Here is a 72,089-nt window from a genome sequence, read left to right as displayed (position 1 = left end):
GTAACAGAGGAGCAAAAACCCCCAAGATGGTATTCAAACTATACTCTTTCATCTCTTTCTTTTCTTGCCCATTTTCATCAGGAGAAGGAAACACTTTGGCTTCAGACAAAGTAAAAACTGCTTATAATACAGTCAAAACTTCCTGTGCCAGAGGAGAAACTGCGCCAGTTAGTACAGTGAAGAACAGGATGAGTTGAAATTACGGCAGTTTATCTATGCCTTTGGTGGGAGGTGGAAATATAATCCTCATTTTAATAAGTAACATTTTGCAAACCAATTCTGACACCTGTAAATTTAATACTTACATGACCAATGCAGTAGGAGAGCTATTGCTTTTCATGCCTCAAAATAAGGCATGTATTTTGACTGTGTTTATTCATTTCAGATTGCCCAGAATACCAAAAAATGGCTGGGATTTTTCCTGATCTCTGAATACTTCTAGATCGCAGAATGGCAACATGTAAATTCCTTGGTGAATATCATTGAGGCTAAAATTCTTTAAACTCCGAGGGTTTGATAGCATTTTCACAAACACCCAGCAGTAGGCTGAATATTCATTAATAACTAAAATTACGAATTTTAGTGATACAGATTAGGAACTTCTAGTTGCAAATCAAATTATTTTTTTATTATTCAAACTCTAGGGAAAGCTCCTTAGTATGTAGTGAAAGGAAGTAGCCTAAGGGAATAGAGCAGGCGGATATCATTTATCTAAAACTTGCCTACACTGCTGTTGGGTGTTGATCCTTTGGGCAGAAGCTTTTCTGAGCATCCTGCTGAATCCTTGGAACCAGTGGCCCAGACAACAGCAAGTGGCTCTCCAAGACAAAGAGATGACCTGGGGAGTGGGAAGAGTAGCTGGGGTGGCTGAAGGACCTGGGGTAGGCCTGAAAAGATGTTGACCCTCAGCAATGTTAACTCGTTATCACTCCTGTTTTATGGAAACCAAACAGCTCCAAGGGGCAGCTTCGGAATCAGGGCATTCTGCCAGGGAGGTGGCTATTTAAATGGAGTGCCAGCAGTGCCTGGTTCTGAGCTGACATTGTAGATATAAGGGATGAAGGAATAGCAAGAGCAGCAGGTGTTGTCGAAATTTATGTGCAAGCAGCAAGCCCAGGCGGCAGCCCCACAGGAAGAGCAGTGACAGTTACTGCAGCAGATGGTCTCAAGAATTATGGATGTGGGACCTGTCCCCAGCTGCCCCTATAACTTGGTCCTTCTTCAGCAGGAACCAACAAGGCGCTGACTCCAGGAGCTACGGAGTCATGTTGAGCAGCGAGATTGGTGGTGGTCAGGGCAAGCAGCCACGCCAGCTCCACACTGAACCAGCCTGACCCAAGCTGTACATATTGATCTCCGAGCAGCGCTGCCGGCTAGCAGGGATACATCTTGAACCAGTTGGGAATCCCAGAATAGAAGTACTGATAAAGGCTCATGAAGGAATTTAACTACCCTGACATCTGTTGAGTAACAAATACAGCTGAACATGCATCATCGCAGAGGTTCCTAAATTATAGTGAAGACAACTTTATGATCCAGAAAGTAGAGACTCCTGAGGAGAAGCCATCCTGGATCTACAGGAGTATATTAATGAAATTTGCAGATGAAACTTTGCAAGTGCATTAAAAATACAGCAGCGTTGTGGTTTAGGGGTATACTTTAGCTCTAAAGTATAGAGTATCATACGTGTTTAGAACAGATTGTCTTCCTCATCCATTTATTAATTTTTACTGTTGCACAAGTAAATGAAAGTTCAAGCCCACCTTCTCCTGTCTTTAAGCCTGTTTGCATCATCCATGCATGCCAGATATTTGAGATGTACAGACTATCAACTAATGCACTTTGCAAACATCTTTCTTGGATGACACATGCAGCTCATGAGCGAAACCAAGAGAATGACAAAAATTGATAGATAATAGCACTATGACAGTTGCCTTCAAAAAGGCATATATGCAAGTGCATACCTTTGCAGAAAGTAAATCATTTGAAACAAATGTTGCAGGAGATGAGGAATCTCAAGAAGCAGAAATATTGAAAAGATAATAATGAACAGCAAACAAAACATGAGTTTTCAATAAAGCACAATAGCACGGAAGGCCTATAAAATTTTGGAGTACAAACAAAGAAATATTGCATCACAGGGTAAAGTTCAAATAGGGCTCTTTTTATTTTCCTTTTTGGTTTAAAAAAAAATAGAGTTATAAAATGGGCTAATACACTGAAACAAGCAACAAAACGGTTACACAGATAATAATGATGAACTGACAGGCTTCTGAATTTTTGAAATATCTTCTAGAAGTTTTGATTTATAATGCCACTTAATGGAAAAAGAAAAGAAAACCAAAGAAAAAGCCCACAAAAATTAAGTGTTATCCTGAGAAAAGGGAATCCATGAACTTTTAGGAGAACAAAAATATTTAAAAATTTCTCACATAAATCAGCTAATTTTTGCTATCCTCAAAGAAAAAGCAGCCCCAAATGAATCCTGCTTCATTCCTCAGATTCAATGCAGGGATAATGCCAGGTTTACTCCCTGATGATGCACTTCCTTACACCTGGAGAATGTGTCTTTCAAAAATTTAGACGGAAAAAAACCCAATTTTTTTTCTTTCTTTCCAAGTTTTAATTTTATTCATCTATTTCTTCATTGCTGTTCTGTCTCAACATTTATTGTCTCAAACACTACTCTGCAAAACCTTTTTCTCAACTATTCAGAAAGGTAAAGTTTCAATTTACATTTGTAATAATGAGGTATGATCATGTCAGCAGGATGGCAACCTCAGTAATCTTCCTGCTAAAAACCTGTTTTTTTAGCTTTTAGATAGAATATGTCTGTCTTATAAATATTTCCAGGAAAGAACAAAACTTTGCACTTGTCTATGTAAATCATGACATCTGGTATAGGTCACATGGAGAAAGAAATTTGCCTGTAAATGTTATTTCAATTCATAATTGTATTAGAACTCTTTTGAATAATTGCACTGCACCCCATCAAGGGCTTTCTCAGCATCTAATGCTGTCAATGTCCATTTGAGCCTTTGCTTGGTCAAAGATTCTAGACTCTCCAAAGCATCACCTAAAGGGTCACAGAGGGTTCACAAAATGTTCAGCTCTTTGATGGGAAAGAACCAAAAGCTCCTTTTTATCTTAATATTCAACTTAATACATGCATAGAGACACACACACACACACAAATGAGTAAATATTCTCAGGAAGACTGATCTCAGGCCAGGCACAAACAATAGTGAAGACTTTTGTCAAAGGTGTGATCTAAGAATTACCTTTGCAAGCAAGGAATTTGGAAGGAGATGAAAAAATGAATGAGAATCCCTCTGTGGTTATTACTTCTGTCTGATTTCCAGTTGGAATTGGACTCAGACAAAGAAGATAGAAGACAAGCATGCTATCAACAGGATAGCAGCAGTGATACACAAATCACCACTAATGAACTCCCTTTCTGTGTCCAGGGAGTCCTTCTAAAGAAAGCTCACAAACACTGCCTGAAGGCTCTGCTTGCTTCAGGCTGGATGGATCTGCTTGCTGTTCTTTCTCAAAGCTAATTTCTAATCTACAAAACCATTCTTCTATTAGGAGACACAACAAAAAAAAAAAAAAAAAAAAAAAAAAAAAAAACCCTAATGGTAAAAAAAAAGATGGCAGAATCTCTATCAACCTGAAGCTTCAATTTTTGTCTGCTGCACCCAAACTAACATACACAGTCACTGATCTGAGTCTCTTTAAGGTATCAGTACCATGGCAGAAGCAAAAAACAGTAAGAGAAGTCACTCATGGATCCCAGTGTCAGTGAGGGAAGATATAAAAATCTCTGAACTGTCCCTGAGTAAAGTTATTAGCTTGAAAAGTACTTAGCTGAAACTCTTTCCTGGTGCATTGACTCTTGCCCTCCGCTTCAGTAAAGCCAGATTATGGTGATTTGCCAATGATTTTGTGGCTGCAAAATGCAGGAAGGTATTTTAATTACATTTTCCCCTGTGATCAGTTCTGTTGCCATATTCTGTGGTTGAAAACTTACTGGAATGTTTTAAATAGAACAAAGACCTGGTCAGCTATCACCCCTCCTGTTTTTCACCCAAAGTGGTCCAGATTGTTTGGATGGAAATGCTACATTAATCTGAAAGGCTTTTCACCTAGAAAGTGACTACAGATGAACCGTACCAACAGGAACTCTCCATAATTACTGGCTGGGTTTTTCTCACTAGATGTGCGTTTTCCAAAGGAAGTACACTGAAATATTTGTTTCAAGTTTTGAAATGGAGTGGTGTGAGCTGACTCAGTGCCATCAAAATACTGATTTACCCCAGCTGAAGTTCCTGAGCTGCACAAAATATCCCCAACCTTTAATATTGTATGTGAATCAGGTGTGTAGTTATCATCAGGATCCAGATTCTGGTGGTTTTACTCCCACAAAAGGCAAGGAAAAGGTTTTTATCACATTTTGCCTAGTGAGCAGCTTTGAAGCCTTACCAGTGGATGAAATTCCAACATGGCCTTATTTGTGTTAATTCAGAGAGGGTTAGATGAGTTGCTCTCTTCTTGCTCTTCACTCATATATACTCTCCTTGATGAATGAGTATCTATAATTTGCCTCATTCACCTTAATAGCCCATCTGGTGGAGGTGCAGAAATGGTGATCCTCAGCTCCTGAAAAGCCTTGAAAGATACATGACCTCTTCATTCCTCTCCTGAATTGCCTGGTACAGTGGCTTACCTACTTCTGTCAAATAAGACCAGCGCTTCTGTTACCTGCCTGAAGTCAGCTCCTACAAAGTCACAAAGCATCAAACAGCATTTCCCATGAAGTGCTTGTGTGCAAGGACCTGGATTTACGTGAAGGAAGAGGAGCGGGGGTGGAAGCCCGGGTTGATTACATCCCTTGGTTAGATCAGATCTAGTTCCTATCTTGTGCTAATCCACCCCAGACTCCTGGCGGTAAGATCCAAAGCTGCATGATGCAGATAACAGGAGAGGAGAGAGGGGGCTGGTCAGGGCTGTTTGTAAATAAATCTGGAACCTGGGATCTGCAGCCTGCTTGGTTATGGTTTTGTGAAAACGGAATTACAGCATAAAATGAAAGCAGGCTGTGCAATGAAAACAAGAGGAATGCCATCATCCAGGTTGGCTTGTACTGCAAACCACGCTGGTCAATCATCTGAGATGAATGGAGGTATCCGCTGAATAACCTCACTTTGCAACTTTTATGTGAAGGTTTGATAAATGAAGTCAGGGAGAGGTACAAGAAAGTGATTAAAACCAGCCTGCGCAAAAGGCAATGATAACCTCCCTGGGCTTTAAACTTTTTTCTCCTTCTGCCTGAGTTTGTTGGATAATTAACCCTTTCATCCTTTGGTCTCTGTACACAAACAATTGTATATTCCTACAAAGCAGCTGTGTTTTGACAGGCAATTTGTCATTGGTAATAAATTGAATCCAGCATCAAGGCAAACCACTTTCAATGGGGATGCATACTGCCAGGTACCATGATCTGGAATTTCCCACTGGCTTCACTGTAGCAGAAAACATTTTTCAAAGTTTAGCTCCCACATTTTTTTTGTCTCTGGATTCACTGAGATGCCCAGCAGCTTGCTTGAGCAGCTCCTTTTAGGCACCTTTGTGAAAGAACATGCCTCAGTCTATGCTGGCCAAATAGTTTTAGGGGATCTTAGTCTGTTGTCATAGAGCTTGAATGGGATATTATTGTCACCAAAACAAAAAGGAATACTGGCATTTTTGATAAGCAGGAGCCAGAGTTTCTCTTTGTGGACCTGGAACTATCATCTGTCATGGTTTGTGGTAAAATTTGTTACCGGCTTGGAGGCTGGCTTGAGCATGCAGAAAAGCATTTTGCCCACACATGGCATAGTTGGAGTTTCACAGAATTCCCACGCCTAGGTATAGCCCACTGTGTTCCTTGGTGCTTGCTAGGGTTAAAAAGAAGGGTCTAGAAAAAGAGTCATACAAGCAGACCCTTGCCCAAACAGGGTTGGAGGCTGCTGCTTACGATTTAGTTGCTTCATTTTTGGTCTCTCCAACTACATCAGGGTACCGAATCAGATGCTTGTGGAAAAGCTGCTGTCAAGAGTCCAAGATGGGCTCTCAGGTGAAGATTTAGAAGTCAGCATTGACAAAATGCACAGAAGCTTACTTGCGTGTCAGAGAAATCAGCTTTTTCTGGCCCAAAGAAAGGCAGCAGCACCACAGCCTCAGTTGAATAAAGCTCCTTAAACCCTTACTGAGAAGCAAAATCTCTGCTGAGAAATGTCAACAGAGCTTTTACAACAGCCTGAAAATTAATTGTCCTCTGAAATGGCAGTCCTCAATTTAAACTTAATCTCTCTTGCATTACTCAGGTAGCTATTGTGAAGTATCACCCCACTTGCTGCTCTTGCTGACAGTTTCTATATCCCTTCACCACACCCACTGGAAGGAAAACAATCACATAAATCCCTCTTGCAGGGCATGCTCCAACTTGTTTCTTATTGTGGGGCAAATTTATGGTCACATTTACTATGTAATCTTTAAAGGGGACTGGCTGGTGGTAGAAGGTCTAAAATTACAGATGACCTGCATGTAAGCAAAAGTGGATTTGTTAAAAAATCTGTATTTAAAGGAGAGGGGAATGAGGTGAGAGAGGAGAGCTAGATGTTCCCTGTGTAGTTCATGACCTTTCCTAAAAAAAAAAAAAAACCTAACTTTCAAGAAAGGTAGAAAAGCAATTTTCATTCTGTGGCTCTAAATATGTGTTTATCCCACTGCCATGATGTGAGCATGCCCAGTTGGGATGATTTAGCACTCTGCTGATGACTACCAACGGAAGGACTTCATGTAAAAAGGTAGTCTGCCACGGCTAATGGGCTCTTGTTTCAAAGGGATGCTATGTGTACATTACTAGTGTATGGAGAAGGTGCAGAAAGGCCTCAGCAGACATTAGGAATGGAGTGTTGTTGATGATGAAAAGGCACTTTGCTGTTGAGGGAATGGTGGGAGAGAAAAGGCGTATCTGTCTTTTTGATTAGAAATGCATGCTTCCTTTCATCATCTGAGCTGAAAAATTGGCTTCTGCTCTTGGTTTATGAAACCATTTTTCTTTCCCTTCCTTCCCAGGTTTGCAAACTCTTTAATAAATTAGTTACTGTGAGGTGCATGGGTGCAACAATCACCTTAGAGGCTTTTCCCAAATGCATCTTTAATATTTTATAAGTATTTAAATAGATTTATTCAATGTGAACAGCCTGATTTATTAACACTGGCACTCTGGCATGGAAAGGGGGTTCAATACAAATTATGTTGTGTCAGAAATTTTTAGCAGCTAGATCTCAATTTACCAATGGATTCTTGGAAGTCAGGAAATAATAGGACCCACCCCATGTTAATATTTAATCATGCTTTGGTGCCAGATAGGAGAAGCTGTTGAATGAAGGAGATGCAATGAGGGGATGTAATGTTTTATTACATTAAAACATACATCATGTGTTCACTTCTTAGATGGGGAGGGGAGAAGTGGGTCAGTTATTACGGTGAGAGGCTCAGACCTGTCACAGAATAAAGATGATTTGTCAGGCTCTCAGAGCTCACCAGATGAACTCAAAGTCTCACCACAGACATGTGAGGGAAATCTGGGTGACTAGATGTGAAATTTGCTTCTCTTTTGGCATCCCAGGATACACAAGGATGCCCACCTTTCCTTGTGCATATTCATCAAGGAATGTATGACAACAGAAATGATGGACCTGACATGATAGCAGAGGTGACTTGCAAAGCACTTAGTAAAGATGCAATGAGATGGATGCTACCAAACACAGTACTGTCTTATTTATTTCATGTATCAAGGTGCAGGGGAAGGGCAGGTCCTCTGTAGGTCAGGACTCTGTAGGTTACTCTGTTTTGAATTGCCCCAAGTTCATTTTCACTCTAAAGTGCCACATAATATTATTTTTATTTAGCCTGTATGTCATCCTCATAAAAATGAATAGGTTTTATTTCTGTATGGAAACAGCAAGTGGCTGTCTCAATGAAGATTTTGGACATTGATTTAAAATGCAAGGAAGCTCAGAAGCAACACGGTGGTGTTCACTCACTTGAACAGAAGAGATGAACATAATGGTGCAATTGCAAAATAACTGCATATTATCAAGTCTTTCCTAAATTCACTGCACCCAGCATGGAGCAATTAAAAATCTGGCAATATCTCTTTTTTGCTGAGTGGCAGTGACACAGCCCTCCCCCAGTTAATCCTGAAGGCAGGGCCTCAACAGGTGAATGAAGAGGAAACCAAGTTCCAGACAGCCACAGTGGGATCAACACCGGACCAGGAGGAGAAAAGAGGGGATCTCAGATGACATAAATGCTTTCCTGGAAGATTTCAGGATGACCTAGTGGTCATCACGACAAGTAGGAAACCCTCCAGTCATCAAAACTGTCTGGCTGTAATTGCAGGCTCCTGTGCAAAGCTCCTAGGAGGGTGTGAACTGGAGCAGTGTGGTAGAAGTGCCTGGAATAACACTGGTGGGAACTGGCTGAAATATCAGCAGCTGAAGTCCTCGTGACAGTGAACTGGTCTTCTGGTAGGAACTTTTTTCATTTACCCTTCTCACTTAATTATGTTTATTTCTATTCCTTTAAGCATGTAGTGTGTTTCCCTGTGCATGTTCTTTATTTAAAGAGGAGTTCAACCTCTAGTCTTCTGTAATGTTAGTATTAAGAAAATTAGATGACGCTTCAGGGACTGAGTCAAGACAAGAGTCTACTCCATGCATCTCATTCTGTCAAAGTTTAGTAGAAATGGTTTTTTGTAAGGTTAAATTACCAGGGAAAATTTCTTCATTTTTGCCAGGATAGATGCCTGTTCCTGTTGGTAGCTTAAAGAAGAATATTTGGAGAGGGAAGGTAAGTAGAGGACTGGAGCAGACTACTATGTTAGATTTCTTTATCAGTTTATAGTTAACTTGAATTTTTAATTGTGGGGTGTATATTTTTTGTGAGGGGTGTATATGAGAATATTTGGTTGACATGGTGAAAGATCCAGAGCAAGGTCAATTCTATATCACTATTTACGTGGCCACAAGGGAGGCTGGCTTCTCAGAGTGGGATTGTTAGACTCTGCCACAAGGTAAATTTTTAGCTATTAGTAGTACATACTTATGCAGCTCCTTAAGAGTAAGGAGAGATATTATGATGTACTTTACATAAAAGTGAAACACATGGGGTTGCACCTGAATCAGCTGTGAGAACAATCATAGCTTGAACTTCTTTCCATTCCAGGGAAGGAGTGTGTCCTGTGGTTTGCAGGATTACAGTTCCAGGTTTTAGTTACAGGTTTAGGTCCAGGCTTCTAATGAAGTATCTGGGCACAGCTATTTAGGACTTGCTTTGCTGTCATGGGTAAGAAGGTGTGTCTTTATGCATTACCCTGGGAGTCTGTAGCTGATCTACAGCTCAAGTTATCATTTGCTTCTTCTGTGGTGAAAAAAAAACAAAAAACAACAACAACAACAACAACAACAACAACAACAAAACCATCCAAACAAACAACAACAAAAAAAAGAAACCACCAGGATGTTAACTTCTTAAATTTACTGATTTGCTTTTTCAGACCACGGCAATATTTAACATCAAATCTCAATGTTCTCAGTAATGACTCATTAAGTCTTTACTGTGCCACATTATGTCCAAGCAGGGTGATGTCTTTGGTTGGCAATCAGCTAGAGTTACAAGAAGAGAAAATTCTGTCACTTTTACCTTAGGAAAAGAATATCATCATCTGTTCCAAACTCAAATATATATGAATAGATTTTACTAAAATTTTTTTCAAGTTGGGGATAGATGAGAAAGAAGAAGAAGAAAGAACATCAGAAGGAATAGAGCAAGTTTCCTAATTCATAAAATCATTGTGACTTATTAATAATAAAATAGTATTATATAATTTAGATATTATTATATAATACTACAATATTAAGGGGTTGGAATAGACCTTTCAACCGAGTCTCAACCCCCCTGACATGTGCAGAGACACCTCCCACTAGAGAAGGTTGCTCAAGGCTTATCCAACCTGGCTTTGATGATGGCCAGGGATGGGACACCCACAGCCTCCCTAGGTAACCTGTGTGTGTATACACATATATGTGTATATATATATATATATATATTTAATTTATGTATATTATGCTCTTCAAATTTCAATTTAAATATATGAGGCATAATTGTTGATATTAGGAAAAATCTTAGAAAAAATATTGTTATGAAACAGTGCAGGAATTTAAAATAAAACATGGAATAGATTTTTCAGTTAAGTCTCTCTATTCAGAAGTTCATCTAGATTTAGAAAGAATTTATCAGTTAGAAATATGCCTGAAAGCACTAAAATTCCGGTTCCCTTTGTCCCAAGGGAGACAGCAATTAAAACAGATGAAGTCTTTCACTCAGAAATGGTCTTGCTCCAGTCCTTATGACAGTTACAAAGTCCTACTTTCTGTGTGAGTGAGTCCAATGTGGTTATCTTGAAAATCTGAATGTGATTTTAATTATAGCTTTTATTATTGGAGCAGCTGTAACCAAGATTTTAACAGTCAATTATATATGGAGCTTTATTGGCAAAGGGTGTTTAATATTAAACAATCATTGCTAACCATGAACATACCTGATACAATAATGAACTTTATTTGAAAGATCAGCAAGAGATAAAGGAGTTAAATTTAGCTGTACAGTCTGTAACAATAGCATGAGGGAATACTGTGAATTCATTTTATTTGGAAACAGAAACCTCTGGATGTTGTTAGATTATCTTTTTGAGAGCATAAAGTAAATGTTTGGTAACCAGAGATTTGTATTGCTAGAGAGAATCACTTTCACTAAAGCTGCAGTAACCAAATGTTTAAATGTGCAGGGCTGAACTGTCAAAGCACGTAACAACATCTTTAAATAAAATGGAAGCAGCCAGAGCTGCCTCTGTCTGTGTCCTCCTCTGACAACTCCTTAAGGTTCAGTTCAGTTCCTGTTGAAGTCAGGGAAGGATCTCCTGGTGAGCTGAAATGATTCATGACTCAGACCTTACCAGGGAAAAAAGGGGAAGTCTTGAAGCACCAAGAGAAGTGTGCTGCTGTCCCCCAGCACCTGAGTTATTTATACCTGTGCTGAGCAACGCTGCCAGCCCACGGCATCCATAATTGTGCCTTCAGCCACTTGCAAGGGCCGTGTCAAAGACAAAAGCCTTAATCTCTCCTCAGGAGATTTTTTTTTTCAATCTTCATGTTCTAAGTCACTGGACATCTTTGACAGCTATAATACTTAGGTTTTCAGCTTAACTAAAGGCTCAGAAAACCTCTTACACTATTTTTAGGTTTTTTAATTAAAGCTGACAATCTCTGATAATCAATGTTCGGCTACCAAATCAAAAGGGTTTGTGCGGCAAAACCTGCCCCAACCCCACAGCTATGTAGCACTGACAAAGTAAATAATGGCTGGGCCATATGTCTGGTATAGCAGGGTCTGTTTGCTGTTTGAGGTTTTTTAATTTTAAATTTATATGTGTCAATGGCCTGTTTGGCTTAAAGCAGGAGTCCTGCTGCAAGCAAGGAGGCAGGATGTAAAGTGGCTGTGAAATGCAGGGACAAGGCAGGCTGCAGCCATCCTGAAGAACACACTTCCACACTGGCAGGAGAAGAAGCTCCATATCCTCTTTTCAGTCCCATTTTTTTGATTCTCAGAGGCTAAACTAGGAGAAAACATTTTTTATTTATATGTGCGTTAGAGTCTTTCTCTTCAGTCCCATGCTCCTTCCCATTGCCTCTGTTTGGGTCTGGTGGGCCAATATTCTGCAGTGTTTTTGTCAGTGGGTAGACTGAAATACTTCAACTCCCTCCCACTTCTCCATTTCCAAAATGCAGCTCAAATTCTTAATTAGGTAACCTGAACTTCTCTCTAATCTGTGTGTCACTGCGCATGGATGTAATGGACATGTCAGTGCTGTGTACACTAACACTTTTAAATCATATAATGAGCCTGTTCACTAGAAGAATAAACACATAGTGCAATTTAACTGCAAACTGCGGGGGGATACTGAGAGGAATGTTGTCTGAAAGGTTATCTACTATGTAAAAGATGTTATTTCCTTTTGTAGCACTGGAATTCTCCTTAATTTTGAGAACAGTTTGTCTAACTATTTGAGTGGTAGGGGGAGAGGAAAAGAAATTGAGAGAATTTCTTCTTGCAAGCACTTTTCAGTTCTTAAGAGGCTTTTGTGCTGCCTGTGCAAGCCTACAATTGGATATTGTAGAATACAGTGCTTTTATGCAGAGAAAAGGATTATGAAAAAACCCCAAAGGTGTGAAATATAACAAAGGCAATGTTTGAAATTGCACTGTTAGGAAAGACAGCTGAAGTCAATGGGAGCTTGATCCATGAAAGCACAGTGGGACCATACCATATATAGGAAAGCACAATCTGTCAAAATTAAGTATGTAGTTTATGGTATGCTTTTTGTTTGAAATAACATATTACCTCCTATTTATAGTAAAGCAGACTAAACAGTTCTATATGTCTGCATTTAAGGTTTTCAGACAGAGAGTAAGGATACCTTTTACCTGGAAATTGTAGAGTCAGAGCTCAAAATTGTTAGCAGTGATAAATGAATACCTGTGATTTTACAGGCATATAAATCTCAAGCTTGTGCTTACATAGCCCCGCTCTGCCTGCAGTATTGGCTGCAGCTGAATCTCACTGCTGGAGGACTACTAGGAAACAAATGAACTTGCAATGCATAGTATCTTAAAGGAAACTATAAATGGGATAGGTCAAGGACTAGGCATGTAAGCGACAGGAAAAAAAATCTTCCTTTTAGTTTATACAACTCCTGCTTCCATGTCTGTGCAGATTCCTAATAAGGAATAGTAACTTTTCGAGGCACTAGGCCTGTACATATTTCCTGACCTTATAATTCTCACAGTTCTAGACATTCCAAGGTAGGGGGTCATTCAGACAGAGTTGTAATTTCTTGTGCATATTTATTTCCAAAGTATCTTTTGCATAGTTTCCCAGTGAAATCATGTGCTAGGGCTGGGGAATGCTAAATAGGTTATTTTTCAAGCTTGCATATAAAGGGCCTGTCAAAGTGCACTGTTTTGGATTTACCAAGTAAAAGTGACGAAGCCAAGGCATGATGTTTGTAGCTCGTCCTTCCTAACCCGTCTGCAAGATGGGCTCCAACCTCCCAACAGGGTATGATGTCGGAGAGTTAAGGAGCTCTGGTTTTGTTATCGGTGAGGATTTTAATGATCTTAAAAGTCTTGAAAGCATACATGGCTCAAGAGGAGATTGATATGGGCCTCCCCCAAACGCTATATTTTGTTAACCCTGTGCTGCTAGATTTGTGCTCCTTTTCCTTCTTATTGTGTAAATAAAAACACAACAAATTTTAGCAGGGAAAAGGTTGCAGAAGCTCAGCCTTTCTGGTAATAACCTTAACTGGTTGTGAGAGAACATTTTGAATTCATTTTACCAGTCCTCCAAGACACATACTTCTTTTTTGAAGTAATTATATTTATCTGATCAAAGAATTAGATACACTAGGGATCAGCCAAGACCTCGTGAATTTTGAATATTCATTTCTCATAATCCATTGGCCAAGCAGCAACTAGAAGTTATCTGCTCTCCGAAAGAGTTTTACACAAGGTGTTGTTTGTCTGGCCGTTTTCTAAAACAAGAGTTTTGGGGAAGTTTTTAGTCTCTGCTAAAAGTCTTGCAGATAATGTGCTTGTCAAGGAGGGCTGAACCCGAGCCGAAGCATTTGCCCATAGTGCTGTGTATGCCTTGCTCAAAGCGGCTGTAAGGAAAGTTAGTCAGACCTCAGCTTTTATCTAGGGGTGTCTAACTAATCTAAACTGAAATGTGGGTACTTTCCTTCTGAACTCAAAATGTGTGCAATACATTTGGGACTGAAGGTTTCAAATTCTTGTTGAAAAGCAAGTGTAGACTTCATGCATACAAAAATTCCTGGGAAAAAAATAAAACCATTTCCTAAGTTTGTGAAATGAATGACAAGGGGAAGATCCTGTGGAAATTGGGATTGTTCTCACAGATTGCTGGTGACAGTAAGTAACATAGTATAAAGGTCCAGTTAGGCTGCAAATGACATATGGAGACAATTTCTGCCTCAGCTATATTTACCTTTCACTTTGATCTAATGGGAACAGTGCATGGATACTGAGACAGAGCTTCGTCTGCAGTATCCTGTTCAGTTTTGTGTATGGGAAGAAGTTTGGAATAGCTAGGTTGACACACACTGCTGTAACTGAGAGGGTAAGACCGTGCAATGAGCCTGATTTAGGCACGTGGAGGGACAGCTACAAGGTGATGTGAATGAAATGCATTAAGTGCTGCCTTTTGCCTTTATCATCAGAGAATCACTGAAATGTAAGACTGAAAGGAAACTCCATAGGCCATATATTTTCTTCTCCTGCTCAAAGGCAAGATCAATTATATAGCCATCCCTGGCAGCCATTTAAGTAAAATATTACTGGAATAAAGACATATTCTTTGTATTTAGAAGGGGTAATACTGCCAGCACAGTGAGTTTCTTACCTTCTGAAAAAAAAAAAAAAAAAAAAAAAAAAAGAAAAAAGAAAAAAAAAGAAACATAAAAGAGAGGTTATTGCAGCTCCCTAAGAGTTATCATTCAAATTAGCTTGGATGATTTGCTTGGGATCATTGGAGAAGCCTGACTAGAAGAGATAAGTGGAATGTAAGACAGGATATGTGGAGGCAAAAAATAAGGAGATATGATCATAGTAAGGCAAAGGAACAGGTTGAACAGGCTTCCAGTTGAGCTGGTGATCTCCAAAGGCAATATTCAGGAAACAACTGAGTAAGCATGTGGAATTCAAAAGTAAAAAGAGCTGTGGGTTGTATCTTTGAGCTTTGAATTACTTGGTGACTCTTTCAAAGGTTAGACGTGAAAGGCTTGCCCCCCTTTAATTACTATCAGAGGTGTATGTGTGTGTCTGTGTGTGTACGTGTGTTTGTTTACATAGCACTGTTTTTATTCCTCCTGGAAAAAAGACACAATAATTTTAGTGTTCTTTCAAAAAAATAAGTTTTAAAGCTTTTAAATGAGAGGGAGAACAAACAGCTTGTGCACTTCACATCTATAGGGATCCTGCTTGCCTCTGCTGTACTCGTATCACTCACTAACTGACTTGCAATTTATTTTACAAAAGCCAGCCCACTTCGTTTGACTTTTATCAGAGCTGCAGTTTTCTCTGCTGTACTTTTAAGTGTAAACACTGCAATTATTTTCACAGTGTTATTGGTCATTTATTTTACCAATTTAATATTCTTATGTTATGAATCTTACAACCACTATTAACTGTTTTGGGTCATTTCATATTTGTACCCCAGAAAACTGCTCCCAGTGTTATAACTTATTGGTCATAATCAATTAGGGAAGTTTTTAGACTATGGCAGTCTTATATAAATACACTGGCAAAGTTCACCTCCTATGATTTCTGACAATTAAATTGTTCTGTCACTTTGGGACCTTCATTAATCTCAACTTGTCATCCTTGTTTATGCAGGTTATAATGGCCTGTGTGTGTAAGTGAAATGAGATGCTAAAAGCCCTTGGCTGTTTAACTCTTTGATGAAAGTCAAGCAGGAATATGAAGGGAAAAGCTGGGGGTTTTTTCGTCCCCCAAAATCACACTGTGGAAATGATTGCACTGTTTAACAAATAGCTTTCAAATAAGTCAAGGAAGAGTTTCACAGAGGGATGAAGAAAACAGCTGACTGCTATCACGGTCCTTTATGTGTCTGTGTGAGTACACACAAAAATAAAGACATGGCAGCATAGGTTACTTTCTCTTCCAGGAAAGCGGTATGAAGACATCATGTCCCAGCAGAGGAATCTACTGGCCAGAGATTTTCAGATAACCTTGCAGGATCAGTATGGCTCAGGTCTCCAAAATCTCTTGAAACTCAGAGATTTGAGGACTATTATTATTGTTGTTCTTATTATTACACATTTTGTTTTGGGTAATTCTGGCAGACTGATTGCTTGGGACTGTCTCAGGCACAATTCTGAGGACTTTGGGAAGCAAAAGTCCATTTAAAGAATTTAATTTACGAATTAAGTTCCTGGAGGAGTTAATAATTTCTTTCTTTCCTAAATTATCTCCTAGAATTTGAAAACCTTGCTCTGTTGTGACTCCAAATTCAGATGGTGGTTTACTGTCTCTGCGCTTTTCTTCATCTTTGAAGAAGGTCTTAAAGGACTTTTTAGTGGTCACTTTCTGGCAGAAGCATTGTTACCTGCATCATTCTGAGGGAGAATTCCTCAGTGATCCTTTCTTTGGAGTGGCCTCTGAGCTTACAGCCCTCTGAATCATCATCACATCCTCACCATGCATCACTTATTCCATGAGTTTGTGACACCTAGTGTTTCCTCTTGGGCAAGTGCCTACTGAAATTAAAACCCAACCTTAACAGATCTTTATTCTTATTTGCAATTTACAGTGAGGGGCCAGGTAAAAGCAAGCAGTGCAGTGTCTTGTTCTGGCAAAGCTGGAGATGGAGCGCAGGTCTCCTGGCCTTCTCTGAGCCTCCATCCATTCACAGCTGGCCAAGGTTAAAAAATAGGAATAGTCTGGGAGTTATCCATCTCAAATCTAAAAGGAGTGTAATGATATGCTATTCTCTGCACCCTGAGAAACATACGAGTGACATCTTCTCTCAGAGCACTAATTACCATAATTCTTAGACCAGAGAGAGATCCAGAACACTGCACAAATTATCACCCAATATCTTTAATAAATGTGGATGGTAAGTAACTTGCAAAGGTGCTGGTTAATAATCTGGAACACATATTCCCAGACCTAATTCATTTCAGTCAGGTGGGATTTATTAAGAATTGTACTGTCATGCAGTAGTGTGAGGCAACTCTTCAGTACAGTTACTTCACAGACCAGCAAAGGAGAAATAAGAAACAAACTGGTTTTGTCTTTTGCAAATGTTGATCTACGAACGTCTCTTTGACATTGTGCAGTAAAATCCAGCAGCACCCATCAATCTGTTGTAAAAATGCTGATGCCAGTGGGTTAATGGCTAGGTTTCCTAACAGCTAAGTTACAAAAAGAAGAAATGGTAGAGCTGCTCCCCCATTTCTATTTGATCCCGAGTTCACATCATAACTGTGTTTCTCCTTTCGTTCATGAGATTAATTTATCAAGAAAACCAAATCCCTTGTGCCTCAAGGATGTCCATTTTGGATGTGGCTGCCTTTCCTTCTTGCCTAGAGAGGAAACAAAGTGATGGGCTCCTACCAAAGATGCGTCAGTGTGTGTGCCTAAAGTTCAGCAGGATAAATGCAAGTCTTAGAGGCAATCTGCCAGATGTTATTTGTCGAAGCTGCCTCTAGGCTGCTCTGAAGCATACCAACACATATGTCAGGGCAGAATGAGAGTCAGGGCAACTTTCCAATTTTTCTTGCTCCCAGAGGCTCTCCAGGGGAAGCTAAGTTTAGGAATAGAGAAACAAAGACCATGAAAATGAGATTGGTGCAGGATCTAATGCTGTGGCAGCTATAAGGCATCATATATGTAATTTCACAAATTTTGAACACAAAACAATAAAGGTGTCTTTCTAAATACTTCGGTGTGTGGTGAAGGGGCATAAATCAGATGCAAATACTAGTGACATCATTACTACTTCTGCTTCTGATCATATGCTTTGGGAATGATGTAAGGCTTTAACAGGCCTTTTGAAATGGAATTTTTAAAAGGTACAGTGGATTTTACTCTAGATCATTCTAGGAAAATCTAGAGTTTAGCCCATTCGTTTCCACCCCTTGCCTTTGTACACACATGTAAAATAAACAGACCAAAATATATGTAGTACTGGTTGCAAAATAAGTGGTTGATGCTACAAAAGTGAAAACACTTGCCCAAATAAACATAACATGGTAGTGAAACACCGTTCTTGAAGTAACAACCCACAAAGATGCTATTGCTTATATTCTTACATTATCATCTTTCCATGAGCAGACAGTTTACTCAGACTGCTATCTATGGGGAAAGTCTATTTTTAGCATGTTTGTACGTTGGCCAGCATAGCCAGATGCTGATGCCTAATACTTGCCTGCTGAAAGTGAAAAGACAGGACTTACTGTAGTTTAAGAAGGGAACTCTCAAAAAAGTTTCCTATACTGTGCAGAGGGTGCCTATTTAGTCCTTAACCTCCATTTCTTTGCAGTAAGATATAGCATTATCTGTTATCCTGCCTGATAGTCTTGCATTTTTTTTCACCTCCTCTTGCAGTTTTACCCTACTAACATTCTCCATCTTAATGCTTACATCAGATACTTTTGGTAGTATGTAAATTGCATTTAGTACATAATTATACACAGCCGCAGGGTTGCATAAATAAATTGTCATCAATTTTGCGTGTCAGCCCTGAAATGACTACACCTGTACTAGATCAAGACCTGGAAACTGATTAATTGCACCAGGACCACAGCTCAGGTGGGATTCTACACTGAGCTCTCCCACTTGCAGAACCTGGTCAGTCACATCTGCACAATACTGTGACATCCTATAGATGTGTATGGAGAAGTGTCAGAAAACCAAAAATGGTGGCAGAGAGTGGAGATCAGTGATGGTACTCTCAGGAAGGGAAGTGGGGTCAGCTGAAGATGGACACTTGGGGCTTTGACTAATTCACTTTTCCCTGTAAAACTCAGAAATTTACTTCATGAGATTATTTTTTAAAACATTTTTCAAAATTGAATTCGCATGAACAATATCTTTGATGAAAAATGGAGATTTTCCTTTTTAGTTTCCTTTTGTTTCCTTTCCACTTTTTAAAATTAATTTCTTAAAAATTTTGTAGATTAACTTGGAGAGAAGAATAAAATACAACTCATAAGTCATTTATTTCTCAATTACAGCCATCTCATCCTCTTTGTGTATAAATCAGTTCAGCTTAGCATTACCAATTAAACAAACTGTAGCTTTAAAACTTCAAAATATATTTAAATTAAATGAAATATTTAATTTTTTTAAATGAGCAGACTCACACAATGAATTAACTTTAAATTTTGCAAAATAACTGAAATAAAGAGACATACAGATGCTAGATACTATGGAAATCAAAGTGTCTGTGTGTGTGAGCACTCACATGTCTTTGTATACCCAGCACACACTTCTGGATCCCTACATGTGAAAACACACAAGCATGTACACGTATATTTACACATGCATAAAATCATTGATGGAACTACTGGTGACTACCTCTCCAGGCAAATAAGGCTCATAAATTGACACATTTTGCTTAATCTGTATGTAAAGCGTGTTACACATCACTGTTGCAATGCAGACATCTTAACTTTAAATGAGACGAAAACAAACATAAAATTAGCACTTTAGGGAACCCCTACTACTCAATTTGTGTTGGGTTTAACACCTTCTTATTTTATATATCCTTCTACATAAACAGTTTTATATCAGCCTTTTATATGGTGCCTTCAAAGAATTAAATGTTGAGCTGTTTAAAAGCACTAATTAGCAGCTTTAATACAAAGGGGAGCATAGTTATTAGTAAAATCTTGTAAACCTAGAATACCCTTCGGGCCCCATCATTTGTGTGTGAAATAACTCAATAAAAATATTATATTGTTAATCACAAAAACCTTCAAGGGAAATACTAAATCTGGGAAGAAATATAAACCGTACCTTTCAAAACAAAGGAAGGAAAGTGACCGTCCACATTAAAGCAAAGCCATAAAACACCAAAAAGAATATATTCATTGATAAAATGAAGCTTGTTTCCTAGTAAGGGGTTTGCAATCTGTAACCTTATGCACATACAACAACAACCATGCATTAATGGTGTTTAGTTTAAACACAGCTAGTGACATATTTATTAAATTAGCACTTCATTCCTTTCGGTAATGTGCAAAAATAGCAGGACTTTGGAAAAGGTAGCTTTTGGTAGTGGTACGATAATCTTTGAATCTATAGTTATTTTGGCACAATGCAAATTACACACACACACACACACACACACACACACACACATACATATATGTACTATTAGAGATGTTAATAAAGGCATTGGGATCAATCTCACCCAGATTTTCTTTCCAGATAACTAAAAGTACCTTTAATTTTCTTTGATACATTGAAATTATGCTTGACAATGCTGAGTTCTACTTCTTTCAGTACTTCACACATGGTTTATGTTAATAGTTAATATTTATGATACAAGTAAATAATTACTTGTTTAGTAATTAAATTTAAGTAACATTTACTTAAATATTTAAAAATTATATTTATTCCAACATTATGAAGGAGGTAGTGTTTCTAATTTATACAGTGTAATGGAGCTGAGTGGCACTAGATGAAAGAAGAAACCTCCACAAATGTGGAGAGAATCTTTTGACTGACAACTAGTATTTAAAACATAAAATAATAAGAAATGCAGAATTTAGAGATGCTAAAAAAGGACACAGAACATTGCTTTTATAGGTAATAGGTTATTTCTTGAGGTAGAGCCAAAGACTTTCACCTTAAAAATCTAACTATGTGCCAGTGCTCCACTGAAAGGTGTTTGACCAGTACTTTTAATTTTAAATTTCAAGGGAGGAATTCTGGGGTAATTTAACCTTCTGAAATTATTATTATAACATTTTTATATGCCATCATGAAGTATCAATATTTTCACCCAGTATCATTTTTCCCCTCATATTTCCTAGGGAAAAAATTGAGAAGGGGCAGCGGGGGGAGCTCAGCAGGCATATTTTAACCAGTATTGTGATAATGATTGCTTGCTGATCTTAGTGCTAGTGGATTTTATATTTTTTAATAGGAAAAGTAAAGAAGTATAGTTTCTAATATTTGAGGACAATTTTAGATAGAAATTTCTCCACAATGAGCAATGTCTATCCTTTCCAGCTATGGGTTACTATGAGAAACAGATTTATTCAAAACCCCAGTATATTTGCTGTGACTATATTTTTAATGTATTTCTCTAACATGAAAGAGCTGGCCAGAGCTTAAACTTTTTTCGTTTCGTACGTCAAGCTTTGCTTTTTACGGTGTTTTATGTTACAACCTAATTAGTATCTTACAGTGCCCTTACATGTACTTAGGGTGTAGGGTTTCACTAAATACACTGAACGTTTTATTTTGGGGGACCTCCGTGACACACTCTAAGCAGTTTTAGGCAGGCTAAGAATATGTTTCCAGTCAATCAAGCCCCTAGAGATAGGTTATCCACCTCTGGCTAATGCACTGCTATAAAACCTTCACCGGTTCTGACTGCGTGATACAGTCTGTTATTAAACCCCTAACTGTGCGCGGCCGCGGGATTCCGAAGGGGGGAGGGAGACAATTATTTCCAGTACTTCATAAAGCCTACTTTAACAAATTATATGAAGATTAACTAATAGCGGCCTCAGCATTGGATGGCTGGCCAAATTAGGTATGACTTATCAGACGGGTGCTTCATGGGCTGCTCTTTAGAGCCTGCCTTTGCAGAGAGGGTCTTTCAATGGATGATGAGCCAGGTCTGCGCTGTAACAATAGAGAGATCAAGCAAATGGTGCTTTGAGCTCCTCTGCACACCAAGCCAGTTCGGGAAGCCAGTGAGGTCTCCGAGTGCCGGCAGTTTTCCTGCTGAGGATTAAATGCGCCTGCACAAAGCCGGGATATCCCACAAATCAAAAGCAGCGGGCAAGGAGAACGGGCAAGCGATGGGAAGCACAGTCCAGAACACCATGATGGATTAGGGAAAGGGCCTTGTGAATGCTCCCTTTTTGTGAAGGGGAGATAATCCGTCAATCTCAACAGGGCAATCCTGTCAGACTATACCACGCTGGAATCCCAGGCATCCTCTTTGGTTTTTTATCTGTCCTGTGGAGGGCACCAGCATTCAATGGCATTTTTTACCCTGGGCATTTGATGAGGAGCTGAGGAGGGATATGATGCAAGTCTAGGAAAGGAACTACCTTTTAGCCTCTCTGCAAAATGGCTGTATTATCTTCCATCTTTGGAGGGCTGGGGAAAACTGGTCCAGAATGTTTTGGAAAGGCTGAAATCTCTAGCCTTGCAGTAATAAAGTGCAAGATACATTGTTCATGGTTAAAATATCTTAAGATTCAGACAGGGCAAGCTTAGTCCAGTTCCATGCAGGTAGAGCACTTGCTGGGACAGAATGGTTTCCCAGGAGGAAAGCCTAGGAAGGTCTAGACTTAAGCAGAGTTTATGTTTAACCATGAAGGGATCACCCTGCTCTCTCTACAAAGACCTTTCATTTCCATCTGGAATGAGTATACGATAACCTAGTCAGACCAGCCTCTCAGTCACCAATCAAAACACTGACTCTTGACATTTGCCTAATTATCTTTTCTCATCATCAGTCATCTCCTGATGTCTTTGCTTCATTCAGATGCCAGGTATTTCCGAAATTAATCATGTCATTGAAAGCGGCATCTTTTCATGTAAATGGACTTTATTATCTAGATCGAAAAGCTCCCCCCTTCTCCTCCTTTGAGCTGCAAAAGCCCATTTGTAGTGAAAGTGTCTGAAATCTGACATGCTGCCTTCTTAAGAAAGATTCGTAGTGGTGACCTCCCAGCAAGAGCTAAGCATCCGTCACCGGAGTGCGTGTGTGTGCTGCTTGCACCCTTGGGCTGGATGCATGCTAATTTGCCCCATTGTTTCTGGGTGAGTGGCTTTCCAGCACTTCCAAACAAAGCCTTTTTGCATAAGCTTCTGTGTGTACAATTATTTTATGTTCACATCATTCCATCATCCTATGTCTATTCCTGATATAAGAGGGGATGGAAATGTCTTTGTTTTCTTGTTACACTGGGGATTACAGGCTGGATTTAGCACGTTAGCAAGACCACTCCTCTTTCATTAAATTCTATTTGACAAATGTTTGGGACCATAGGATTGATCAGCCCATTGCACTGCTCATCCTAGCTTTAACTTTCAAAGGGGTACTATCTTCAAACTGTGTTGATCCAACAAGAAACCAGTCCACAGTAAATGACTGTGCATGCAGAGTATTGCAGGGATGGATGAAGAAGTAAAAATGACAGGCATACTCTTTGGACTTATCAAATCCTTGGTAGAAGAATGCATTCATTTTGCTCATTAGACTCATATTTTAATGAATTCTTTGATGGGCGGGATTAAGAGCAGGTCAGCACTGATAATGCAGCTCTTCATTTTGGAGATTTCACTTTCAAAGTTTGCGGTAATGCATTTAACAACTCCTTTCAAAAACACCCTGCGATTTTATACCCATTGAGCTTCCCTCTGGGGCCATCTGAGGACAGCATTATTAATTGTTGGCAAGCTATATGCTCAGATTTTAGAAGTGAAACTTGGGCATCATCTGACTAAAAGGTAGAAGTGGAAGATTTTCTCTGGGCTTCTGTGCTTACACTGTAAAGTACTAAAACCTTAAGGTCACTGGTTTTTATCATTGGCAATGATCTGAAAGGATCAAGAAATTTATTAGAAAGTTTTCAGTGTTGTGTGCCACGTGAGGGTCATTTTCTGTATTCCCTGTTTTTCCTGGTAACAGTTTAAAAACATGAGCAGACCAAAAGCTGGGATTTTTTAATTACAGGCACACTGTTACACATCACTGACAATAGATACGAGTGTTTAAATGTAATGTATAGATTTTTGATTTGTGGATGCTAAAGGCAGAAAGAAGCAAGGCCATTACCTAGTTTGCTTCCCTGACTAGTAAAGGCCACAGGACTCCTTGAAACTTTTCTATGATTCTATATATCTCAGCAGACCTTCTAACTATCCTGATGGCAAAACCACCACAATATTTAGCAAATTGCTCACATTGCTAAGCACTCTCATAGTTAAAAATTCCCCTTAATTTCTGGCATGAATTCATCTAGCTTTGACCTCTAGATGTTAGATCTTGTTTTACGTACATCTTTGTTAAACTGAAGAGCTCTCCATCAAATTCTGTTTCTTCTGAAGGTTCTTGTATACTGTGGTCAAGTCAATCCTTAACCTTTTCTCTATTAAGCTAAACAGTCTGAGCTTCTTGAGCCTCTCACAATTGTTTTCTAATCCTCACAGTGTTTTCAAGTCCTTTAGCCATTCCCTTGGCTCCTCTCTATAATTTATCAAAAACCTCTTTAAACATAGGCACCAGAATGATTCCATTAGGCTTCACAACAGTGCCACAGAAAAAGATAATATAACTCAGGCTTCCCCTTGCGTACATATCCTAAGGACTAAAGTTACCCTCCCAGCTACAGAGCTAACATGTAGCTGTCCAGCCACCATCCTGGCATGTTCCTTACGTAGCTATTTCATTCCAGAAGAGAATCATCCCCTTCTGTAACTATTCCCTGGCCTCTGTTTACCCAAAGTTATCATTTTACACTTCCCCTGGCTCGTTGTTGTCTTTGTGCATCAGTGTCCTGTCGTCACTACTTAAAGCCTTCCCAGTCTATGTCAGTGACAACTTCATGTTTTCTAACAGCTGTTGAAGACGTTGAACAGCACCCACCCACCTAAGAAATAATGCTTCATTCCCAAACTCTCAATGAAGATTCCCTACATAGAGTAAAAGAATACCAGCTGCCCTCCTGCTCCTGTCTTGCTGAGAAACTTATGCCCAACAAATCACAGAGAGGAGGCAATACCCTTATCTCTGCCTGGCACCTCATGTGTCATGCCCACTTTGGTGTGAGATTTTTCATTCCCTTTTTTTTTTTCCTGTCCTGAGAAAGTACATATACCTCATCCAGAGACAAGGAGTGGGAAACTATCACCTCTACCAAGGAAGAGTTAAAACTCTTGTCTGCCTGATAAAAGGATGTGTACTGAAGCCAAGATGGAATTCACCAAGTGAAAGCCATTTATAGGCAGAGCAATACTTGCTTCTTCACATTTAGATTTGCTGTTTTGTAAAGGGTTGTTGCAGCTTTCTGAGATTGACAGGTTGCTTGGTGTGTATCATTAATTATTAATATTAATTTATTGTTAATTATCATGTCATTATTGCTGTGGTACTATTTTGGTACTAAAGTGATGGGCAGAATCCATTTATATGAGTAAAAGTATAGGCTTGTCCTAAGGAACTTTAGGAAGGTTTTTTCAAAAAGTATTTAAAAAAAAAAATCCTCACTAGTTTTAAATTATTTATCACTATCAATTCATTTAAATGGATTTCCCTGTACTAGCCGTAACATATATTTTTCTCAATAGTTTTCAGTAGTTCTGGGAACTGTTTTTCACAGAAATGTCTAATTGTTATCATTGGTAATTAAATTTATTTATTATGTTTTGCTGTTGCTGAAGGAATTCTTCAAGCCTTTGACATGCTTTCTTGTACACTCTCACCAAAGATGAATTGAGGTATAATTAAATTCCAAAAAAAATGTCGATGTTGACATTGTTTCTTTTTCATGGGGCAATTTGTAACCATCTCTGATTTTTGTCCGGTTGAAAATTTATTTCATTTGTTCTCTATTTTGTAGTTTTTGAACATACTTTTTTTTTTTTGCCTTGGAGTCCTCTACCCCCTCCCTTTTCAAAATTCATTCCCATCCACAAATTGCCAATTGTGTTCTGATAACTTTTCAAGAAATCTTGCAAAACATCAGCTCCAGAGTTTTCCTTTGCCCCTTTAGCCAAAATTTATTTCCATGCTGCAATTTGAAAAAACGGGTGCACTGAAAAGGAGGTGAAACAATCAAGAGGAAAAGAATTTTCCACCCCAAATAAAAAAAATATTTTTGGTTACAAAATATGAAGGGAATAGGAAAGAAAAAAAAAGAAAGAGCGATAAAGAGGGAAAGGGAATTTTAAAACTTTCAGTTCTGATGGGAAAAAAAAATTGAGGTTTTTAACAAACAGAAGCATATTTGCAGAAAGGTGAGGTTCTGAGAGGGTAGAAACAGCAAAAGCAGAAGGAATTCTGGAGGAAAAACAAAAGCTGTAAATGGAAATTCTTTTTTTTTAGTGCTTGCTTTCTGCCCTTCTTTCACAGAGTGCTAGGACACACAAGGGGTTAAAGGTCCAGGAAGAGAGCTAGGGAAGAAAAATCCCTCTGTTAATTGATCTGCCTGTCTGGTGACGAGGGCCAGCTGAAGCTTGTCAGAAACTGTATGAGCTGAATCAAGCTTGGGGCCCTAAGTAAAATACAGACACCTGGAGCGAGGAGGGGCTGGCTCGCACCGCCGCAGCTATTTAGTTGTTCTTTTAATGTAGGCAGGGAAGGGAAAGGGTCAAGCAGCGCTGAGCCTGGGCTTGAGAGATGTCAAATAGTTTTTCCACTGAAAAGAAACAAGGCTAAAGCCTGTTAATGGCATCTAATGCTATTATTGTGAAAGTCTGTGTGTATTTGTGGGCTTGCTGGTGTATGTTGGAGGCACGTTTTGACAATTGAGGAGGCATTGTTGTTTGATAGTCTTACCATGGACATGTCACTGGGCAAGCAGCAGTGGAAATTCAGGGTGAAATCTGCACAACTTGATTTCAATTCACGCTGCTCAGGGCAATGTGCTCAGAGGGGATCCTTTACCTCCTGCCCTGCTTCCATTTCCAAAGGATGAAGTGATCCAGAGTACATCCTAAAAACCATTTTTCTTTCTCCTTACTCTTGGTTCTGCCTCCAGACGCCTCTGCCGATGCAATCTGGCTAGGATTCTGCATGCCACTTTGTTTGACCCTGATGACATAAGTTGACGCATGTACTTTTGAACCTTCCCAAGAATGAATAATATCCCTGCAATAAAATGAAATCCTAGCATTTTTAACCCACCGAGCCCCTGTGATTGTTGGGGCTGGGCATGTCAAATGGTGGCTCAGCCGATGGATGCCTGAAATGGAGGTGGATAGATTTCAACCCCCAAACAAACAAGCCATTGAGACCTGGCACTAGTCCACTTTTCTCCCGATACCTATGATGACCATGTTTGAAATACTTAAAGCTTTTTTTCATGGTTAGTGGGAGGGGAGAGAGAGGACTAAAGAAGGTGAAAAAGAGCAGAGAGACTTGTGACTTCAGATTTTAGAGGTAGCAAGTACCCTAGGAAATCTCAGGGTCTGGGGGAGGCTCGCTGGAGCTAAAGCTGCGAACCATCAGAGTTGCTTTGATTCTCCTGTGTTAGGTATAACTTAAAATAGGTTTTTCCCTCCCCTTGTCCTGATTTCCCAAAATACTACACTTCAATTAGAGATGGGCCTCAAGGTTACACCAAGTTCAGACTTCCGCCGATTTTAGTGAGGTCAAACCCAGAACTTTATTTGGGGATTTCTATGCTTTTTGAAGACTTCCGTACACCTGGCTGAGTCCAGGCCATATAAAAGAGGACCAAGACACAAATGAACTGCATCATCATTATTAATGTAAGATCTTAAGCCTTAGTTATGCCATTCCTGCAGCTTTCCCATTTGGTGTCCAGACATGTCAAGAGCAGACCACAAGAAGACATGAGCGGAGCCCTTTTCTCTGGGAGAAGCTGCCAAGCTTCTCCGTGAAGTCCTTAAAACCTGACAAGGCACTGTGAAATACTGAAATTATCTTTCCTGAAGGAGGATTGTATTTAAATCAGGATGCAGGAGGCTGTATTTGACTGAAGCAGTGTGATAACTCTGCATGGCTGAAATAGAAACTGCCAGTATGTATTTGTGTGTATTATTTGTTGGATGCTGTGAATCCCTTTTCCTCTGGACTTCTAGTACTTTTCACGTCTATCAACAAAATAGAAAGTTTGCCTAAAAATGGTAAATTTACATACTTATATTTAAATATTACATTGAAAATGGCAAGGATGAATAAACACACATGTTAGAGGGAGATTAGGTCTCTCCTTGATTAGGTCATTGCTTCAATTAAAAAAGACTCAGATTTCATTTTTTTCATTCATTTAAAATGATAAGACTACCTTGAATCTGTCTTTCACACTTCAATTTTGTTTTGTTTCTTGAAGAGGCACTGAGGAAAACTGATTGCAGTTATTCTTGACATTTTAAATGGCCATCCTTTTCCTCTTGGATATGGTACCCAGATGTATAGTTAGAAAGTTAAAGTGGCTCAGCTAAAGATAAGGATGCTGTGAACTTCGGTTTTACAACTCCTGCCTTGGCCTCCCAGCCCAGCTGATTTAGTAGGAATGAGCTTGCCCAGCTCACAGAAACTCAGCCCGGGGGGAAAAGGAGGGGGGGAAATAACAGTACTCCACAGACCTCTGCTCCAAACGCACGTAGAAAACTGCTTGACCGGAATGTCGAGAGCAGCCCTGGCTCTGCAGCCTCCCCTAAAGCAGGGGCCTGGGGGAGCTGCCCACGGTAGGGAGGCTGAGCCTGAGCAGCGCTGTGGGCAGGAGCTGGGGTTGCCTGGCTGGAGAAATACAGGAGATGCAAAGATAATAAAAGGAAAGAATGGGGAACAGATTGCTTGAGCAGAATATTCTAGCTTAATAAAAAAAAAATAATAAATCCGCAGAAAACTCACTCCTCTAAGATTTCAGTCCTCTGTATGAGACTGTTGAAATTTATACAAGAAAGAGAGACATAACGAAAGAAATTGTTTATTTGTTTGTTTGCCTTTAGAAAACCCATTTGGGAGGAACATCAACAAATATACCATACATCAGTTATCTGCCTTATACCAGTTACACTGGTGCTGGAGACATCTTTTGTTAGAAATTAATGTATGTAATAAAGTTTTACATTTTTCATATGTTTTGAAGTATGTGGGTCATAATTCTTTTGACTGCATAATTACTTTTTCTGCACAAGAAAAATGAGGTGCTTAGTCCTAAGTAAATAACATCAAAACAAACCAAGAAAAACAGTTGCATCTTTTTTATCTTCTGGATCTTGCACAGTAAATATTTTGTTAGAAACTTCAAAAAAATAGTTATATATTTTCCATATAATTTCTCTTTTTTTTTTTTTAAAAAAAAAAAAAAGAGATCCTCTAGAATCACATTGAAAAATACACTGAAGTTAGAGAGGAAAAAAATTGTATTATTTTGTGACATTTTTAGGTGCAGGTGAAATTAATACTTACATGAATTTCTCTAGATCCAAGAACATTTAGTGCTCTTGATGCTCTGCCTCCATTCCCTTTAACTGAGCCTGAAGCCAGGACTAAAGAGCCAGGTTGACATGAAGACACATGAGAAGGACAGTCCAGTTGAACCAGCAGGCAGTGGAAAAACTCCCTCTGCAAATCAAACTGCCTTAATTTTGATGGCTAACAGCTAGCATTGGAAAATGGTGTGATAGCCTCCAAAAAATAAGAGTCTGGGTTATATATCATGCCAATATAAAAGAAGGGGTTGTGCACTGTTTTTTTTTTGCTTAAATTCAGTACTCTTTTTTGTTTGTCAATGTGATTTTTCTGAGATTTCTGGATGATGTTACATTGGGTTTGTGAACATCTCTTTTTTTTTTCTTGAGCATCAGAAACTTTTTGGAAGACTGTTAAAGAAAATAGGATTTGCAGAGATGGCAGCAGCAGCTTAGGTTCCCCAACCAGTTAACAATTGTATATAGGGGGTGCAAGTGGTGGCTCTGGCCATGTACTACTGGCAGCAACTCAGTCCCTGAAGGAAAGGAGCCCTGGAAAAGGTCATAGCCAGTTTGCCATTTCTAATCCTTAAGCACCAAACTAATGTCAACTCAGGGTCACGTAAATACAGATAGGAAAACGGGAGGAAGGAATGCTTTAGGGAAAAAAAAAATCAAGATATGAGGTATTTTAAAAGAAACTGAAATAAGCAAATCTTTATCAGAAATGAAGGAGTCACACCGGGTTTGGCACTGGCTTAAATAAATCAATTAAAGTACTGATTTTAAGTTAAACCAACATGTTAGCAAGGCGTTAGGTATTCATCTTCTGAAGACTTATATGCATGCTTGACTGAACAGTGGGAGTGATTATCTGTATAATTCATGGTACAAATACGGCCCTATTATTTAGGGATTCAGCTTTATAATATACTCTATATTTGCAGATTGTTGCCTCTGTATGGGGCTTTTGTGGATTTGGAGCCACTTTCTCTGGGTAAAATGTATTTCCAACTCCTCCACCCACCCCTTTATTATGCTCTCATGGTCATGACTGTTGCCTCTTCCTCATCTGTATGGATTGCACTGGTGGTGCTGGTGAGAGATGTGCCATTTTTGCAGAGCCAGGACATTTTTTATAAATATGTAAATAAAATTTACCTTCTTTTGCTGACCCCTTGAATGGCCATTTTTGGCCTGCAGCAAATATTTATGTGTGAGCTGTAAACCCCTGAAACTGAGGGGTTATAGTGGAAATGCTGACAGAGTATTAAGAGACCTTTAACCCTTGGTTTAGCTGGCCCTGCTATAATTACAGGTCTGTCTGTTATTTTCAATAGCACTCGTCATGACCTTGCCTCTATTTTTTAATTATAGTAGAAGTTGTGAAGGGAATTATTACTAAGTTGGGGGTTCCCCCTCTCTCTGAATTCAGTCTTTATTAAACATGTAAAGCACTGAAGAGGCAGGATTGGGCTAATAGCTTTTTCCCTCCCTTTCCCTCCCTCCTTTCTGGACTGTGGTTCAAGTTGTGCATAAGCCCTGAGTAAAAGCCCTGTGATTTGAGCCTCCCAAGTCCCCTGTGAGCACTGAAACTGGCTGTACAATAAGCATCAAAGGTTAATGAACAAGGGGAGAAAAGTTGACATTTTATTTGGTAATGATTCTGGTGCTTGAAATCTGAATGGAAAAGATGAGATCCAGGAGAAGGTCTCTTTTTCTTTTCTCCTTCCCTCCCTTTTTTTTCCAAAACCTCCATGTCTGGAGGAGGTAGGTCCTATCAAACCCCAGAAATGTCTGTCTGTTTAGAAGCATTTGTGATCACAAACAACTGGTTCATAGTTTGCAGTTTAAGGAGACCAGCTGGAATACATTTTTCAAGCAGCACTGTCAGTCCCTGCTCTGGCTCCCCCCAACTTTGGGGAGGGAGGGAACTCACTGCGGCGATGATATCCAGCCCCTTTCACTGCTGACCCATGGCAGTTCAGCAAGATGCTGGCACTCAAGGTGGAAAACTGGCTCGTTCTCATCGGCTGAGCAATGTCCCACTGGTTTTCACAGTTGGCCTGCAGAAGTTCCCTCAGCCTCGATTGCCCAAACTTAATGAGGCTGAAGTTGCCCACTGAGTCTGCAGTGTGCAGGGAATCCCCAAGGGACAGGGATATTTTATGGCTTGGTGTACCATTGCTAAAGGGACAGAGGGATGCATGTCTCTCTGGCTGGTGAACAATTCCCAGCAGCCCAGCTGTGGCCTGGAAATCTCCACAGGGGCAACAGCAGCACCCATCCCCAGTATGACCACAGGACTCTCCTGAGGCAGGCATGTCAGCATGGTTAGAGCAGTGGAGGGGCCATATATAGCCCGGAGAAAGGGAGATCCTCCATCCTAAAATTGTAGTCTTTTGGGATGAGCATTGGCTTTTCTTATCATGGGACTGACCTAAACTCTGTATTTTGCCTATGCAAACCCCCTGACACTGGAAGGAAGCAAGCAGAGAGAAAAGTCATGGTGTAGGAAGAGCACAACAGATCTTTGCACTGCAGCACAGGCATGTTAAAAACAAGAGGATGACAAGAGATGTACTTCTAGGCAGGAATTTTCCTGGGATCCTCTGCCTTCCCGCTTGTTTGAGCCCCAGGAAGGGTACAGGCTTTGTGTTGGCCTTGATCTCCCTGGGGAAGGAGACCTTGGCTGTTCTTTCAGTATCTCCCCATCAGATCCACAAATTGAACCTGTGGAGCAGTTTAGGTATTTTCTTTTTTAATGGGAGTGATGGATTGGCCTTCAGTGGCTGAATGACCTTTCTGTTCCAGTCTAGGCAGCTGCAGAGGGTTTGAGAAACATGACTGGATCAGGCCCTTAGGAAATGCTTTCACTAAAGCACTTTATGTACATTCGGGGAGCTCATGAATCACTGGGCTTTGCAGATAACTTTACCCTTAAAATATAGGCGATTATATCCATTTTAATATTTACCCAGGTAGGATACAAAGCGTGTGGCCATGAGGCGTAGCACGGCAGTGAGCGATGGCTTGTCTGCATTGTTTATAGATGAGTAATTAGAGCTGCTGTGCTGAGGCTGTGGGATGGAGACCAAACTGGCTGGATATTTATTTACATGACTCAGTGAATGAAACTGAGTTGGAAGCATAACTTATAGGTGTTATTCTTTCTCCCCCCACTACCAGCCCCCCTGCCCCAAAAAAAGCTGTTTTGGAGTATCCATGGCTACTTAATGCTTCACAGTACTTGTTTTGAATGCCGTGTTCCTTTATTGAGGTGAAAGGAAAATGAATTAGCAAAAGCTGGCACAGGTAATTAATATTGTGTGGGCGAGAGAGGGAGAACACTTTTTAAATGGCTTGCATTACATTCATAAATCTGTTCTATGGTGCTCACTGCTTGTAGTTATGGCTAAGGATGCTCATCTGCCCCTCATCTTCCACCACATACCACTGACTGTCTTCTCCAGTTTGAGTATTCTACCTTGAATAATTTAGACCTTAAATTAAGTATTTACACTTAAGTATTGCTTATATGCTATTTTCATATGCATGTCCAAAACACCTATGTTTACAAATTAATCACAGTTGTGTTCATACTATAAGCCAATGTTTATTTCCTTGATTCCTGGAATCCTCACAGTTGGATAGGTAGTCTCCATTGCTACACACTATGACTATTCTCTGAATATCTTTCCTTTTAAAAAGTATTTTGGCTTTATTATAAGTATCTCCACAAATCTGGAGAACTAAGCAGAGGAAAGCATGAGCTGGCCAGGAGAACTCCATCTGTCTCTTAGGTAGCTGCCCTGTGGTGGGATGACCCAGGGATAACTTGGCCAGGTCACTTGCTCTCCATATCCAACTGCTTTTTTTGATCTAAGTGCTTCTTCTGACCTTTCCACTTTCCATAACACACCAGGACTGATGTGGATATACATCTACATAGAAGCAATACTGGACCATTTTCCTCCTTTGTAAGTCTATTAAAACCTAATCAAGACCAGTCATACTTGATAGTGGGTTCTTTCTTTCTTTCTTTCTTTCTTTCTTTCTTTCTTTCTTTTCTGTGTTATCTGTTGCTATTAAATATGGTACTTGTTGTTGAAGGCATCTGGTTTTGGGTTTTTTTAATAAAATGTCCAAAACCAGTTTTTTTCCTTTCTGAAGGCAGTTATTTACCCTTCTGTAATAATTTGTATATTCCCTAAATGCTATAGGGATATTCTTCTTGCTAACTCTGGCTAAAATAAAATATAAGGAAGGAAACCACTGGCTGTATGTTAGAGCAGGTCAGGAAAGGGGCAAGTTGATTTATGCTTCCAAATGATCCAATGCCATGAAGCATTTAAAGGCACACTGGCTTGCAAGGATGTGAGGAGTCCTCAGTTGCCACTGGCAGGCACAGCAGAGCAGCAGCCCCACACTGGCCTTGGGAGGCTACAACCCACTGCCCACATCATCCTGTACAGAGAGATGTTGCTCGTCCCAGCGCAAAAGCCAAGACTCAGGGAAACTCAGGCTTTCAAGTCATTTATCTGCATCCTGAAATCCTACATGATCTATCCAAGTGCCAAAGTAAATGAACAAATCACATTTTTAATGTTTTGCTCATTTTGTTTGATAGATTGCCAAGAGAGAAATTTCAAGGGGTCTACAAGTCATTCAGGTGAAAGAGTGACTTTCTGCTGTGTTTTTCATGTGAGTAAAATGCAGATCTATAAAGGATTAGGAGTCTTTATTCAGAGTTTGAACTTTAACATTCCTCAAGCCTCAAATTTTTAATCTTCAAAAGAAAGTAGTCATTTCATGGCGAGTCATGAAATGTGAATTATTTATTCCACTAGTAAATATGTAATTAGGCATATTTTGAAAATCTGTAATTAATCCCTCACCCCTTAAACCCATAAGAAATGCTAATATGCCTCTGAGGTAAGGCAGGTTTCTATAAAGGGCATTATGTAAGCTGTTCTGAGCTGTTGTATAATTATGTTTGCTGTCTGTAGTGGAAAAAAAATCCTAGTGAGAATTTGTTGTGGAGGAAAGGGAAGAAAAGGAAGAAAAAGCTTCACTCCTCACTGAGCAGGAGGCAATTATTAAATGGCAATATATCCAAACCTTTTCATTTGGTTGGATTTGGTTTCAAAGGGTGCGGTGCATGCATTGGGCAGGAAAATCAAAGCTGCTTGTTTTATTCCTACAAGATGCATCAAATTATCAGCCCTGCCTCAATAACCCCATAGCCAAGGAGCTCTCTGTAGTCTCTTGCTACACCCACAGTTTAGCACAACTGTTTGTTGATAAACCCTTTTATCCTCTTGTTCCAGTATCTTCCCCAGTGGATTTTTCCCAAAAAAACAGGGTCTGGAATCCAAAGAGTATCTTTTGAACCATGTTCACTTTTTCATCTTGCATCGTGATAGCACAATATAAAGAAATATGACCAAAAATGAGTTTATTTATATTTCATATATATATATGAAATACAACTTTCTGCCTTGATTTTGCAGCAAGAAAATATGTAGAGAAGAAATTTTATCTGACTAATTTTACCATTGTGGAAAGCCTAAGAGCAGATTGCTGAGTTCAAACATGATATTAGTTTGAAATGACTAGACATATTTTAAGAACCTTTCACTAACAGCAAGCGCCAGAGCTCTGTCACTTTGCTGTAAGAGTCTCTTGTTAACATTTTAACTTCATTGACAGGACAGGGACAACCTCCTTCTTGAGCTGATGAAAGCCATTTTGGTCAAAATTGGGTATTTTGTCATTTGGGGCTGGACTTACAGGGCTCCATAGGGGCCCTGTACACATCAGAAAAGATTATATAAATTTTCTCAAAAAACAAGCAGACAAGTTCATGCAGATATGTTCATTTGTGATTAGTGAAAACAACCACCTGACTACAAGCTTGGAAGAAGTAGGTTCCTGTTTTCCAAAACAGAATAACAGGGGCAAGATTTTCTGTATGATGTGGACTGTTTTCAATACTTAACCACTCTCAAAGTCCTAATTACTGAGCTAATTAGTTCATTATTTCCTCACTCCCACCAGTGGTGGTATGTGGGAATTTTATCTCCTTTTTCTCCATGCAGAATTGTTCAGAATTTGCAGAATTTGGGCATCAATAAAGCAGATGTACAGCCATTTCTATTCCAAAATGTAAGCAGCTTCATGTTATCAGGCTGCTCCTCAACAGGAACACCTGCCTGAGTCAATGACACTCAGTGGTAGAGGACCACTGAAGAGAACACAGCCTTTTGTAGTCTGAATTACTTTAAAGCAAAAAGAAACACAGTAGAATCTATTGACCTCCTGGTGAATTTGTCAGGAGTATTTTAATGTTTGTCATCTTTATTAAAGACCTTGGAGATGGGTGATGATGTGAGGATCCCAGCTTTTGTCTGAATTAAGCAAATGCACCATCAGGGAAGATGCTGCTTCACTGGTGAGAAAGTCTGTGGAAATATACCCTGCTCCACTGTGGTTTTTGTTCTGAAAGCCTTTAATGCTTAGGCACTCTCTTAGGAGAAAAAAAAGGGGTATTTCCAGGGAGTCATTTATGCCACCTTAAATAGATGTGTTAGCTCTTCCATACCCATTAGCCCACAGCAAATGACAAGACATCTAATTTTCTGGTGCATGAATAGTTGACTGAAGTGAATAGAAGCCCAGGTCAAGCTCTGAGAGAACCTAGCCCAGATGGCAATTACAAAGAGCTTCACATGTGTCATTGAAATTTTATTATTTTTAAGTCCAGGTGATAATTCCTGGTGTCCTAAATGATGAGTATTCAGCACTGGCATTTGTCAAAGCTGTGTCTGCTTATTTTTATTTCAATTACACATAAGTCTAAAATAGTCTTGTTTGTACTTTAAGGCACAGCAAAGAGGGAGTATAAATTCTCATAATGTGAGCTTTTCAATGAGGTTTCATTTCAGTTTTCAGTTCATTTTGTAAAGTGAATATACAATAGAAGTGCTGCCAGTGGACATTATAACCAAAAGTATGCTGGCTTCAGCAATGGAGAGATAAACCTCTACTCAGATGGTGTTTTTGGTGCAGACAAGTGTCTGTGTCAACAAAACAATCCTCAAAAATGTAAAGGACTGCTGCAAAGAGGAAGGGAATAATCAGATCTCCAAGCCTCTTGAAGATAGGACAAGAAGTAATGAGCTTAAATTGCAGTAAGAAAGATTCAGGTTAAAACCCTCTTGTGATAAGAACAGCTATGCACTGTGAGACACTGCCTGGGGAGGTGGCAGCATTTCCAGCACTGAAGGCCTTAAAACCCCAAAGATAAGCATTCTATCAGGAATGACACAGGTGCCATGGGCCAGGGACAGCACTATTTACCTCTGGAAATCCCCTCCAGCCCTTTGAGGTGATGACTTTTCAGGGTTATGCACTTTGGGATGGCCTACGATGTGAAGCTCTGGCAGAGTTGTGCATGTTGGAGATTTTCATTTGTGATAGATTCTCCACGTTGTTAGGTCTGGGGAGGTCTAAAGAATGATAAGTGTATTTGGAGGAAATGAAGAAGAACACTTCAGCATGCCTAGTTTCAGGAAAAAGTAATTTAGGTAAATTGGGTACCATGAAGTCCAAGTCTTTCAATGACCCTCTCCTTGTTTTTCTGATTCACTCTCACTGTCCAGCTTTCTTGTTGGGCACAGATATCCCTGAGTGAAAAAGTAGAAGTGTTGGAATATTTCATTTGCACCGTTCAGCAAAACAGGATATTGCCAAAACTTTGAGGAGAGGGAAAAAAGGATGGGCATGGGGGAAAAGCAGTGGAAGGAGAAAGGAAATTGAAGTATCAGGAGCCTTTAGAGGGCAGTAAGAATCCTCGAAGGGGAAAAATAAGGGAAAAAAAGAAGGCTGTAGTAGATGAGAGATGGAACAGGGTGTTAAAGGGGGAGCTGAAAGGAAATGTTCAGGATTTTGGTCAACAAACCTCCTGACCACACTGAACTTCCCAGGTATTTTTTATACCTGACTGGTTTCTAATAATGCCCATGAACAGAGCTTTTGCTGATAAGCTCAGGTGAACAGTAGTGGTATGACAAATATGTTTCTACTTGGCCCCTGCCAAGGTATTAGTGGAAATTTGGTGTTGTCTGTCTTTTATACTCAGGAAGGCATGATCTGCTTTTTTGGTGTAAATATAAGGAGTCAGTAAAACAAATGAAACCCCAAAACACTGAAATGCTTCCAAGTACTTTCCTGTGTCATTAAATGGTTCCTCCCTGAGGAAAGGAGCTGATTCATTGTCCCAGTATGTAAATTTGTGTATGTGTTCATCCATGTTTCTGCATTGTGCAGGCACCACACCCGGGGTGCATGTAACGGGAAGGAAGAGGTGGAACCAATGGGATGACCTCATGTGCCCACTGCTCCGGAGGCTGCTGTCACCACCACAGTCCCACTCTCAGTGATAACTTTCTTGACAAAACTTTGACTCCCAGACAAGCTGGGAATTTTCTCGACATGGGCAAATCATATCTAAATTTTGCCTCTTCACACCGCTAGGAAAACTCCCAATTTTATTTGCCAGGTGTTCCTCAAGGTAGTATCCCCTCCCCTATCAAAAGATGCTCTTACATCATCATTCATTAAACATTTGCTGCACGATAACTCCATTGTGCCATTGCATTCCAGCTTTCTGTGTTTAGTTGCTCATAGTAAAATTGCTTTTACACTAAAATGACTGCATGGAGCAGATTAATATGCTGCTGCACATAAACATTTGCCTTGCCAACTGGTCCTAGTTAGTTGGTTTGAGTGGAAAACCATGGGAGAGATTTAAAGTTAGAGGCATACAAATCTAAAGCCAGGATCTAACACAACGTTAGCTCCTTTTCTAGCTTATCCATGGGTCCCCACTTCCCAAGTATGTTACATATAATTACTACATTGCATTTTTAATTATGTTTGCTTTCTTTCTTGAAGTACCCATTTCTTACATTTCTTCTTCAATGTATATAGTACCCCAGCAACATCCACATTTATAATTACAGAAGATAAAGTGATAATATTCCTGAGGCAAAACTGCATTTTAACAACTGTGCTAATGTGGAAAACAACTTGTGCAGAATAAATATGCCCTACAATTAGTGGTATGCCGACATTTTTCATGGTTACCTTACATATAAATAAACTCAAGCCACTGACTTTTTTCCTAAGGCTTTTATCTCTGGAGCCCCAAAACTGCAGACAGATTTGTTGTAAGTAACACTATCACCATATTACATTTGAAAGCCCATTATTTTTTTAAAAATTCATCTGCTTTTGCATCTGCATAGCTCGGGGCTGGGCCTGTGGGTCTGATATTGTCTGTGTGATGAAGCGTGGGCGCGTCCTGGGCTCCCCGAAGCCTATCATTTGGCTGAGGCTAACAGGAGGTGACTGGGCAAAGCCGTTTCACCTGAGGGTGGGCCAGGTCACAGGTCACTTGTAATAGCTTCTCCATGCATCTCCAGACCTGTAAATGAGACCAGAGCCTGACTCACTCCACTACACTTTCTTTGTCTTAGACGGATGCTCTAATCAAACAAATTACCTAGCCCGTGATCACAGCCACTGAGCCAGAGATGTTTCTGCAGACGTTTGTCTGGAGCCCTCCAAGCCCCCTCGACCGTGCAGCTCTGCTTAAAAGAAAGGGCTAATGTTTTCCACCAAAGGTAATAAAAAAGATTGCGGTCACTCAGATAAGCTGGCTTTGAAAAAATCCCCAGAGTCACCGTGGGACACGGTTTGACACAGGCAGCACAGCAAAGGCCATGTATAGGAAATAATGAAGGCTCTGGCTGCCCCCAGTGTGGGGCACACACGCTACGGCCCATGGACCCAAAGCATCTCCGTGAAGCCTAAGTCCTCCACCAGTAAGAGAGTAGGTGCACGTTACCTCTGGGTGAGATTACTCTCTGCTTGGGGCTTTATTTTCTTTTTTTTTAAAGGGGAAAAAGACTGAGATGGGCAAAAATCTCATGGGAATAAGGTGAGCCCAACCATAAATAACTGGGCTCATCCAGCACCAATAGAGAAAAGCATACAGGCGTGGTTTGTTTATTGTAAAAGTCAGCCTTAGGCAAAGGATTTAAAACTGATCAGCCTGCTGCAAACATATTATATTAGTCTTGTATTTATTTATTGCACAGTCCTTTAGTTTTATTTATTGACTGTCATTTCCTACTGTACTGCAGGCAGTGCTGTCACTGTATTTTCTTAAAACTTTCACAATAAATTTGTAAACATTAAAAAATCCCAGCCATCCCATATTTTTATCCTGTGTTTTCCAGATATTTTGGCTTTTGTAGAAGTAGTGTCAGTTGTTTACTTGATTCTGACTCAAAGAAACAAACCAAACCACCATCCTAGGTACTTTCTAGTTTCAGATGTTTTGTGTGATTGTAAAAGAGAAAGAAACCAGTTTTGACTGAGAGAATGAGCTACTGCAAACAATCTGTTGCTAATATAGTCTAATTGCTAGTGATATTTTGAGAAAACAATTAAATTGGAAGTGGGGTTACTTTGGTGTTTATTGTCTGTGACAGCTTCTTTTGGAAACAGGCTCAAGGGCTGCCGAAGGGAGGCTGTGATGATGTGTGAATAATACTTATCATCAATACAGAGCCAGCCAGCAAAGCAGGGAATTACAAAATGGTCAAACTCACCTGTTAGACATGTCAGGATGGGCAGGGAGCAGTTACATGGTCAACATGGGCACAGGTAGCTTCTTCCACTTACCTGAATTTGCACCCTGCAGCATCAACATCCTTTTATCGCCCTAGGAACTGGGAGGAAGATGCTTAGGTGCCTCCTGATTTTGAGATAAAAGTCAGTATAAATTTGGTTGTTGGAGGGAAAGGTACCATATACTGGAAGAAATACATTTGAACCGTCAGTCTAACAGCTCAAAGGAAAAGTCTGGGCAAAATTCCCATGGATTTTCCCGCATCCACGTTTTCACTGCTGGTTGTCACTGTGATTAGTTTAAGATGTAAACAGACATGCCCTCTGCAAGCAGATGTGCTAAAAGAAGAGGTTGTCACCCACCACCAGGCCTCCCACTTCTTTTTTAACACGCTCTGCGGAAAACACCCCCTCTCCCTCCTCACCAGCAAAGCTGCTCACCCAGGTCCATGCAGTCCCATTTTGAACACCTCCAGGCAATGTTCCAAAACTTCAGCCTAGATGAAGCCATTCGTGTGCAACCTCCACCTGAAGGGCTGCAGCCATCACAAAGAAGTTGAAAGGGCATAAAACAGTTGCCTTAAGGCTACCAAAATGGCTTTGTATAAGTCAGTGATATGGCTGGGTCAGCAGCATTTAATTGAATTGTCATGCCATCACATACAAGCTACACAGAAATGGCATTAAAAAGAGATAGCAATTCTCAGTTCAAAGAGGCCATATCTTTGGAAATATTTGACACTGTAAAATGGTTACAATGGTTCAGTTACTGAACTTGGTACCACTGGAAGAGGTCATCACCTGCCCCAGCCCACACCATCCTGGCCTTCAGCAAGTACTGAGGGTGTGTTCCTGCTCCTCAGTGTCAAGAAGTCCAGGCATGGCAGAGAGGACTATTTAACCCCATCTATATATTGGCTGGTGAGCTGCAGAGTTTGCATTTACAAGCTTTTTTATTGTGGCAGTAAGTCTAGGAACCACTTCTTTATATCTCCTATGAGAACACTAGTGCTCACAATGTCTTCCAGCTCCAGAAGTCAGAGATTTAGGAAAAGCATCCTCTGCCATCGAAGTGGGAACAAAATCAGATGAAAGGTTTTGACAGTGAGAGACAGTGTCTCAGGAGCTCTCTCATTTTTGTCCTCTCTGCAGAAGTGCTTGCATCAAGACCTTAAAACCCCTTTGTAAAAGCTGTTTGTGTGAGAGCAGATGGTATTTCAATGTCTTTTGCTACTGATCTTGAATTATCAGCCTTTATAATGAAAATGCCAATTCAGCCTTGACTATTCTGCTATAACTCTACCAGGACCACTATAACGCACATGCCATATATACTGAATATTTATTATGGTACTGTGCATATTATTTATTGTATATGCAGCATATTTTGTAGGTGAAAAATGATACCTTATCTAAGTCAATGAGCATAACCCAGAAAAATATGGCAGAGAAATCATGTGATTCATAATTGACATCTGCTCTCCAAAGACTTGGATAGAATCTGAATTTTCAGCATGCACTGGAATGCTCTTCTGTTTGCTGGTCTGGGCACAACCATGCCACTGCTCTCTCCAGCAGCTCCATCAGTATTCTGTATTTCCATAATTCCCTGGGTGCATAGAAAAGCTGGGCCAGGCACATGCTGAAAATATTTCAAGAAGTTCCTAAAATATGCTGATGTTTTTCAGTGTCCAGAAATAAGAAAAGGAAGCAGATATTTTTCTGTCCAAATAGTAATGAAGACCAGCTTGTGCTTGTCCTCAGGGTTTTCATAGATTCACAGTGGGATCTTATGCGTACACATGCATTCATGTATATATGGGTGTATCTTCTGCTCTGATGTCTGTTGGATATCTGTCTCTTGGGTATCACCACACAGCCTGGATGTGGCCAGACCAGTGAAACCTCTGCAGCCTCACCCCTCTACAGCACTGACTCTTTGGTTCAATCCTATTGTAAACCCCCATTTAATGAATGTGCTTTTTCTGGAACAGCATACAAGTTCCTTGCATGTAGTTGAGACAAAGTGGTTAAATTGCTAAGAAAGGGGATTTGGGGTGTGGTGGTCAATGGTTTTTGTCACTGCTCCTTCCTTCCAGTCATGAGAAGCTCATGGGGCAGTGGGTGATCAGGCTGCATTTAGGTCTTTTTAATAAGTTGTCTCATTAACCTAATTATTAACCAGATTTCCAGACTGAATGTATCAATGGATTACACAGGCATCAGTGAACAACTCCCCAGAGGAGAAGAGGGATTTAGAAAAATCCAAAGAAATTACACATTAGGTAAAATCATATCTGATCTACAGAGACTTGACTGAGTTTATGGAAAATAGAAGAGCAGCGAAGCTGGAATCTGAGAAGTGGAGTTGTGTGAAGCCCCTCAGTTCAACAAGCACCACAGTTTGGGGAGTTTTCCTTTTGCTATTTTAATTTTTCCTGCTCTTGTGGATTCTTTAGTGTCTGCTACTGCAGCTGGGAGAAATCTAGAGGTGCCCCACCACCCCTTGGCAGTCTGGCTGTGATATGGCATCCTTGCACGCGTGGGAGGGAGGGCAAGGGGGTGAGGAGAGGATGAGGAAGGGTTTAACAGAATAAACAACACCGGAGACGTAGCAAGGGTTTTTGAACAAGCATCCAAATCACATTATCGATAGCATCTAGAGACCAGCCCACGTCTTTATTGGTGCTGCTCTCGTTGCAGGAACATGGCCAAGGTTGTCTCAGCATTTGAGAAAGTCTTCCTCGTCAATGACTTGTTTTCATTTGGATAGATTATGCTCTGTTCGTAACACACTTAAAAGCAATAGCTGAAGAGAACAGAGGCTTCACCACTTTGATATGCAAAAGACAAGAAATGTTATGTATATATGAGGGGGAGTTAATCCTGCTCTCACTGAAGCCTTTTGGAAGATTCCCAGTGACTTTGCAGAGACTTTGAATTATGGCCAGATTTTGCTTTTTTTTTTTTTTTTTTTTTTTTCTTCTCCTCTTGCAAGCTGTCAGGAATAAATATTTTAATTCAAAATGGCACTGTAGCGCCTTGCAGCACTGCGGGCCAGGACCCTGTCCCCTGCAGCCTCCGGCACTTTTCCCGGCAGCGAGGCGCGCAGCCAGAGTGCGGCCCTTCGGCAGGCACAGCCACACCCAGGAGGTGCCAAAACACTGCAGAGCAAGGCCATCATCAGCCAGCAGAAAGGCTGCTTCATGCATTTGAAACTCACAAAAAATACATGTAGCTCAGTTGGCTCAGTGAACTGCTGAGGAACCTGCATGCTGTTTGCAGTGTGCCTGCTATGGAATAAGACATAAGAAGTCATTTTAGAGATAATTTTAAAATATTTCAGGTTCTCTGGGTATGCCAGATCAATGGCAATAAAGCCAGCAATCAGTGCTTTACACCAAATAACCAAATATGGTTTGGTTATGCTACCCTTGCCCCAGGAGAAGTTGGCAGTCAGGCACAGAGGATGATGGCTTTACTGAGAGCAGGAGAAGAATAAGGCTTGTAAATAGTGGCTGCAAAAAAAAAACCTCTTTAAAAATTTGTTGAATTTTGATGAAGGCAGGTCACAATGTGTAAGAGGGAGAATGCTGTTATGTCGCAGTGAACCTGCTTGCACATTTAGCCTGGGAGCTGTTGTGAAGGTTCATGGTCTGTTTCATGGGACTCAGTGTGCCTTGGAACAGGGCTCAAGTAGTCAGTCATTTTATACACCCAACATGTGCCCATACATATGGATAGGTGGAGACATGCACGTACATTTATATATGTCTGTGTAAATCTGTATATACATATATGCATATCTGTATACATATGTATTTACGGACATATTGTGTATTATTGAATATACATGCTATACCTTTGTATGCAGCATACATATGTATATATGCCTAGGCTTCTATGCATTTTTATGAGAAAAACAAAATATAAAAAAGAAAACAATTAAATGTAGATTACTAACAAAACATAATAAATATACATATTTAAATACATCTTGAGCCTTTGCGTGTATACAAATGGGTGAAACGGTTTCATGGTTATTTTACCTTTTCACATAAAATAGGATGAACCAAATTACAGAGTGTCCATAGTGGATAATTGCTACAAAGTGAATCAGAGCAACCAAGTTATCGCCCTCCTATATGGGTCAATATAAAGAGAGTGTGTCACTGTTGTGACCAGCCTCCCCAGGGGTAGCTCTACAAATGGCACTTGGAAATGCCCTTAGAGAGATGGTGTTTGTCTTTGAAAAGTGTCTGGGCTGCCTTGGTTCAACTAGTGAACATCAGCTGTTAGTATGTTTGGAAGTTCAAAAACAAGTCATTGCTTCCTACCAGTCCTACCTCCTAAATGCTTCTACTCCACCTATTATCACATCATTTAAGCATCCTAGAATGGTACTAGGAAACATCAGTCTCTGGCCAAAAGAATCTGAAGTGCATTTTCTGGGTGTAGCGCTAAATTTCTTCCCAGGGATACTTAGTCTTGATGACTGTATTCCAGGTAAAGCAGAAAGAGATTGCTTTCTCCTGCCAAAAGGGGTAGAGCAATATTTGTCCTGATTCTGGATGGCAATTGTTGGCATGCTGCATGGGGCGGCTGGTACCCTGCTTATGCAAATTCTGTTCAAGGAAAGAAACATGATACTGGGTGGAAAAATAATAATGCAAAAATTGACAGCATTTCTGAAAGTCAAACAAGCATCTCTGACTTCATGGTGTCACCTGGCTAATGCTGAAAGCTAATGCTAAACCTAATTTTCACAGGGTGAAACCCAAACCACAAGACATGGCTGATGCAAGCATGCCATGGTGATAGCCAGGCAGTAGGTTTTGCCAAAGCCCAGCTTAGAAGCTTAGACAGATGCTCCATACAGTCCTTGCCTTCAAAAAAAAAAAAAAAAAAAAAACCTGCTTGTTAGTAGGGACAAAAATTGGTTTCGGCTTCTCAGGAAGCAGCATGATTCTCTTTCCCTGCGGTACTCAGTTCCTCCAGCACATCTCCACAGGTGCTGTGAGCTGGGAGGTCTCAGCATTGAATTCCTGGGAATTCAATGCTGAGTGGGAATTCCTTCACCAGAGGAGCTCTCCTGGGCACAGGAAATTTTCCTTTTCTCCTCAGTTTCTGGTGTTTGAGGTTTAAATTTGTCAAGTCTTGCTTTTGCGCAGGAGAATAGCAAAGTCCTTTGAGAGTGATGTGGGATGCCCATCCCTGTGGACAGGACTGGAGAGGGATCAGTAGGCCATTTCCCAATGCTTTTCAGATGCCCTCATTGAACAAGGGGGTGGGGGAAACATCCTGGAGATGTCAGAAATGCCAACAGTGAAGGAAAGAAAGAATGAAGGAAAAAGCACAGTCACATCTGCAGCAGATTTAACCATATAAATAAATAGTAGGTTTCTCTGGCACTGCCAACACAAATAATTAAATGGTGCATTTATGTTCTAGGACACCAAAATACAGAGGGATATGAGAGAGAGTGACATGTATGTATTTGTCCCAAATCATATGTTTATCTCTTTTTCCCCTCTATGCAATTAAAAGTTCATTAATAACCATATGTCTAAAATAAAAGCAGGGCAGCAGGGTTGGACTGGGCCATGCATCAGACAGCATGCACAGTGAGCTGGGGGCTGCTGTGCCTGGAATGAGACCGGGGCTCTGGTTTTATTTAGGGCCACGCCTCGGCAGTTTTAAGACAACACAATGCAATTACCCTGACCACGAAATGTTCTGCTAGAGCCTGATGGTCCCCCATGCCACCAGGGAGACAGTGGGAGCAGCCAGCCTTGCCAAAGCCTCTGCGATGGGGCTGCCAGCAGTCATCTCCCTTCTCAGACAGCCACAAGATGTTAAGGTGAGCTTAACTCCACATATACCTGCCAGACCCAGGGATTAATTTCCTGTAGCTGCCTGCTTTTTTCCTGTGTAGGTGTACAGTTGAGGATGTGTGAGACAGATGCTGGCATCCAGGGCTTGAAAAATGTTCTTTCCTTCTCTTAAAAAATTTTTGTCAGTGTTGAGAATCTGCTGCCTCTGTTCAGGTGAAGCTCTCTTGGCACTTTTTCTTAGAAGCAATGAAGACATCAAGCCTTATATGGATTCCATTATTATTTTGTTTTATTTTGTTGTCATTTTATGAGGGACTTGTAGCCCACAGGGAGCAGGAAGGCACTACCAACTAAACCAGGGTGGGGAGCAGAGGAGGCACCTTGAGACTGCCTGGTATCAGGGAATGATTTCATCCAGAGCCCTATTGTGGCAGGGAAACAATTCCCGTTTACCAACAGGCCCACTATTGTGCTGCTGGTGCCAGAGGACATCTGTGGCTGAGCAGGGTTGCACAATTGCCAGTGTGGTCCCTGCCAGAGCCCTTGGCTCCACGGAGCTGGGACAGCAGGCAGGGCTCAGCACGACATGTGGGTACTGATAGACCTTGGTGAGGCAGCCTGAACCTGGCCACACAGCCACAGGCTGGCAGAATTTTGCTGTGAGAGTCAGAGAACTGATCCATGCTGATACACCCCCTCCTACTTGCTTCCCTGCCCTCTTACATCAGTTTGGGAGTCCTTGGGCCAATCAAATGTGTGACCAAACAAGCGGTGCTGTAGCTACTGTGTGGGGTCCAAGCAAGAGAAGGATGAGTCAGGCCATACAATCCTTTTATTATTTTTAAAGCTGGACTCCATGTAGGTAATATTAATAGCAAACCAAAGTGGGATTTGTGAGTTAAGATGACAAGTGGTGTTGAAGCATTTCAATCTCCTTATCTCTTTCCCAGACTTCTTCATCCAGAATTTAGATCATCCAAATGCAAACCCATGTGCCTTTGCCTTCCTCTTCTCCTTTCAGTTAATTTTCTTTTAAAATGGACATTCAATTTTAACCTGTCGAGTAGGGATGGAGCAGCTTTGAATGGAATGAAAGAGACACAGTGCTAATCTGATTTGCACATCCAAATTCCACTGCTAGCACCTCTGAACTGAACCTTCCAAACCCTCCAAGCCAGAAACACCGTATATGTGGACAAGGAATCCACACTAAGTCATTATCCATGAATGGGCACAAAGTCTCAGATAGTCAGAGAAGTTTGGAGAGTCAAAAGCTCCTTGGTGGCTTTCTAGACAGCACACAGCACAGCTACACATTGGCTGTGGGGCCGTGGCAGCTCCTGAGAGGTCTAGACTGGGTTTTAAGGGATACATAGGCATAACTTTTAGTTTTACAGATGTGTTCATGCTCACATGAGCACAGCTCAAGCAGCTCCATGAGCTAATTTTCATGAAGTGTTTTGGGGACTGCCAGCAATGCAGCTTCTGCATAGAACAAACTATAGCAGAGATCTAGGATTTATCTACATCTTAGGAGGGTTTCAGTGCATACCCTGAGTTCCAGCAACTCTGCCTACCCAGGCTTGAAGCTACTGCAGGTCTGTCTCTGACTGTACAACAGCAACATTCTCCAATTCCAGCAGCACACAGATCTGATTTGTTATCCTCCACCTTCTTCAACCAGCCTGTGTCCTCAAGGGGGCATCCCTTGGGGTTATGATTACTGGTCCCACCTCAAAAGTCAGTGCTGGAAGACAAGAAATTACCTGATTTTTCACATTTCCTTTGAAAACTTGGAAACAGAGCTACACATAAACTCAGCTGGGCTGCAGCAGTACTAACCAACCCCTTAGGACAGCTCTGTATGAAAAGAGACTGGGACTGAGAGAATGAAACAGTCAAAAATGGCTTTGATTTACTTCCCTGTATGCCATGTGTTCACCAAGCAGGGACTGGGAGCAGCCTCCAAGCCTAATTGTTGTCTCTCCATAAGGGCATTTATAGAAGCATCTGAGTGGAGGGACACATACTCCTGTGGTGTCATGTCAGAATTTCTACAAAACCATGTAATTTGTGCATGTGTGCAACCTTGTATTTTGTTTATGGGTTGGATTTTTTTTATTTTCTGTCATAGGCTGCTGGCAGATAAAATACTACTCCCTCAGCCTGTTATGAGTGAGCCATTCCCAGCCAACTGGAGCTTTTCCACAAGATGGTGCTTAGCCCAGTCTGTAATTGAAACAGGGCATGGATGCTCCTGGGGAAGGCAAACGTCAGCCAAAAATCAGGCCGAGATAGTCAAAGATATTTAGTATAAAAATGAGAAGATGTTTCATAAATATCTTATAAAAACTGTAATTTACTTTCCAATATTTCAGCAGATTATCTTAATGCAAACAGCAGATGCATTTTGGAATGAGACAAATGTTTAGCAAAATTGAAGTTATTCATGTGCAGTCACACAGGGAATATTTGCATGATATTTTACTAATTGCTCTAAAATCTGAATTGTAGCAAATAAACAAACAGGAGGAAAAAATAAACCAGCAGAAAGCTTAGCCCCAGGCCCCTCTTTTTAAGTTCTCTGAGTCTTACTTCAACAGCTCAACCTCTTTTCTCTGTTGTCCTGGGGTTCTTCCCGAGTCTCTTCTTCATTCTTCTCAGGTCTGTTACCTTTTTACAGACTCTTGTTTTTCCCTGATAGTGTTTCTTCTGAGAGGGGATTGATTTTCTTCCTCCCTCCCCAAGACCCTCCCCTGGTCCACACTTCTGCCTGCTCCTGTTTCATATTGCTTAACTGGACTCAGCAAGAATAATTTCCAATGGTCAAATTTTCATCATCATTTTGGGGAAGTACTTTGCTATTGTACTGAGCTCGGGGATTGCCCCAAATAGGATTAGCCATAGAGAAAAACCCAACACAAAAGGAGTAGATGCTTTTATAGTGGCCAGGAATTCAGACTTTGGTTACTTTAACCTTCTCTTGCAAGTTTCAAGTTACAGCAGCAAGGATCAAGTTCTAGTTTCTGATTGTTATTACATTATTTTTTCTCAGGTCTATTTATTTGCTCTCCCAGAAAAGAGAATGTATTTCAAGATGTCAAAATATTTTGTTTGCCTTCATTTGATTGTAAGAGGAGCTTTAAGTGAGGTAAGAAAAATATATGTTTATCAAAATGTTGATGCACAATAGATGGTTACATGCTTGTATACGTTTCATCCACCCAAAGGAATGCTGAGGGTACAAAAAATCAAGCAGTAGGAAGTTAGCAAAGGTCAGAATTGAAACTGCTATGTCTGACACAGAAATCACATTGACTGCAGCAGGAGCAAGTAGGCTGCAGCGTTGGAAACAGAAGTCCTTGGTTTCACACTACAGCTGTGTTTTACTCAAGGTGTTGCAGTTTCTTACAACAGTGAGTGCCTTTTATCACAGTGAGTGTCTCCTACACCTCATTCCAGCCGTGTAGGTGGGTAGGAAATGTACCTCTTACACATGACTTCTATGGCAAAGGGAATTATTTTAGCATCTGAGTCTTTAAGATACAAAATCACTTTGTAAGTCATGTCCCTAACACTGAAAATTTTCCCTGTTCCATTTTGGATTCTGGAGGAGAGTCTGGAAACCTTGGAGGAAGTCCAGTCTGATGGACTGGAGAGAAGGGTGGACACCTTCTCTTAGCTCACATAACAAGAATTTTCAGGACCCTGCTCTTCATGCTGGCCAGTATTTTCATTTTCACCTTCATTTTCCTTACAGCTGTGAGGTGCAGATGGATGGGGATGTTGAGCTAAATGCACTAGGTGCATTTTAGGTGCTAAAAAATAATACAAGTTTTACATCTCAGTCCTCTGAGGTTTTGTTAAGGTGCTTCTGTAGGGTCAGTTGGTAATTCTCCTGTAAACTGATATTTTATTTTTTTACTTGGAACAACAGAATTAATACTAAAGTTGATGGGTATATTATCTGACTAAATAGGAAGAACAAAGGAGAGAACAGGGCATCAGTCACTATTCTTTTTTCCTTAAGGGAGGAGGTTTCTATTCATGAAGTTTACACTTCAAACTCATTAAAGTCTTTCTTTAGCCTCTCCCATCCGCAGGTCATTGCAGGAATAAGTAAAAAGGAAATGTTTTATTTTAACAGAGTCAAACAAAGTACATGAAACACTCACTTGCCACTGCATAACATTCCTGAAGTTAAATCACAGAACCAAGCAGAATTTTTTTTCCTGCCTCTGTTTTTTACTTCATTGAAAAGAGCTCAAAGTATAATATTCTTTCAGGAAGCCTAAATTGTATTACTGGAAGTAATAGCAATCTCCTAAGCAAAATCCAATGGGACTCATGCCACTCTGCTTTCTGAAAAGCTGCATTCAAGCACATGCAGCCTTGCCCCTTTCATGAACACTTCTCTTGTGGTTGTGTGCAGGGAGCTTAGTGTTCAGGAAGATTTGGATGATGCCAAAGCAGCTGGATGTTTTTGCACTCAGGTCTTCCAGGTGTTTCAGCCTTCATGGCAATCCGAGGTCTTGGGAGAAGCTGTGAGGGTCCTGCTTGTCTATCCTAACTTTGGTCCTGCTTTTCACTGTTTAATATGCGTGTGTGACTTCCATGAATGTTATGTACATGCATAGAGAGGGAAATAGATGAATTTATCTTGGCTCAAGACAAGCAACATCTCCCCAGGGATCTACTTAGGAGGTTATTGAGGAGACAACAGCAAAGTGGAGTGGGTTGCACCTTTCTACATATGTGTTGTAGAAATTATTGGTGTGTTGCTGATGCTTATGGTGAACAAATAGTTTATTTCTGGGCTAAGAAACATTCCAATGTAAATACTCAACTGGCAGCTAGCTGGAAGTTTGCCACTTGAAGTTAAAAGGCCCGTGACCAATAGTGTCAAATTAACATTTCCAAGTTGGACAATGTACAAATGGTGTTCTTGGACCGAAATAGAAATAGATGAAAGTGGTCTACTGCAGTGCAAATAACAAACTGGCACCCAGCTGGTCATTGGAAAGAGAATATACTATGGGAATATGCTTTCTACAGAAATACTTTATTTTGGAGATAAGTATCAACAATAGGAAGATGAAGCTTGTTTAACAAGAACCATATGGTCTTACCCTGCTTTTATTTCACTGAATGGCAAAGCCCTGATTGTCTTTTGTAGGTGCAGAATAGGGATTACTGCTAATAAACAAGAAATACAATAAGCTGTTGATCCATTGTTGCCCTTCAAGAGTTATAAACAGGTTATTTTTAATGAACACGCTGATATTTTAGGAGACTGAAAGGAAGCAGAATTTAAGATGCTTGCTGAAAAACAAAATTTTCTTCTGAGCAAATAATCCAAGACAAAGAGACATTCAAGACAAAGTTATCAAACTGTGTGAAACCAATACAGCAATATTTCCAAACTGATAAGTGAAGAAGTAGTAGATGGGTTCGTTCAAAAGAAAAAGTAGTTTGAATTTTTGAAGAGAGAAAACAATAGCCTGTAAAAAGTAACTTATGAACAAATGCAGAATAAAGCAGAGATTTTCCTGAGGTTTAAGTTAACTACACAATTGAGTTTGAGGGGAAGGGAAGGGAAGGGAAGGGAAGGGAAGGGAAGGGAAGGGAAGGGAAGCTCAAGGGAACTGCAGACTCAGTGGAAAATCCTGTTTTGGGAACTTTTCAAGGATGCAAAACATTGTCTAGAATTGTTTACTTTTATGGGTAGAAAGTAAAAAATAAGTCAAGTAAGAGTGGAAATGGCATTCTTCCCATAGCTAGAAGGTCGCAGTGAAATCAATAAAAGTCAGCATTGCAAACTCATTTTTTAAACTGGTTGTGTTTTGTTGCTGGTTTGTTTTGTTATGTTTTGTTTGGGTTTATTTTATATTGGCCAAGGTTTTTTATTTTGGTCTCAAAAAGACAGCAAGTAGGAAACAACTAATTATCAAGGAAATATTGGGATTTGCATATGAAAAATATGGATCATGCATGCAGAGATTCAAATCTCCCTTTGGGTGTAAGTACTCAATCCCATTGATTTATATGTGTCTGAATACAGTTTATAACAATCAGGGATATCAAAATTTTGTTAGGCTGCATGTTGAAATACATCATATTACTAACTCTGCTGGTTTTTCTCACAAACTTCCTTTTTCTTCTCTTCTTGCTTTAAAGTGTAATAAATAGTGGAAGCATAAAGAAATAATGCAGAACCTGAAGCATGTGAGGATTCAGATGTTTGACTGTCTTAGTTAATCTCAACTTTGAACACCCCTTCCCTAGGACTCCCTCATCTTTACTGTCAAAACAGCCATAAATGATTTCTGTGGGGCTTTTTGGGCTTCTGATGCCTGACTCAACATCTCCATCTGAGAAATGTCAAATCCCCAGCACAAATTACTGTAAGTAGAAAGTACTTCCAAGGCACCCCAGTGACAAGGGTGATCCCACACTTTTTGTTTTTGATGGAAGTACAAGACAAGGGTGGTCCTCATCCAAAGCTCTTGAAAGGGCTGAGATGTTTCTCCTGCATGACTTAGCAAGTTGCTTACAGGTGGGCCCTGCTGGAACAGGACTTCAGATGCCAACACTTTCAGGATTCAGGTTTTTCTCTCTAATAAATGGGAATGAAACAGAATTTAGGTTCAGTGTCCATTTATAGAACCAGCAGTAACTTGGCAATTTCACCAATAAATAAGCACCCACGCTTCCCTAAAGAGTGGGACTGCACCCACTGTTCAGCTCCCCAGAGCTGTGGAGGACCCTCTAATTTTATCTCTCCCTTGCTTTTCTTTTCCCCAAGCAGCGGGGATAGCTGAAGAAGCCCGTCATCATTTTATTGCTGTTTCTAATAAACACATATGGTGATGCCTATAACAAGAACAACAAGGAGTTGCTATTGTTCAGCACACGGCCATATGTGGGCTGTCCAGAGGCTCGGCAGCTGCATCGTGAGTGCTCAGGAATGTCGATAGCCCAGAGAGAAAGGAATGATTTTTAAGGGCTCTGAGCCTCACAAATAGTGTGTCTGCTTTACATACCGCTGTTGCTAAAACAACTTCTGACCACGGAGTGCCAAAAGCATAGATGTGGTGTTAGTCACTATGAAAGTTTATAAGGTGATTAAATTGTTAATAATTGCAATGCAGACTGAGAAATTAGCTGGGAGCTAATTGAATGGAGCTTTTCAAAACAAAAAGGTCCGAATAAATATTTATATAAATATTTAGTATATATATATATATATACGCATCTGTATGTGTGTATTTATACACTTAGCACCTTTTTTTTTTTACATCAGAAACTCAGGCACTTGCACATCTAGTTCTTCACGTAATAAAAACTTTGACCCCAGCACTAGTCCATATTTCTTTTATCCCATTGTGTGAGGTTGAAAGGCATGCAATTTGCCAATAGTTTTTTCTCCATTAACTACATTTCCTCTGGCCTCATCTGGCTCTGCTTAGGATGGATAATCAACACTTCAGTGATGCAGAGGCAGCCCAAGCACAGTGGTTGGGATGCCTCATGTACAACTGTGTTTCTAACACTCTTATTTTCCTATGCCCTACCCGACACCAACCTGACTGAAAATGAACAGCTCATCTGCACATCTTCATTTTTTCCATCAGTGTGTTTGAGGGGAGAGGGAGACTGTGACCAAAAGAGAAATAAGGCTTGATATCAGGCAACAATTTTTTTCAAATCTGGACAAACACAATCAGGCAACCAGTGTTTAATTGAAGCCCCTGAATAATTTAACTGACTTTATGTGCATGTGTGTGTCTTTGTGTGTGTGTGAGAGAGAGAGATGCTGAGTACCTACTGTAAATAAGAAGAGAGAGAGAAAATTGTAAAGGATCCAAAAATCAACTGCTTACATATGTCTCCAACCAGGGATTTTAAAAGTCTGATTTAAATATCACAGTGCAAATGATTTTGGCCAGTATTTCTAACACATGGCAGGAAGTCTCAGTCTTGTACTTCTTTTGCATATGTACACACCATCTTTGTGGCACACAAATTACCTGTATAATGGGACACAATTTGAGTAACCCATAATGCCCCAGGAAGAACCACATCCAGGCATTCACAGAAACCATAGACCAACAGAATGCCAAACTCCACAACTGTTTTTGCCCAGTAAATGAAACCACAAACATTTGCATGCTTAGATACCCTGACAAAAAGTAAATATTCTGGATGATGTACTTTTCAATACCATACACAGTGACATGAAAAAAAAACAGAGAGAAAAAAATTAACTTCTGTTTACTGTGTCTCAAGCAATTTTTTCCAATGGATGAAGCTGAAATGCCCACACTGATTTCCCTTGAAATAACAAAGGGCCATATTTTCCCCCTGACAGGTGTACGTGGCTCTCGGTTCCTCCCAGGAGTAGTGGCAGAACTTAAAAAAAAAAAACCTGCACCAAGGCCAGATTTTCAGAGGTCCCCGGCATCCCCCAGTTCCTGTTGATTTGTAAGCAACATGCAGCTTGAGGTTTTGCTCATTCCTCAGCTGAAACATTCAAAACTCGTGATTTCTCAGCATGAGTCAGTGTTTTATGTAACCCCAGCTTGCATTTCTGCAAACCCCTCCCGAGCTCGGAGTGCTCCCACAGCCAGCCTCAAATTCTTCATCTCTGCAGCTGACAGCTTCAGCCCTCCGATGGTGGCACAACAGACCCCTCTGTGCTGCTCCTGGGGGGTTTAGGGGCCTCTGTGGGGCTCTTCTGGTGCTGTGGGGACAGAGGCTGGGTTTGTTTAGCTGACTTTTTTCCTTTTCAATTGCCAGAAACAGCACCAGTTTTATCTATGGCCCTGGCAGGACAAAAGTCAAAAGGAAGATTTTCTGATGCAAAAGTGGTGGGAAGTGAAGGTACTGACTTGGTGGATCCCACTTGCTGTTTGCTTTCTGCAGGCACCTTGAATGGTGACTTCAGTTCACTCCCTGGTACACTTCACCACCCTGAAGGCAGCATGGTGAAGTCATGTGCCTAAACATGCTGGAGAGATGGCTTATCAGACCATAAGTATTTTTTAATCATTATCTGTAGATACACTGAAATATTTAAAACCAAATGAAAAGAGTGGGAGAAGGTGAGAAGCTAAATTCCATTTTTAATTCCTATTTTAAATTGACTTTCCCTTGAGAGGTAGAAAATATCAACACATGATTCTTCTCCTGGCAGCTTCCCATGTCCATTTTTGGGGGGAACTCATTGCTGGTGGGATAAACCCTTCCCAACCTCAGTGTCAGCACAGCTTTCATCTCTCAGGGCAGACAGGAGCCCTCCTGCCACCCGCAGGAAGAGGGATGCCCAATTTGGTTGGTCTGCCTACCCCCACCAGAGCCAGACAGGAGTCCATGAGAAGCTTTTATGTTGCTGATTCACAAATTCTTCCTCCTCAGTCTTGGATGGGGAAAGTGCCATTTGGCCAATACCTACCTCCTCTCTCCCTAAATGTAGCAGAAAGCACAAAATGGTGCTTTTTTCCTACAAAAACAAAGCCCCAGTTTACTGGAGCGGCAGCTTGTGGACACTGAGCTGGAGACACTGCTTTATTGGAAATGTTTGAGGATGTGGTACAGTAAAGCGCGGGGAAACCAGAGCACTCAATGCAGTACAGTGGGAAGCAGGTGGAAGGGCTGGAGAAGCTGTGGAGAGAGCTTGGGCTCCCCCCAGTATTTGAAGTGGAGCCATTCATACCACAGCATGTCTCTGCTTGCTGTTTGAAATGTACCCAGTGCATTCAAATCAGTGAAACAAGGAACAGAGAAACACATTTTGGTGTACCTGCCCAGGTACTGCTGGCTTCTTTTTTGCATGCCATGTGACGGGAATACCTCAAATTTAGGCCCTAGGAAAAAAAAATAGGAAAAAAAATATAAGAATAAAAGAAGTTTTTAAAAAAAAAATCAAAGCAGAACAAAACAAACAGCAACGAAAAAAATCCTGAACAATTCCCTAAAATAAATGTTATTATTTTGCCTTTCCATGTTTAATCCTATGAGTGTGTGTACAAATATTCACAGGGAAAAATACTGCCTGATGATAAGATAGTCCCACATAAGAAATTCTTTACAATATTGAGAGAAACTGTGGAGAAATGGGAAGATCAGGCGAGGGGAAACACTTGCCAGCTCGCTCCACTAACCTACTTAGATACAGCTTGGTAACAGCAGAATGGCCAGCCATCTGATGCTTTGGATCCTGTGACTGTGTGCTGGCACTGAGCAGACCTCAGGTATTGAAAGCCTGTCTAGAAAAAGGATGGGATATTCCTTATCCTTGTTATTGCAGAAATTTAAAATACGTGTCTGCAGGGTTGTGGCCAAGTTTTGCAGTTGCAGTGATTGTAGAATATGAGGAACATGTGCCACAATATTGGGATTTGTCTCTTATTCCTTGTCAACCCCTCAAACCAGCACCTTTCCAAAGATGAGAGCATTGACACCTACATTCCCCCAGGAAAGGGCTTTATGCAAACATTTTTTCATCCAGCCATGTTAGTTTGCCTTATAAAGGTTGTATTAACTCCATACATGTGTGTCTGGTCATACCAATAGGTAACATTCCAGTGCTGGAACCTACCTTGTGCTCAGGCAGGAACAAACGGGATGGCCATAGGTTTTCCTGGAAAACTTTGATTAAATCCTTTTGCAGCTTTCTATGCCTATAGTCTGCTTTTTTTTTTTTTTTTTTTTTTTTTTCATTGCAGACCTCAAAAGCAATCCCCTTGGACATGGTTATATATATTTCACTGTAAGTGAAAGAGAACAAAACAAATAAAAACACAATGAGGCTCTTTCTCCATGCTGGTACTTTCTTCAAACTTTCTGCTGAGGATTTCCAACAGCATTTGTCGTCACATGGTAAGGGCTCTGAATGAAATTATTGATGGTAGCTGGGGAAAAAAAAAGGGGAAAAAAATGAATGAAATCCCTTGAGACAAAAGGTATGTCATGAACTTCCCCAAGTTATTTGTAAATGTTTCTGCCAGTATCAATAAATCCCTCAAATTTCAGGATAGGCTACATTAATTACAGGATGGCATTATGCATTTAAAGGTTGCTGAAAGTTATATCTGTGATCAGTCATGTTTGAATTGCACGTTCACATGAAATATTTGTTTTTTAAATACATAGACATGCAGGGCGAGCAGCAATAGCCTCCACGATGTTTTAATAGGCTTTTATTAGTTTGTACTTTCCTTGTTATCTTGTTTTACAGTATGTGCATTCAATGTGTTTGTGTCTGTGCTCTTCATGCACACATCGCAGGATGCCAAAACATCCTTCTGCTTCCTTGTTTCCAACCACTTAGTCAGGCACTTGAACGCCTTCCAAATCTTGTTAAAAACCAGCAATAGCACTATCACTTCTTCTTGTCAGAGTGCACTGAAAGGGACTGATGGAGAAGGCAGTGGGAAGGTAAAGGGGGAGGCTGAAAGGTCGGGAACCCCCAGTGGGGGCGTCTACATGGATGAGCCCAGTAGAGCCTCGGTGTCGTGATGCCCAGACCTGATTTAGGGCTTTCCACTGCCTCACTGTGGGATTTTGGTTCACTTACTGGATGGAAAAGCACTGCAAAAATGCTTCTTGTACATTACTTCTAAATTTAAGAGTTTACAAAGTAAAAATTCCCTGACTGAAAATCACAGAGAATTTTTCTGTGCTGATAAAGATTAATTATATTTCTATATTAAACTGTCTCATTTTTTTCCCCAGGAAAATTTCATGTAACATTCAAATAAAAGTGGATTTTCTTCTGAGTAAAATAGATTTAGAAGTCAACTTTATTTTATTCACCAATTTTTCTGAAACTAAACTAACGAGCAGGTCCAACCTAGATTCAACAAATGCTACAAATTTACACTTCTGGGGAGTTGAAAATGGCTCCTGAGAGTGTTCAAAATGTTTCAGTCAGGTGCAGCCTTGCTGGGTAACACTGGGATCGTGCAATGCTGGTGGTCCTGGCATGAGCATTAACTCTAAGCTCAGAAGTGGAGGGAGCATGGAAAGGCAGTTTCCCTTGGATTCCTCTTGCAGATGTGGATCCTCTGATGTCTACAGACAGTTGGGTTCATCCCATTGCCACTGGGGGAGGCAGACATGGTTGCCTTGGTTGCCTGTCTCCATAAGGGGGGAATATCTGACCAGTCTGATTGCAGTCAGCCAATGAATTTAAGCATGTATTGATGCAGGTGTGCGCCCACGCACCCACACACCCACATGGATCGTGATGAGCACCCAGCTCCAACAGCCTTTAGAAACCCGGATAAAAATAACGTCACCTTAGGAAACCTTGCTGTGCGTGAGTGAGATGGCTGCAGGGCTCCCACTGCCTCCTGAGAGGGGCTGGGATTTCAGCTTCAACTAAAGAACTTGCCAAGGAGTTGTGACAAAGCCATTGCAGGCTGTCTCCACTGCAGCCCGCAGTTGTTCATGGTCAGCAAAAAAGCTGGTCAAATAACATTTATCACAGTGCCTAATATTTATCACTTGGCCTATGCCCCACATTCTGAATAACTTATTTTACATATTTTTTTTTCCCCCAGATGACAGGCTAAATGCAGGGCTTACTGATATAATTCTCAAAAGCAGTCCTTTGTCAGGTCTTGGGAGAAAGTTTGAAGTGCCAGGTTTCTCAGCAGTGTGTCTGTGGTCCCAACCAGCCATGTACTGCAGGAACGCACAACCATGTGCCAAAACATCTGCTCACACTATCTCCTTGCAGATATGGGCTCCATCATGTCAGATAAGAGATATCCAAAGGCTTGAGATCATGTGTTAGATCTTCTTGCTCCTACAAAAGGAAAGGACATGGGTGAGTCTCTCCCGTTAATCTACCTGTGCTTGGTGCAACAAGGATGGAGGATAAGTCATGCGGGCTTACATAAAAATGCATTTTTCAAATGAGTAGGGGCTTCTTTTCTTCAGAAGAATGGCAACCCTGGTCACCTCAAGGCTGATGCACTCTTGGAAAGTGAAATATTTATGGTAATAGTGATGGTAGAGAGGAGGAAATCTCTTTTGTAAGAAAACATAGTGCTTAAACACACAACATAGCTCAGGCCACATCTTCATTTCACCCATAAGAAGTTTGTGCAAGTGCAGAAAAGTCCAAATTTTTCTCTTGCCCCCCAAAGAAACATAATCCAGAGTTTATATCGGATGGTTTATGGGAGTTTATTGGAATATCCAACAGGGTTCATGTAATGTGTCATAAGGAAAAGCCTGTTCTTTGGTGATTTACAAGCAGTGTGTGCTGGTGTTACTGTAATTTATAGACCACAGATGGTCAGGGGTGCCCCTGCTGACTTGTAGCTGAATAAGAAGCTGAGCCCTGTGTGTCATCTGCTGCAGGTACCTCCGGCTCACTTCCCCAGATTAGTGCTGATCAAGATCTGCCTTCAAACCCAGAGGGTCCCAAGACCTTTGCCTTGCAAGCTGGGGCTATTTCAGGAGGGGAGAGGATACAAATAATTAAGGCTGGGGGAAAAAGCCCTAAGCCTATCGGAATGACACCAAAGAAAAATTGCCTTTTACAATAATAACTTCCATTTTCAAGGCTGTTACTTCACTTGATGGGATATTGTCACCTGTTAAATGGAAAATGAAGAATGTCAGTCACCCCTTTCATGTACCAGTCTAAGACAAACATCTCCTCTGCAAAATTTTCTATACATTCATAAATCTCCCTTGTAATGAACCTTAGGATAGATCATATCTTCCTTCTCATCATTTTATCCTTTTAGGTAATTATTCTTCAACTATGTTTTACTATGACTTTCTTTCAAGTTTGCCTAAGTCTTTTCTTCTTTAAATCTTATCAAATAACTATCTGTTTCTTCCGGCACTTCTTTCTGATTCCCCAGGACTTTGCTCCCAGTGGGTACATGAGGCAGAGGGAGGAAAGCACTGGCTGCACATCTCACCCAAACCTTTGGGAGATTTACTTTTCTTGGCCAGGGGATTGGACCCCTTTTCACTTTTGAATTCTCTAGTTGACAAAGTTCATCACGTGACCTCATATTTCTCCCAGACATGTTTTTGTCCAGCTGCGTGTGGCCTGGTCCTGCCCCCAGAAACAACGCGGTGGTCTCCATCGGAATTCAGCAGCCTCGGGAGGGACGTGCTGGATCCAGGGACATGCTGGATCCAGGGACATGCTGGATCCAGGGGCTCCTGGCGCTTGGCTTGCCCGCTGCAGTGAGGTCATGCATTTTAACAAGGCACTGCCGATCCCCTTTTTAAAGGGCATTGATTAGGTTTTGTTAAAACAGGCTTTGAACTCAGCTAACCCTTTTGCCAGTACGACATTTCAGGGCTTTTTTTCTTCCTGGACCACACTTGACACCTGTTGGCAAACACAACTGCAAATGTTGCTGAGAGAAACGTGCATCCGAGCCCAAAACTGAGTGGCTAAATTTTTTCCCGATAGTAAAGACGTAAAAGAATTTGGTGGCTTCTCTAGTTAATAAAGAGAGGAAAAAAAAAAAAAAAACAACCAAATTTGTTTTTCTTTGTCGAGATGAGGGAAAAACGCACCCTACAGACAAAAGAAGCAGAAGGAAAGCTGTAATGGTAAGAAAATTGACAGCCTCTCAAAACTCTGGTGGCACTTTCCTTTTCCAGTTAATTACAGTTTTAATTACATGGCTTCTTGTGACTCCTTGATACCTAATAAACTAGACTCTGTGGGGCGGCAAAGTTGAGTTTTGCTTGAACTGCAGGTGTAAGGCTCAGTATGAAACATAAATCAACTTCTTAAACATGTTCCCATGGTGTGTTCAGGATTTTTCTTCTTATTTGCATGTAAAAATCACATCTTTTCACCATTGTTGGATAAAAAGGAGAAAAATATTGAAGCTACAATGCAAAGAGTATTACCTTTGTATCTTTGGATAGAAAATCCCCTTTTAGAAATGGAAAAAAAAAAGGATCTTTTATTATTTTAACCCTTGATATGATAAATTTTAAAGGAGTTGTGCATTACTCACATACTGCCTCTCTCATTAACCTTTTTTTTTTTTGCAGGGGATGTGGGTGCATAAGATAGAAAAGCTCTTTAGCAGAATGAAAGCAAGGGGAGATTGGTATGTGGAAATAAAAAATATTCAGCCCATAGGAGCTGCCTCTCCTGAAGGTTTGGAAAACAGAGTGCCTGTTTATTATTTGTGCATTATGCCATGGAAATGTGTTCTCCAGTCAGGTCCAAGCATGTGCCATATATTACCTCTGAGCAGGGTAACACACTGATGGCCTGTAGCAGCAAAAAGCTGGAGACCAATACGGTCCAAAAATTCTCATTTTCCCATGGGATATGATGGGTCACGAGTCTGTGGCAGGAAAATCTACTGTCAAGATGGTCAACGCAGATTTCAGTGGAAAATTGCCCATCTTCCCTCTTCCTCAAACCAAAAAAAATTATTTTAAAGAAGGAGGGGAGGGGGGAAAGAGAGAGGAAAACAGACAGTAGAGCTTCACATATGGCATTTAGATGGTGCAAAACATGAGCAGCAAGGTTCATGTATGAGACATGAGTGTATCAACAAGTCCTTCTTAACCTGTAAGACTGGGAAGGGCTGTTTTTTACTCATTAGTTTTAACTTCAGCTTGTGATTTGTCTGTTGCAGTATTGGTTTTAAATTAGTGCCAAAAAAAAGTGTATTTGTTATGAGTGAAGAAAGAGAGCTCTGGGAAATAGATGCCTGGGTAGCACTTTTTCATGCTCAGTAGGGGAAGCGGGGGGGGGAAAATCAAAAATGTCCTGCTTGCCTTTCAACAGAAATATTTATTTCTGTCTTACTGTCCCATTGCTGATTAGCTGTAGCAGCACTATCCATGGCTGGAGCTAGTGTGCTGAAGTCAGCAGAAGGTCTTGTTTGCTCATCCAAGGGCTTCATGCTCATTGCTCCTGATTCCCACCTACCTCCCCCATGGCACATCCCAGCCTCAGACCCTGTTCCCTGAAAACCACTTACTTCTCACTGACACCCACAGTGTTAGGGCCACCTGAGGCACAGTCAGAGGTGACTTCCTTTAAAAAATGGGATATGACTTGGACAGAGCACACAGATCAGATTTCAGACTTAACTTCAATAGAAATCTTGCCCGAAAGACAGCCTTCCTGCAAACTAGACTTGTCTGGTGTCGCTTCACCTTGGTGTTCTGTTGATGAGTATTCTTGGTTGCTTCTTGTTGTTGTAGTTGGTAAAGATCATAATTTATTTTTTCCCCCACAGTCTGGCTAGCTCTTCTTTTTTGCATCTGTATATGATGTTTACGTGAACAACTCCACCTGCAAATAACAGATTTATGTGAGATCAATATTGTTTTAAATCCCTTGGACATGAATATCTTGTACTCTTGTGGTCTGTTTGTGGGCAGTGTTTGGGCAGTCCAAAGCAAAAATGTGGGGAGCTGAACCATGGTCTGCAATTTCTTTATGCTATGTAGTGTAAGTGAAATAAAAACCTCACCCAACAACCAAGAGAGAATTTTCAAGATGAGAAAAAGAAGAATTCCTCCTACCTTCCTCCCAAATAAAGTGTTCCATCATCTTTTTCAATTAGTCTTGGTTTTCTTTTTGAAACCACACAAAGAGGCAAGTGTACTGTTTCATATCATTTCATATATGGTTTTCCAAGTGGAAAAGGCAAGGAAAAATTAAGGGAGCTAGAGAAAATGAAGGAGAGTGGGGAAGGAGAGGAACAGGGGTTTAAAAAATAAATAAGTTTTAAAAAAATTAAGAGGGGTTTTATTCAGAGCTGTGTCTCTCACTTCGAACTGGGATGGGCATGAGTGATGCATCAGAGCAGGAGCAAAGGATACAAGCTCGTGCTGGGGAGAAAGCTCACATGCCTATGGCTCAGCAAGGGGATGGATTAAGTGGAGGAATGGAGATGGAAGAAGCAGCAGCATCATGAGTGTCTGTCATCCTAGTACTCCAAATGGTGTGGAATGTGAGAAGAAAGAGGAGAAAACATCAAATATGCTAAAAATCTTTTCAACAAATAAATAAAAACAAAACTTTCCAGCTGAAGCAGAATATGCATTTTGTTTAGTTCAAAATGCTTCCACTGGAAGTTTTTGAATGAGGAGGAAAAAGCAAACATGCATGGGATGTGGATGAGGCCACTTGTTTCTGTGCATAATATGTTGCCTGTACCCGGCTGGTTGGGAGCATAAATGATGTGAGTGACCGGAGAAAGTGCAGAAACATGTGAAGAACCATCCTAAAGTGAATTCATCCCTGCAGGAAGAGTGGCCTGTCATGGAAGGGGAGGGTGGTGACGCAGGAACAGCAGTGTTGCGTGCATTAAACCATATGCCACCAATCCATATGGCAATGTGGTCTGAAGTCTTTCAAGACAGTTCCAACTTGGAAAAGTCTTGGAAAGTTTTCAGATGGCATTTTTATGGTCTGCTGAAACAAAAATGCCCATTTTTCTTTCCACAGAGAAAGTTTATCTGGAGGAAGGCTGGTGGGAGACAGCCACCCTCAGACCCAGCCGCCCGCTTCCTGCTTCCAAGCTGGGCGAAGGAAGCATGGCAGAGTGGGGAGTGTATTTCTTCCCCAATTGTTGGCAAGCTGTACTTTTAAAATGGCATAACAGACAGTGAATGAAGGAATATTAGCTGCAAAAATTATCCCTTTGGGAAGGAAGCCTGGAAGAGGTATTTCTGTCTAAATTTCGGAAGCCAGTGCACACCTGTCCAAACCTAGCTGAGGACAGAGGAGTCCAGGTGACAGAGATCTTAGCCTTGCTTGAGGCACCACCACAGAGGTGGGGTGGACTTAGACAGGGAGGGCTTTTTTTCTGAGCTGAGCACCCCACACCATACTGGGGTGGGGTGCATGAGGCATCAGTGCAGTAGCAAGGGATGCAGGCTCCTGCTGGGGAGAAATCATGTACAGCCATGGCTGGGCAAGGAGAGGGAGGGAATGGAGAAGCAGTGATGGAAGAAGCAGCAGCATCCTCATGGTGGCTACAAGAGCTGTTGACCATGCCTTAGCATAAGCAGTCACCAGCACCCATAGCTGCTGCACTGGACTCCCATGCATATTGCTCCTACCTAGGGTAAACATTGCAGATCCAGCACTTTAGGAGATCTATTACTTTCTGGTTAAACAAGTCTATCTATTGTTTTAACCGTCTCAGCTTTTTTTGAGTTGGTCCTCATAAATTCAGTCCAAGCCCAGCTGAAAAATCCTGGTTTTTAACTTTTAGGAGGAAAATGACTTATGATTTACTAGATAGCTATGTTGAGCTTAACGTAATAAAAGTCCAACCTATGTGATATGTATGGGCTACTGTATTATAAATATCTAATAACTTTTATGGAAAAAAGAAAGCATAAGGGTTACAGAAATCACATTAAAGCAACTAAATAAACGTAAAGAAGGTTAAAGTGTCTAACTCTATACGGCATAAAGGCTAAAGCAAACCAGATCTGTTTTCTAGATATTTTTCCACGTACAGCTGTAACTGTAAATAAAGCAAGAAATAAAGCAAGTACTTAGACAGGCAAACTGAAAAAAAAAAAAAAAGATCTAAAGCATTTGGTTGGCATTGATAGCAATCATTTCAAAAAGCCCTGGAACATTTAAAGAGAATTAGAAAGGATTTTGCTGGAATCAAAGGGAGAGCACTTTCCATGGCTGGATGTGTATTTGGGTATCTGCAAACTGATTAAATCAGAGTGAACAGGAGAGCCTTGATCATCCAGGACTTTTAAAAGAGAAGAAAGGGGTTTTCCTGTTTGGGCTCTTTTTTTCTCACTCACACATCTTACGGTTTTCATTCTTCTGCCTTCTTGATGGTAAAGTAACATTTATTTTGGCACAGAGACTCACAGAGAGCTTTGAAAGGCCCTGCAGGTCAAGCAGCTACAGAGTGCACCAAACCCACAGGGTGAGCAAACCTGGAAATATTTAGGCTTAGGGGTTTTGGGTTTTGGTTTTTTTTTTTTTTTTTTTTTTTGTTTTTTTTTTTTTTTGTTTTTTGGGGGTTTTTTTCCATCCTAAAGTAAGTTTTGTTCTTAAAGAGAAGTGGATATCTTCACATTTCTCTGCAATATCCATTAGGAGTCTGACAGGGCTCCTGCCTTGCCACCTCGCTATGTGCCATTGCTTTGCCTGTGCCAATTCCATACCAAGATTTCCTGCTGCACTAGCCAGAAAAGGCTTTCAAGAGGACTTTCCTGTTGCAGGTGATTCAACCCTGGTATCAGCCAAATCTAGAGAGGGGGATCAAGCCTCCCTAAATCCCTGGCTTGCCTTCTCCTTCACACCGCTGGTATTGGTGGTCTTGGCTCTTTGCTCTGGTCCCCCCTGGCCATCTGTGAGGGAGCTGGGATAGTGCCTTGCTTAATCAGCATGTGCCAGATAAGTGTTTCTGTTTGTGGAAAGCGTACACAGAGGAGTGAGGCAAAACATTAGAGTCAACCTTGAGTCCCACTGATGTCAAAGAGTGCATCTTCTCCCCAACCTCCACCCTTCCCAGCTCCACTTTGGCTTGCGAAGTCTGCTGAAAGGAATTGTCTTTTTTTTTTTTTTTTTTTCCTTTCTAGCCTCCTCCTGGTCTAGGCAATGTATTTGGCCGGCAGGAAGTGCTGGAGGAGGGAAGAGGGGACTGTGGCAAAGGGGATGGGAGGGAGATCCTCCCCTCGTGCAAGGGCTCACATTGGTGCGGCTGTTCCCATCACCCCACTCCTCACTCCTCCCACCCAGCCAGGGATAGAGGAGGGCAAGCAGGGGATGGGATTAAATCAGCAGAATTATGAGAACAGGGTGTGGGGAGAGTTGGGGGCGGGGGGAGGTTAGTTGTTTTCCCCTTTAAATTCCAACATGTATTTGATACAAACTTTAAAGCTGCAAGTGTGGGATGGATGTACTGCAAATCCAATGCAAACAGACAAATGAAACAGGCAAAGTGAAAATGAAATTACGTTCATGCCCTGCTTTTCTATCACCTCTGTGTACTCAAATTCAGTACACAAGCATACAGGGTGATCCAGCTCCCAACTGAGGTGGCAAGAGCCTTTCCATTTGATGGAAAGCCTAAGCTGTTTTTGCATCAGGGAAGGGGTCTTCTTGTAATTTTCCCTAATGATATTTAGAAGTCATGCACAGGCTCTCCAACACCCAAGAACTCTTACATTTTTAAAACCTTGTGTGGATTCCCACTAACCCATGGAAGAGGAAACTGCATGGATTTCAGTGGGATGCTGCATTTGCTGGTGCAGCATTTCCCAGTTCATGCCTGGGGTATTGAGGGCACTTGGCCACACAGCTTCTTCCATAAGTATGACTCATCTCCAGCCTGCCATCCAGCAGATAAAACCAAGACACCTGGTTTTATGGAAAATTAGAAGTAAGAAAACTCACTTCACACTGCCGACAGAAAGCAAATAGCAGTGCAAAGAGGGCTGATTCATCTATTAAAATAGGCACCTTTTTCTTTGCAGATCACCTTTTTTTCTAATTTTTGCAGTATTTTCCCTGCTATAACTAACATCCTAAATAACACTAACCCACCTCCTTGCTACGAACAGAGAGCCTTTACAGTGCTATGGAGAACTATTTTGAAGGTACAAATCACTTGACCTAAAGACTCTCCCTGGAGTGTCAGTGCTGTGTGCTACATTTTCACTCTGCCAAACTCTTTATTTAGCACATGCTAAAGAACAGTTAACATTTAAAGATCCCCTCTGTACATCCTCTAAATGTCTCCATTCTTTGCTTGTAGATTAATATGTCTTCTGTGAAAATGAGATAATTGATTACAGAGCTGTATTATTTACAAATGAAGTGTTGTTCATGTATTGACCTTTCATTTCTATAGCTCAATACTAGTCCTTGAATAGCATTTTTAATTAGTGAAGTGGTTACAAGAATTACAAGAAAAGAGCTTCTGTAGATGCTTTTAATAAAAGGAAACTTTAGGATGGCCTGCACATTTGTAACTGCAAAACAGAGTATTTGATCAGGTTCAACATCCCAAATCTCTGTTTGGAAAGAAAAAGAAACCTCCTGCTTCCAAAGGCACCACAAGTGTAATGCAGAATGAAGGGGATAATCAATAAACACAAGTGAGTGTTTGCCCTTCACCCTAGGTAGTTCTTCTCCATCAGGGGATTCATTTCAGCCCAATCTTCTTGATGAGCAATGAGCAAAGCCCATCTGAGAATTTCAAGATAATAAAACCAGGGGACTCGGGCATATTCATTGAAGCAGAGCTCCCGAAATCAGTGGCTGTGGAGCATCAAATGTCATTGTCAAAGGTGCTAGAAATGCCAAAGAGGCAAAACATAGCAAATTCACCCTCCTGAAGCAGGACAGGGCCATCTGACCTGCAGAGTCAGGCTGGATTAAGTAATGGTGCACCCACTGCCCTGGTGGGTAGAGTAGGCAGCCCCATCCCTGGCTGTGGTGTTGCACTCAATAGCTTTGAGCTCAGGATATCTCAAACCCAGCTGAAAGAGAGATAAAGGGAAGGAAGCAGCAAGAAATAATGTAATATGGCATGAATACAGTCCACAGGAGTTTGAGGTTTAGAAAGAAATGTGTTCTGCTTGGGAAGGGGAGGACACCCCCTGAGGGACACCAACAGCCTTGGGGAAACTTTGATTTCAAGAATAACCAAGAAAAACCTCTCCAGACATGAATTTGACTTAGTCCTCATATAAATGCTTGGTCTGGTTTAGTTCGGTCTCTTAAATGAGTACTGTTCCTAGAGAAAGCAGGGCTTTGGAAGGGGAAGAAGCGTGCTGGAGGCAGGCATCTCCGTGGTGTGCTAGCCAAGCCACTCAAGGTGCTCATTTCAGGAGATGCATTATCCACTGCATAAACCATTACATATGCTGCACAGTGAGCATAAACCATTGCGATGCTTAATTTCCACTAATAGAGTCAGACAAACAGCAACAACACCAAAAATTATCTAAATTTATCCAGAAAATGTGCTTCTAATAAATCTCCGAACAGGCAGAGCTCAGGTTGATTCCACCTTCCTTCTCCAGGAGGGTGAAGGAGGATTTTCCTCATGGAAAATTTCCAATATATTCAGACTCATGAATAAAAATATATGAAACATAAAGCAAATAATTTAATTTCTCAGTAACAACCATGTTAGTTACAGCTATAAAACAAATCTTGTAACTGCAGAAGAGGGATTTTTTAAAATCTTTTTATTAATTCAACAGAAGCTTATTAAAAATGTCTGTCATTACAAGTCTGGAGAAAAGTATTAGGTTCAAATAAGGTCATCGAGGAAGAATAGAGGAAAGTAAGGGAAGGAAGGCTTAAGTACTTTTTCATCATCCTGTGTATACAGACAAATAGCACAAATCAGTCTTGAGAGTGTCTGTTTTGGGGAACCTTCACCCCAATACACATGGTCACATGTAGCATCGACTGAACTGATGAGAAAAACCTCACATCATCATGATCTTCCCGCGCTCTTTGGGAAATGTGAGCTGGCTGATTTGACAGCTGAATTGTTTGCAAGCTGTACTTTGTCTAAAGCATCTCAGATACCATTTTTTTGTTGAGGGGCTGGTCATGTTCACCTCTAAGTATCATCATCTGGCCTAGTGATGATCCCTTGTTCTTACTGAGCAGTCACTCCTATTCAAGGATGTTACAAGAAACAAAATCAAGCGTATATTTAAAGCTGCTGAAACAATTCTGCTGTTTATGTTCAGGTCTACCACACAAGGCAAATCATACATCTATGACACAAACCATGCTGTAATTTTGCAAAAGGTGGCAGTAGTTTTTGGGCAACCCAGTTAGTGGCTGTCCCCATGTCTGTGCAGAAAAGTCCCTAAACAGGGCCCATCCACCTCACATGATCAAATTTTTAGCCTTCAATTGTTTAGTCACATCTGAAAATAGCAGGGTAGGGGTGTGCTGCTTCTTGAACACAATATATCCCATACATCCAGCTTTCTGGGCTAAGCAGGATGCAGGGACCTCTCAGATGTGGAGCCAATAGGGAGCACTCTGGCTACCTGGGATTTTATAAATCTTTCAGCTATCAGTCTTTCAGAGCTCCAAATGCAAAATCCAGCAGCCTGGGATATCATGTGGATTTATGACTTGGGATTTATGAACTGGTCTGGATAAAATAAGAACTGCCTGACTTTTCCTTTCTCTTTTTTTTCTTTTTTTTTAGTTTGAGAAAAAGAAATCATAAAAAATTAAGACCTGGTTCTTTTTTCCCTTTTCAAAGCTTGTTGTTTATACAAATGTGGATGTCTTGTATATATTCAATTATTTTGATTTTTCTTCTTATCTGTGTGCTTTCTGGCGCTGGAAGCAGAACAGAGAACAAGCAATGCTGGTCTCACAAGGTTTCCTGTCTGACAGGAATATCCTGAAGAATCATGCTTTTGGGGCACTCCCAGCCCTTCTCCTAAAGTTAGGAAAGGTGCTGATAAATGTTTCAGAAGGTTTCTGGGTATTTCCAAGCAGTGGGATAGCTCCTCACCATACTGCTGCCCAAGCTCTCAACCACTTTCATAATTTTTTCCCTTAAATAATTTTGTAGCTCATTTTATTTTTCATTTTATGCACGCTAAGTTTTTGTTATAGGTATAAACGCATACCCACAATCACATGCCTATTTACAGCTGCATAAACATACACATGTGTATGTTTATGAGAGAGTATTATGGGTGATTTGTGTAAAGGTTGGACTAGATGGTCTTGGAAGTCTTTTCCTACCTTAATGATTCTTTAATTCCATGATTGTATTAATGCTTTTTTTAAAAAACAGTGAAGACTATCTGGTTTTTGTTACTAGTGAACTGTATCTATTTTGCATGAGAGCCCATCCCAAAGAAATTTCTAGTCTTTCCTCTAACTTGTGACCTTCCTTTTAATATTTCTTCTCTAACAAAAAAAAAAAAAAAAAAAAAAAAAAAAAAAAAAAAAAAAAAGGAGATGGCATTTACCTTGGTCAGGAAGAAAACATGTTAGATATATTTCTGTCCTCTTTTTTGACTGACCCCTTACCTCTGCTAACAGTTTCTGAATAATTTTCTTCCTGCAATCCTTGAATTCTGCTCATTCTTTAGGGATCATGGTATCCCTTAGGAAAAAGCAACCTAATAAATAACTCAAGTCTTTCAACCTCCCACCTTCCCCATCCCCGTGGACTCAGTGAATACATGAATACATGCTAGCACTGCCAGACCATGCCAACACCTCCACCCCAGGTTGCTGAAACCTTTGCACTCACTCTTCACCTCCTCACACCTCAAGCTGGCACCACGTAGATGCTGGTGCTGCTGGGTTTAACCTCCTCATGAGACCTGCACACACCAGCGGGCATCTCCTCAGCCTTCTGAAAACCTCTCCAGAAGGGAAGGGGCTGTGCAGGGCGGGCACGTGAGGAAAAGTGCTCTCACCCCTTCTCCTGGTGGTGCCCCAGCCACAGAGGCAATGCCACACCAGCAGTAGTGGACTGGGGATGATGCTTCTGCAGCAGCTTCGTTTTGCTCTGCCTGTGAAGAACAGGCTTTTACATCACCTTTGGTGCCTGAATAACCTAATGTGGGGGTGTTTATCACATCAAGGAATTCAAGTCATCCAACCAAACCCTCCCAGGCCCTATCCTGAGAGCCACGCCATGGAAATGCAACAGACTCAGTCTAAGAAATGTCAGCAACTTACTCTTTGTGGGTCTGAAGGAAAACGTGCTGGTTTGTTTCTAATTACTGTGAATTCAGAGTGGAGCTTTTTTCAGCATGACTTGCAGCCCAGGAATAATTTGATTTGGAGATATTTTTTTTAATAAAATCAAGGAGCCAAATCATGTCTCAGAGCTAGATATAAATTGCTGCTTAAAAAAAGAAATCTAAAATTTTATTGGTTTGTAATTATTCCATGTGAATTTTCCAATTGCCATCTATTTTTAAGCTCAGAAGTTACATGGTGAGTAACCAGGTTTGGGATGGGGAGGTCAGGAGACTGCTCATTACCTTATCACCTCCCTAACTTCAGCTTTGGTTAAGAAAGTTTGCTGAAAATTTCATGAAAATTAGTGAAATTTTATGAGCAGGGGGGATGGTGGTGTTTGGAAATACGTCTTTCCAGTTTTCACCCCACTGAGCATCTGTATCCCTGATATCTCAGGTATCCACTGTAGTTCCATTCAGGCACTGGAGACATTTTGGGGGCAGAGTGGGGGGAACTTGAAAAATAATTTTTCTCCTCTTCAGGCTTTTTCTGTCTACTTTTCACATCAACTGGAAGCTGGAGAAGAACAGGTGGCTGTCGTTTGGCACCTGGGACGTGGTACTCACACCAGAGCAGCTGTGTGCAGGAGCTGGGGTGGGCAGTGGAGCAGCAGCTGTCTCCTGGGGACATCCCAAGCCTCTCAGCCCTCTCCCTGCAGCACCCAACACTAACAAAACCCACCAGACACTGATTGTGTGCCAACAGCATCTTCACTTGGCTGCTTGGTGCTGGTACGTGGCTCCTGCTCTCCCCCAGTCCCGGTACCATCTCTGGCATGGTCCATTAAAAATTATCTCTCCATCAGAGAGTGAGGGAGGGGGCTTGGGGCAGGCTCTGGTGCAAGGCACTAAGTGTCTGGACCCTGCTAAGTTCAAAGGCAGCCTCCCTCCCACCCCGAGGAGGGATGTAGCCGGCCAGAGGATGGCTGGAGGCCACACAGACGGGAAGGTATGTAACAATCCATTTATCACTTTGCAAATATTAGTGCTGCTTGCATTTGCTGCAGCAATATTTCTTCTTGGAAATTGGTGAAGTGAGTAATAACAATGTTATTTATTCTAAGACCTTGGAACTGAGAAGCAATAACAGGGGGACTGTTCCCTTGAAAGCTTCAGAGGTGCAGGAAATAAAATGGGGGCGGGGAGCAGGGAGAGAAGGACAGGGAACAGACCAACAAAGATCTGGAGGAGAGAAAGCCATTGAAATCTCATGCTTAATTTCTTTGCCTCAAAGGTAATAAAATGCTTTTTTTTAATGATTTATATATAAACAAGGCAGGGTGGGAAGAAGGGTGAATATTTCAGATTTATCTCTGGCTGGTACATCCTGCAAGGTAGCAGGGCAGGCAGCATGGATTTGGGGTCTGGCAAAGAACCTCATTCACCACAGAAGCTCCTGGTTCTCTTCTTGCATTTTTTTTGATTCCTGCACCGACCCCCCGACCCCCACCTTGCCTTCCCCTTACATCCCTTATCTGAATATATAAGGCTGCCCTTTGCTCAGATTTATGGGTTGGGGCAGCACTGTGTGTATTTACAGTCTCCTGACCTGCAGACCTACAGCTGAACAAGAGCAGGAGGAAACCAGGGCCTGTTCCATAAACAGAGACAGATACGTGGGGGAGGCAGCAGGAATTGTGAGCAGCACTTAACATTTTTAACTATTTGGCCAAGCCAAGGAATTAGTGATTAGATTAGGGGCAAAGAAAAATGAGAAGCA

Source organism: Onychostruthus taczanowskii, unplaced genomic scaffold (genome assembly GCF_017590055.1).
Source record: "Onychostruthus taczanowskii isolate IOZ18803 unplaced genomic scaffold, ASM1759005v1 scaffold21, whole genome shotgun sequence".
Lineage (NCBI taxonomy): Eukaryota > Metazoa > Chordata > Aves > Passeriformes > Passeridae > Onychostruthus > Onychostruthus taczanowskii.
This window is presented reverse-complemented; position numbering follows the sequence as displayed.